The 60,948-nt window shown below is 38.5% G+C and overlaps 10 protein-coding genes and 1 pseudogene across 10 annotated transcripts; 7 read left to right on the top strand and 4 right to left on the bottom strand.

Annotated features, from left to right (window-relative positions):
• The first annotated feature begins 1,279 nt into the window (after positions 1-1,279).
• On the top strand, positions 1,280-5,689 carry LOC119999391 (F-box protein At1g70590). The gene is made up of 5 exons (XM_038846917.1): positions 1,280-1,963; positions 2,648-2,781; positions 3,017-3,199; positions 3,541-3,723; positions 5,359-5,689. The coding sequence occupies exons 1-4, from the start codon at positions 1,420-1,422 to the stop codon at positions 3,706-3,708; spliced, it is 1,029 nt and encodes a 342-aa protein (XP_038702845.1). The 5' UTR covers positions 1,280-1,419; the 3' UTR covers positions 3,709-3,723; positions 5,359-5,689.
• Positions 5,690-6,905: 1,216 nt separating this feature from the next.
• On the bottom strand, positions 6,906-13,840 carry LOC120000045 (copper methylamine oxidase-like). Its single transcript, XM_038847915.1, has 12 exons — positions 13,346-13,840; positions 12,829-12,938; positions 12,434-12,739; positions 12,054-12,166; positions 11,617-11,947; positions 11,308-11,523; positions 10,963-11,199; positions 10,532-10,717; positions 9,270-9,410; positions 7,875-8,143; positions 7,405-7,486; positions 6,906-7,255 (listed from the first exon to the last, which is right to left on the bottom strand). The coding sequence occupies exons 1-12, from the start codon at positions 13,587-13,589 to the stop codon at positions 7,133-7,135; spliced, it is 2,358 nt and encodes a 785-aa protein (XP_038703843.1). The 5' UTR covers positions 13,590-13,840; the 3' UTR covers positions 6,906-7,132.
• Positions 13,841-19,958: 6,118 nt separating this feature from the next.
• LOC119999353 (protein DETOXIFICATION 29-like) lies at positions 19,959-23,435 on the top strand. Its single transcript, XM_038846859.1, has 8 exons — positions 19,959-20,417; positions 20,534-21,075; positions 21,191-21,277; positions 22,273-22,329; positions 22,421-22,659; positions 22,771-22,889; positions 22,984-23,070; positions 23,180-23,435. The coding sequence occupies exons 1-8, from the start codon at positions 20,094-20,096 to the stop codon at positions 23,237-23,239; spliced, it is 1,515 nt and encodes a 504-aa protein (XP_038702787.1). The 5' UTR covers positions 19,959-20,093; the 3' UTR covers positions 23,240-23,435.
• A 134-nt stretch (positions 23,436-23,569) lies between these two features.
• LOC119999355 (blue copper protein 1a-like) lies at positions 23,570-24,725 on the top strand. Its single transcript, XM_038846861.1, has 2 exons — positions 23,570-23,762; positions 23,920-24,725. The coding sequence occupies exons 1-2, from the start codon at positions 23,597-23,599 to the stop codon at positions 24,114-24,116; spliced, it is 363 nt and encodes a 120-aa protein (XP_038702789.1). The 5' UTR covers positions 23,570-23,596; the 3' UTR covers positions 24,117-24,725.
• Positions 24,726-30,531: 5,806 nt separating this feature from the next.
• LOC119999354 (60S ribosomal protein L27a-3) lies at positions 30,532-31,287 on the bottom strand. Its single transcript, XM_038846860.1, is given in 2 exon segments — positions 30,532-30,984; positions 30,987-31,287. Coding segments are annotated over 2 exon segments (426 nt in total). The 5' UTR covers positions 31,165-31,287; the 3' UTR covers positions 30,532-30,736.
• A 2,544-nt stretch (positions 31,288-33,831) lies between these two features.
• LOC120000411 lies at positions 33,832-36,171 on the top strand (annotated as a pseudogene).
• A 3-nt stretch (positions 36,172-36,174) lies between these two features.
• On the top strand, positions 36,175-38,708 carry LOC120000631 (the record flags this gene model as incomplete). The annotated part of the gene is given in 3 exon segments (XM_038848755.1): positions 36,175-36,539; positions 36,617-36,673; positions 38,028-38,708. Coding segments are annotated over 3 exon segments (570 nt in total), but the record flags the coding sequence as incomplete, so codon positions are not given.
• Positions 38,709-39,467: 759 nt separating this feature from the next.
• On the bottom strand, positions 39,468-40,641 carry LOC120000630. Its single transcript, XM_038848754.1, has 3 exons — positions 40,340-40,641; positions 40,070-40,237; positions 39,468-39,840 (listed from the first exon to the last, which is right to left on the bottom strand). Exons 1-3 carry the CDS (start codon positions 40,639-40,641, stop codon positions 39,468-39,470), a joined length of 843 nt encoding a protein of 280 aa, XP_038704682.1.
• A 1,117-nt stretch (positions 40,642-41,758) lies between these two features.
• On the top strand, positions 41,759-46,381 carry LOC120000408 (beta-arabinofuranosyltransferase RAY1). The gene is made up of 6 exons (XM_038848487.1): positions 41,759-42,039; positions 42,148-42,488; positions 42,898-43,150; positions 43,237-44,001; positions 44,529-44,775; positions 44,879-46,381. The coding sequence occupies exons 1-6, from the start codon at positions 41,956-41,958 to the stop codon at positions 45,292-45,294; spliced, it is 2,106 nt and encodes a 701-aa protein (XP_038704415.1). The 5' UTR covers positions 41,759-41,955; the 3' UTR covers positions 45,295-46,381.
• LOC120000410 lies at positions 45,691-46,396 on the top strand. Its single transcript, XM_038848489.1, has one exon. The coding sequence runs from the start codon at positions 45,720-45,722 to the stop codon at positions 46,233-46,235; it is 516 nt and encodes a 171-aa protein (XP_038704417.1). The 5' UTR covers positions 45,691-45,719; the 3' UTR covers positions 46,236-46,396.
• A 482-nt stretch (positions 46,397-46,878) lies between these two features.
• On the bottom strand, positions 46,879-49,393 carry LOC120000409 (inorganic phosphate transporter 2-1, chloroplastic-like). The gene is made up of 3 exons (XM_038848488.1): positions 48,317-49,393; positions 47,897-48,088; positions 46,879-47,783 (listed from the first exon to the last, which is right to left on the bottom strand). Exons 1-3 carry the CDS (start codon positions 49,076-49,078, stop codon positions 46,956-46,958), a joined length of 1,782 nt encoding a protein of 593 aa, XP_038704416.1. The 5' UTR covers positions 49,079-49,393; the 3' UTR covers positions 46,879-46,955.
• Between the last annotated feature and the right edge of the window lie 11,555 nt (positions 49,394-60,948).

Raw genomic sequence — 60,948 nt, 5'->3', positions numbered from 1 at the left:
TCGAACATATAAAACAAAATACTCGAACAACAAATCTGAAATACTTGAACAATAAAATGAAATACTCGAACAACAAATTTGAAATACTCAAACAGATAATTACAATTACTCTAACAAATAATTCAAAACGAAGCCTTTTTGATCTCTTTCCGAATCTCAAATGGGGTGAATCCCTTATTAAATTTTAGGTCTTCAAAATCTGTCCTTGGAAACATATTATAATAAGGAAACACAAGAGCGGATCAAAAGTTACAGATGGTCAAAGTTGAAAGATTAAAATACTCAAACATATAAAACAAAATACTCGAACAATAAAACGAAATACTCAAACAACAAATCTGAAATACTCAAACAACAAATCTGAAATACTCGAACAGATAATTACAATTACTCGAACAAATAATTACAATTACTCTAACAGATAATTCAAAACGAAGCCTTTTCGATCTCTTTCCGAATCTCAACTGGGGTGAATCCCTTATTGACTTTTAGGTCTTGAAAATCAGTACTTGGAAATATATTATAGTAAGGAAACGCAAGAGCGGATCAAAAGTTACGGACGGTCAAAGTTAGAAAACTTAAATACTCGAACATATAAAACAAAATACTCGAACAAAAAATCTGAAATACTAGAACAATAAAACGAAATATTCGAATAGATACAACAAAATACTTGAACAGATAAAACAAAATACTCGAAACAACAAATATGAAATACTGGAACATAACACACAAAGTATCGTAAACTGCTCGAATGAATACTCGAAACCCGAATCACAAATACAAAATTAAATAAAACATACCCATGAATAATCAGGTGCAGAGGGGCGGTCGAATGAGACAAAAATCTTAGATTAACAAGGTCGAAGTGAAAGAAGAACGAAGAGAAAGAAGAACGAACTGAAAAGTGATGTCGTAGGAAGAGGGGAAAAGATTTTTGAATGAAACCATGTGGAATAAGGGTATTTGAGACAATTCCTTTAAAAAAAGTGTTAGATTTCATGTTTTTAAAAAAGTAAGTTAGTTTTCAAAATGGAGTTTTAAAAATTGCTACTTTTCCAAAAAACCCTTGAGCTAGAACTTGGAATGTCGATCACAAAAGAGGACAAATTTCAAAAGGAAGGGATATTGTTCGAGAAGGCCAAAGAAAGGCCTAATGGGCCCATATAAGCCTTGTAGGTACAATTGAGCCCAACACTCTTCTTACCCAGTCGGCCACATTTCTGTATTGGGTTGGCGGCCTTGGGGCTGTCACTGTCGGTTGCGGACTCTGCAGGACTCTGCGGTCTCAACTCTCAATCAACGCTTTCTGTGGACCAAAACTTTTTCTGTAAAAACAATCGTCTCCCTTGCTTTGCTTTCAGTTTCAGTTTCATTCTCTATCACGCGCACTGTGTAACCACTGGAAGGGTCACCAAGATGAGGCAGCCAACATTGCCGAATAGATCAGACGGCTCTCGGTTGTCAGCTCTTCCGTGTTGGAGATACAACAGTGTAAAACAGGAGCACCGCTCCAGTCGACACAAATCTAAAGTTCCGATTAAGACGACCACAAACAATTTCTTCTTGACATCGTCGATATCGGAAGATCGAGATTTCTCCGCTCTCCCATTCGACTTATTAACGAAGATCGCGGCATCGTTCACGCTTCCTGACCTGCAAGCGGCGTCGTTGGTGTGCAGGTCGTGGAGGGACGCGCTCTGTCCTTTACGGGAGGCTATGGTGCTGCTGAGGTGGGGGAAGCGGTTCAAGCATGGGAAAGGTGGCGTGCGGCCCAACACGGAGAAGGCTCTGGAATCTTTCTTGAAAGGCGCCGCACGTGGCTCCACGCTAGCCATGGTTGATGCGGGCCTCATGTACTGGGAATCGGGGAAGCGAGAGGAGGCTGCTGCCTTGTATCGAAGAGCTGCTGAGCTTGGCGATCCAGCTGGACAGTGCAATTTGGGAATTTCTTACTTGCAAGGTATTGTATTTTTTTTACGAATTCCATAAAAAATGTGGTGCACATGCATATGAATCCCGGCTCTCGTTTCAATTGGTGATAGTTAGGCTACCTGTGAAATATAGTAATTTGCATGCGCTGCTATGGAGAATTTGACACCGTTGATTTAAGGTATAGAAGGAGAAGATTTAGGGCTTTTCATGGTATTACTATTTATGTCAGTAAAAGATCATTTACTGACAATACCAAATTCTTAACTTAGACCCAAAATCTGAACAAAACTGAAGAAAAGTTTAGACCAATGAATAATCTAAAGTAATAAGTAATTGTGGCAATATTCTTACACACACATTTCTCATCAAGAAGAATTGAGTATTCAGAAATGGCAGCATGTTGCTGAAAACAGTAATATGATGCCTCTATTGGATAAGTGTTGTAGTTGATGGACTGATGGTTTGCTTGTCCCTACTTCTTATTGGAAATTTAAGTTTGATGAATTTATTTGATGTTCATGTCCTTGATTGGAGCACCTGAGTTGTTCCTCTGGTAATGACATAATAGTATTTTTTAAAAAAGAAGAAGAAAGATTATGCAATATTTGATCTATGAGAACCATATAGGGTAAAGCTGGGGAGAGAATTTAATGGAGATTGAGCCTTTTTTATCCTTCATTATTAATTATGTACGTTTATTAAATGTCTGCAGGTCAACCTCCAAACCCGAAAGAAGCTATAAAATGGTTGTATCTAGCTTCTGTTGCTGGCCATGTTCGAGCTCAATACCAGCTTGCACTTTGTCTGCATCAAGGCTCTGGAGTGGATCTTAATCTACAAGAAGCGGTAACGTCTTGTAGATTTTTAATGTTTTTGTGGCTTTACTTCTCGGTTAAGAGTTATTTTAGGGTCCAGTATTCAATATTTTCTCATTTGCACTTTGGTAATGCTTAGTATTAACCGTGTTTCAGAGTCCTGTTTCTGTTTTCCGAGGTCGCATATTTCATGTGTTAGCCACTTAGTTTCTTCTTTATCTCATCTCACCATAACCCTTCTCTTGATAAGTTTATCTTTGATACAGGCTAGATGGTATTTAAAAGCTGCTGAAGGTGGGTATACACGTGCCATGTACAATATTGCTTTGTGCTATGAAGTCGGGGAAGGTTTGGGCCGCAGTCATCGACTAGCGAGGAAATGGATGAAGAGGGCAGCTGATCGTGGGCACACTAAAGCTCAATTTGAACATGGTCTTTGTCTATTTTCAGTATGTGAACCTCTACTATCCTTATTATATAGAGTAAGACTTCCTGAGGCAGACTAAATAGACATGATTCCTATATAGTCATGTGGAAAATTGGATCCATATATATATATAATTAACATGTGTTAGGACTTAGGACTTTTTAGAGAGAGGCTTCTCAAATCAATTAAATTTTGTGCTCAATGGCAATGGAGTGTGCAAGATGAATTAGGAGTAAACAGAGCCGGTCACATCAATATGTGATATGATTGGAGTGTCTCTCTGTCTCTCAACAAAATGACTTCTTATGTATTTTGGGTTGTTTAAATCTAATGGATGTGCTGATGAAAACAATATTTGGGCAGGAAGGAGAGTTGATGACTGCAGTAGTATATCTGGAACTTGCTTCCCGGGGTGGCGAATCAGCAGCAGTTAATGTTGAGAACATAATTCTTCAGCAACTGTCGGCAGCTTCACGCGATCGTGCCATGTTTCTTGCTGACAGTTGGCATGCTTTGCCTTCTTGTCGATGACATATATTAATGATGGTTTGTAATCCTTCTCCTAATTTCTTGTTTAACATATCTGAATTCTCTTAATCCAAGCTGGTGTGGCAATTCATGCAATTTAAGGATTTTTGATGCGTAATTACATTTTATTTGGCCGTCTTTCCTTTAGTAGTGCTGTATTCAAACCATAGTTTCCAGAACTGGACCATACTGCCGGTCAAACTGGCAAACCATGAACCGGCGGTACAGCCGGTTTTTTGCTAATATTCTACCAAGCATCAAACCTGGGGAAAATAGGTTGAACCAGCGGTTTGTTAAAAGACCAGCTGATTGGTGATTAGAGACTATTGACGGCGGCTTGTGACAACGTCCACACTATCCTTGGCCGATCTGTGAGACACCCAGAAGGAGAAAGGTGTTTGAGTTTTTGATTTTGGTGGAGGACATAAACGAGAGATAAAATTTGGTTCGAGAGATCTAAATAAAAATAGGGTTGATGTCTTGATGATGGAGTTTTTAAGGTGTAATGCATAACGAGGACATAAACGAGAGATAAAATTTGGTTCGAGAGATCTAAATAAAAATAGGGTTGATGTCTTGATGATGGAGTTTTTAAGGTGTAATGCATAACGAGAGGAAAAATTTTGGGTAAAAGGAAAATGAAGAACCAACGATGAGGAGGATGAGATCATGGCGGGCTTTGGCAGAGAGAAAGTTGGGGAAGAGAGAAGATGAGTTGTACAGATCACGAGATAAGGTGAGAGAAGAATGAGATTCATTTTTCACCTTACAAAATGTATTTTGGTTTTTCAATTTTTTTCAGAAAATATTCATTAATAATAAGATATCATAATTCGACACATCTATATACCATCTGTTACTAGTATTTGACTATTGACTTTCTGAATTTTATTAAACTATCATGATAATAAAAAAAATTTCACTTAAATGTTAGGGATCCCAGTAAAAGAGATCTCAATCATCCCAGTAGTGAATCTTATCCTTTGATTGATGTAAGTATAGGGGCCCACAAAACTTGGTGATTAAATGAGAGAGTGACACATCCTTTATTAGGGTAATTGAGATCCCTATCACTTCTATTTAAAATTATATCGTATTTTTAACATAAGCTGTTCCCCGAACACATCATAATTATCATTATTTTTTATTTTTGAGCCATATTGTATATAGGTAGTATATACTATATATTATATAACTAAATATATAATAATTTATTGTGTATTATAACTTGCGGTTCAACCTTTATCGTACCGGTTGAATCTCGACCCTTCAGTGACACCGTATGCATGGTATGGTTATGAAAACTATGATTCAAACACCAATTTATGTTCTCTTCAAGTTTTGTGGCCTCGTTTGGCCTGGAATATTGATAGAATTTTAAACTGTGATAATGTGTCTGAAACTCTGAGTTGATTTTTGAAAGTCTTTTCATCTCCTAATGGCACCAGATGCTTTTCTTCTAGGCTTATGAAGAATTAGAAAATTTTCTTAGCATTAGAAATTTAGAATCTTCTTAAGAATTACAGCGCTTTAAGGATTAAAATGGAAAGATCATAATGGCACCGTGCAGCTTTATACTCTATTGGCAGTCATTGTGACTTGTTATAACCCTTGTATAACTAATGCAACCTACTCTATCGACAATGTTTGTAGCTTGTTGTAACGAGGGCAGATAAATTGGACATCTGCGTGAAGTGTTAATAGCTTGAAGAGGAGTTGGTAGAAAATTAATCGCCTTTATGTTCACTCATCAACTGCTAGTGGAGATGGCTGATTGAGCTTTTTGCCTGTCTGGATGAGCAGGAGAAAATGTGGTTTAACCTTTTGTAGTCGTTTGATGTCCTTTGTACGTGAGTTACACTATTGGTGTGAAAAATGAAGAGAAGTTTTCCTTTCAGTCAAATGCCTGGTTTGTATTCTGCAAGAGAATCTGCATTGTTCTTGTGGAAAGCAAAAAATCTGAATCGGTGAAGGGCTTTTTTTTCTCAGTTACTTTTTAAGTTAGTGAGATTATCCACCCTGAACATGCCATCACATGAATGAAGAACTAGGCTATGATTGATGTGAGCACCCTATACCTTGCCACATATGGAAGTTCGATCCATTTGCTGCTTATGCTCTTTGCATACAGGCATGTCCATTGACAATTGTTACTTACTGTAACTTCCTGACCTTTGTTGGTCAAGCTGAAAGCTTGAGAAAAATCAATTGTATCGAAGTGAAAGCTCAAGGGACAGTTGAATATAATCTTCCCTTGCAGTCGAATGAGATAAATTATAAAATCCTCGGGACAAATAGAGATTTTGAGTGATTATTGTAGCTGCTGCAGAAGATTTGGGTGTTGAAGAGCAGTTCATTATTTTTTGAGCATATTCCTTGGTGCAATGGGTTGGCATGATTGTGAATGTGCGAGATGGCGGGGTATTGAGACTGCTCTTCTTAGAGCATCATGGAGGGTGGATCAGAATGGTTTGCCATTGAAAGGTTCAAATACATGGTAAGAGGAAATCCAGCTGGGTTAAATGATGAATCACTAGAAAATCCAATAGACGCCCTGTTGCCCAATTGTGCTGTTTCAAATGAAGGTCTTAAGGCATGCTTAGTTTTTATTCTGAATATAACAAATGTAATCTTTCACATGGCTTGTGTGTTCTTGGTCGCACCCATGTCTGATTTATGAATTTCTTGGTCGCAGCCATTGTCTATAACCTGAGTGCAAGTCTTGGTTCATTCCTTGCTCGCATGTTTGTTTGTCTGTCTATGATTCTGAGCTTTCTGGGCAATTGTTTATACCTTGATAGATAGATGACAGAGTTTGACGGCGCGTGTGGAGGAGCTACATATATCACTTCCAGGAATTTCACGTAAATAGTTAGTCATAGGTCAGCTCTCTGTTTTTGGTGGGAAAAGCTCGAATGACCTTACCCGTACCTGAAATCGACACAGGTTGATAGTTATAGTCATATGTCTGCTCTCTGTTTTTGGTGAGAAAAGCTCGAATGACCTTACCCGTACCCAGAACCGACACAGCCACACAGGTGGGTGAGCAGAGAATACCTATTTCCACCACCACCGACTAACTCAATTTTAATCTAGATTAGATAACATATTTTATGAATCTATGATAGTTATATCAACCAAATCAACCTACATAGATTATTATTTTGGAAGAGTGAAACCAAATCAATTTCAAGAGGAACTTAAAACCCAATAACAGCATCAAATAATCCTATTGAAGCAAAAGTTCTGTTGCACGCATACCATTTTCATGGGATTACAAATAAATTACATCACACAATACAATCTTTGCTCTCACAAATGATACTTTATTCATATTAGATAAATTAAAAGCCAAGAACTGGGATAATGGCTTCTTGATTATTTGACAAACTTGAAATCAAAAGTTTGTAACCGTTGCAAATGACATTCAAATCTTAGCAAGTAGTCCATTCTGGATTGGCTTTGACACAATTCCGGCATCTTTGAGATCCATATCGCTTGCACACGGTGGGACATCCACTGCTGGGGAGCGGTTAAAGAACCCATGCGGCTGCAAATCAAACACACACAAGAAAAAAATTTAAGACCAGACCAATAGACTATCATTGTTTCCATGGAGACAAACACGTAACTTGTACAAGTAATGCGTAAATATTATATAAGAAGAGAAGATTTAGGTTGTTATGTTGTGGGAAGTACCATAAGCATAAAACCAATTCGTTCCACCGGCATGACAGGCCAGTCTTCCAGTCGGGGAATGTGTGTGACTCCAAAAACATACCTGCAAAACATTAATGGCTCCCACACATTAGCATACTGCTAAAATTATGACATAAATCTGGAATTGATACATCTATGCCAAGTTTGAAAACAAAACACTCGATTTTCTAGGCATAGCTCGCCATCAAATGCTTTAACTGACCAACATGCCTAATGTATGCAGATAAAAGATCATTCTTGTGTCGTAGTATGCATATATAATTTGCAATAACATTAGAGTAATTATTCCCTCAGCTAAACAAGAACTATTAGATAGGAAAAAAAATTCTCAATATTAAAGGGAAAGGATTTGCAATAACATTAGAGTAATGATTCCCTCAGCTAAACGAGAACCATTAGATAGAAAAAAAATTCTCAATATTAAAGGGAAAGGATCAAAGTGGACATACCAAAGAACTATGTCAGTTTCTTCTAGTGATCGATCTTGTTTCACCCAAGTGGCCAATCCCTCTCCTACACGTGGATTTTGATTCGGAAATTCTCCTCCAGGGTACATTTCATCAGATGAATAAGGTGTAACCCAAAAGTTATGCTTCAGAAAAGCAGCTCTTCTCAAGAATTTCGCCTCTGAACCAGCTAGTGGTAAGCAATTAGTGCCAGGTACCAGCTTGTAACCTGTTAGCTGCCCAGTACGGTTGACAGTTCTTGTGTTTCTCACCTAAGACACAAGAAAAGGCCAGCAATTCAAAGTATTGATAGAATAGCAACAATAATATGATAGAGGTACATTCAGCAACTCCCATAGCAGATCCATGGGCAAAGGAGAGAACTGCACAATCCATATCTCTATCCAACGTGGGTATCAAGCATAAGATGTTCTGTACTATATGTACCAGGCATCAGAAAACAAAATTAATGCCATCAGGCACCAACTAATTAAACTGTAAAAGAGTAAGACAAGAACATGGGTGGTTGCTGGTTATTGCTAACTTTCTTTTTCTTTTTCTCCGTTAATGTTAACTCGAAAACACGAAACTATTGTAGGGTAGCATACTTTCTTGGAAGAGTCATCATACTGTATATATAAAGTTGAAAAGTTGAGAAGCCAAACTACTCTTTTCTTGGCAATCACAGCTGACAGCTGCTTACATCCTTATGTCCCCTTTGGTGCGAGCGCAAGAAGATGAGTAGAAGTGACAAGACCCCAGACTAATTAGAGATTTTTATATTTAGAGCCACTACTTGGTGGCCTTGCTAACCCAAATCCAAGACCTCCAAGCAAAAACATGTCTAGGGAAAGCAGAGGATACCATCCACATAGGAAGGCGAGTTGGTTGCTTGAGTACATATACTGGGAAACTAACAGTCCATTTGCAAGTACAGACTTTAATAAAAATAACCCAATTTATGCTGCATTTGCTTATAAATATGTAAAGGTAAGTAACTCTCGTGCATAACGCTCCCACAGTGGACGAGGTTGGGGAGAGGTAGTAGTGTAGTACACAGACCTACCCCACATAATATGTAAGTGACTATTTTCAGGAATTGAACCTGTGACCTCTAGATTGCACCCCTGCAACTCTACCATTGGGCCACATGTTCGCCTGTATTTGCTTATAAATGCGTTCCAAAAGATAAATAACCAATTAACTGACTCTGCCAGTTAACGGCAATGAGCCACAATCTTTCTCCTCAGTCCTCACTGGTCATGCAGTGCACCATCACCCTTTCTTTTCTTTTCTTATCTTTGAAAACGTGCACGATCACTTAGGTGATACACAATCTAGGCCTTCTAGCACCAAATACAAACTGTTTGAAAAATTAGAGTGTGAGTATAAACTTACAATCCAATGCCGGGCACTAAAAGGATTACAGTCACGCATGGCTTGCAATTCAGATCTGAGAAGTTCCTCTTCAGCATAGAATGCATTGTTATGAACATTATCTTTCCCTGGTTCTTCAAGTTTAACATTCACCTCCACAACCTACAGGAATATTACAGATTGACCCCAGACTATTTCTCAGTTGATGAACAACAGCATATTGATATACAGGAGAAACTAACCAACTGTCGTAGTTAAAAAGTTTATGCCAAGAGCACAACTAACCATGCAATAATGCAATTTAAAAGGTCATTTTTAAGTTTTCGATGATACACAGAAGCCCTTCAAAAGACCTTCAAGGCCAATGAAGCATACCTTTTATGGGAGACTTACCAACCACTAAAAGGAAAAACAAACCTATTGAAGCACTAATATCCAGTGCAATATGATGATTAAATTGATCGAACCATAAATCACAAAAAAAAATTATCAACACGATAGATCTAATATAATACAGGCATACAGCAAGGGAAAATGCAATTGTAACAAATTCATTCTTTTAGTGATTTAATTTGTAACATTGTCATCTAGTTTGTTAGAGTAAACTAACCACTTCAGCGCGTTGACTGTCCATATTCTTTCAAAATTTGCCTGAGCAATTTTCAAATTTCGAGTGACTAAAATGAAACAATTGATCGTTGAGTGACTGAGTTGAAACATGACAAATATTTCAGTGACCAAAAATTAATATTTGTGGCAGCATGTGTGTGTGTTTGAGTTGTTTTTAACTGTACACTAAAATATTCAGTAGACAGAAATAGAATTGTCTTTGCCACAGTTTGGAAATACCCTTATTTCCCTTCATAATTACACCTTTCCAGGCTACTATCTAAATTTAGTTGATGTCTTTGAGAGCATGGCTTGAATTTGTGGATCTATTCGGTCTACTTTGTTCAAAGGGTATGCTACTTTTTTTTTGGTAAGTTAAGGGGATGCTACTCTTCAAGTTGAAATTCAGAAAGTCCTTCCAAGTTCCAATAACTCAAGATTGCAAACCAATATTTGCTTTTATCTTTCAGGACATGAATTTTAGGTAAAATATACCATGATATTCAGTAGTACAATAAAACATTCAGGGCTTAACTGAATGGAGGTCTCAAAGAATTGTATTGTTGAGCAAAGATTTTCATTTACGTGGAAATGAAGAATGAAGACATGACAGGCTTCCTACTTTAGAACTGAACAAATTGGAAGAAAGACTCCCTGACCGGAAGTAGACTTACCTGATTGTATGCTTCACCAGGCTTACAATCAACTGCCATGTCCATTCGTGCAACAAAGAAGTGTTGATGGACAGGAGCATATAATCCAGGAGCAATTGTCGTACCATATTTCCGCACTTCTCCAGGTTGCAGAGCTCCTAGACTAAGTATTCCAGTGAGTTTGACCTCAGCTTCCATCTTGCCATCCTGCACCAAAAGTCAGCATTACTAGGTTCTGTTTTCTTAACTGGGGTTGTCTTTCGTTCAACAATCATTTCCCCAAGGAGCTAGAATCGATTGCTGTGGATTGTAGAACAAATTACTAACAAATGAAAAACAGGAAATGTTCCTCGCACTCATAAACAATCCCAATATAGCCATCACGAGAGCAGCTAGTGAGAGCTTTGTAACTATTAAAGGGGAAAATCAGAATCAGACTGACACTGACTTACCTGATAAAAGTGCCAGAAAAATCCATATTCATAGTTAGCCACAGTGCAGATGAAGGAAACTGAGAGCCTTCTAGACCGTCTAACTTCTGCTAAGCCCGTCCTCCAATCTTGATGCTTCCATAAAATCCCATGGTCCTCTTCATGCAGACAGACACAGTTCTCAATAGTTTCAACACCTCCAGTGAAATTTATGAAGTGAGCATCGAAGTACTTGATATAGCCCAAACAATCACAACCCTGCAGCACCAAGGTGAAATTTGTTTTCCCACTTTTTCACTAGAAACAGTGTGTATGAAGTAGACAAATCAAAAATAAAAAATAGAAACAACAAAAGGTAAAGCTGACCTTCTTAAGTGAATGTGCATTTTTACCCAAGCCATCTTCCCCTGCATCAAATGCATTCTTCCTATAATGTGGGTCATTTGGATCTCCATAAGGGACCACCATCTCAACAAAACTCAATCTGTGAGCCACAGGTCTACGACCTCGATTGCCGTCAACATATGCGACAGAATATATAACTAAACCCTCCCGGGGAGTGAAACCGATTCGGAAATTCCACTACGAACAGAAAGGCGGGGAATTAAACATTCTGAAGCCTCTAATTTAGTCGATGAAGAGCAGTTGCACAAACAACAGACAAAAAGCAATTACCTTCTGCCACTCAACAAAGTGCCCATTAACACGAAAACTTGGACCCTCTGGCTGAATAATTTGTAATGGCTTCACATCACTACGATCCACACCTCCTCGAGTTTCACCGGCAGTGTAATTTCTCAAAGGATCAGCTGGTGGAAGGGGAACAAGTTTACGGTCTTCAAACTCAATCACCTCCATATTTTGCATATCAACAAGCACATGAATCCCTTCTACGGGACGAGCATAACCATTTTCCATGGGGCAGTCACTCTCAGTCCTGCAGAAGATAAGCGGTTTAGCAAGCCTGTGACTGGGAGCATCCGCATTGCTGTGATATCCAACACACCTGTGTAAAAAAGGGGCCCACTAGCCATTAAAAGGAGAGCAAGACATGCAGTGGAAGCATATTCTCAGTACGCATCGTGCGTGAAAGAATCAAGAGACCAACTAACCACGTGTCAACCATCACAAGATCCATATCTTCAATGCCTCTCTTTTTCATCGCCTCCCGAAATGGAGGAAAGTCCTTCACTACAGCTTCACATTCAGCATATTCGGTAGCATCCTATGATGACAAAAACATGAAGATGTACAATAATGTTGGAAATATGAAACAATGCATATTAAACAAAGAGATTCAAACCAAAAGAATCTATGAAGATCCATGCATATCAAAACCTAAACTCCACGATCAACGCATATAAGACAAACAGAACCTCTTTGGAGATTCATGCAACTTGTATAAATTTTGACATGGAGCTCACATTGATACTGAAATCTCAATCAAGAATAAGCTTCCTTGTATAAATTTTGATTAAAATTCAATCAGTACCATGGGAGGCTGAACATCTGGAACCACTTTGGATGAAACGACTTTACCCCTGTGGTGGCCACCTCGAGTTGCAGCATGAACTTCAGATAGTTCAACAATCCATATGCTTGTCTCGTTTGACCTTTTGCTGTAAACAACAAGTCTTGCTTTCCTCGGAGGCAGTTTAGTAGGAATAACAGGTCCACCTTTAGTTCTGGGAAGTAATGATGGCTGGAAAGGGGGAAAGAAGTATGCATCTGCCAATGCAACAACCTGCTTATCCGGTTCCACCAAAACTATCTCAACAAAACGCATGCTATCTCTAACCTGAAAAATATATTCCAAATTAGGCAAAAAGACAACCTCAATAGTCTTGTTCAAGCATATTTTGAGCTAATAGATGACTGGTCATTAACCTCAGGGGTTGCTCCAGCAGCTCTAACAGTAGACACTGCCACAGCAATTTCAGCGGCAGATAAAGGGTCCAAAGGATGGCAAGTTTGAGCCCTCGTCATGATTGGGATTCCTGTGTAGGTAAGTTACATCAATTAATAACCAAAAGATAAACAAATGCCCTATAAAAACTTATAATCGGTAGCAAACAATGAGCAATTATTTTTGTGGAGTCAAAAACTGGAACTAATAGGCATGAAATAAAAAATCAAATCAAACATTTTCTAAGATGCAAATTAGACGCTGTTCACATGGATAAGATCTCAAAATTGAACATCCAAAAGGAAATCACATCACTCTCTTTGGAATGTATCACTGAAAGTGAAGTGTTTTCAATTATTTGCAGTCCTACTCTATTTTCTCATTAAGCAAACTACGTGTATTGATAACCACGAAGAAGCGAAAAGCATCAAACCTACTGTGATTACGCTAACAGAAAAACAAATAAAACAGGGTTTATATCTATCTATCTTGTTTCACCTTTATTGGAAGCAGTTTTAGTAGTATCGGAGAGCGGATCGACAGGACGGATCAGGGCCGCCACTGCAGCTCTCTTCCGGATAGAATCCTCAGAGGCTTCCGACTCCTCAAAGTTCCAATTCTGCAAAACTTCTGTTGCTGCCTTTCGAACCAAACTGGCAGGAGAAGTGGCAGAAGTGTGGCTGCTCTTCTTGTCGGTACTGTCAATGAAAGAAGGCGTCGCTTTTTCCTGAGTTGAGGCCATTGCAAAGGATTAGCAAGCTGACCGTATCCACCGTAGTAATTGTCACTGCGGTATATCACCACTGACATACAGCAAGCAAGCAAATTGTGATTTTTCTTATCAAGCTAACCTTTCCCCTTCCTTCCACACACCACCACCACCACCTTCCCCTCCAAATTCCCTGCAAATTCTTGTTCTTTCTCTCACTTTTCTAGAGAAAGTAAAATGGGGGTTTTGGGTGGGAAACGTAATTGTGGCCCTGTGGGAGAAAGTAGGTATATGGGGCTTTGGATTCCTCTAATTAAATATTTCTGTCCTGGTCACTGCCAACCAGATGGCATCGAGCACTAGTAAACAAACAAGGCATGGACTTGATTCTTGAATGATAGGATAAGAGCATCAACAGGTCTTCGCCCAGACAACCTTGCGTAATTAAAATGAGTTATGATAGCTATCTCAACAGTTGATATCTTAGTTATTTTAGTTGTTAAGTTATACGGGATTCTTATATCCATAGATATATGGAGTCCATTAATTTATTTGAATTTTGTGCGTCCAACTTAATAATTGAGATAGCAATTTGCTAGATCTTTTTATCATTTTGCTTAATTTCGACATTCAAATACTCAAGCCAGCTTATATTTCCAAATTGCATTCTTCTGATATGACATGTCACCCACTGATTTTCTGATAAGGTTAAATAGTATAATATCAATTGTTTGTTCACATGTAATATGTATTTAACTTTAATTGGATTTCACTGTCAACAACTTAAAATATTTGACCAAGGTTGAAGGAAATTGACAACTAGAATTCATATATAATTTTGCACGGTCCGTGTTTTAAAGTTATATAGTTTTAATGCTAATTTTAAAAAGGTGTAAATGAAAGGGACGAGCACATTTGTCTGGATAATAAATTATTTATGTAGGAAAGCCACGTTGCACAAAAAAAGAGAGTATATCCACGTTTGTTGAGTTGATCTGGAATGCCATGCACCACAAGTATAGGGTGTGATTGGATAGTCGGAAAGTTTTATGGTCAACACTGAGTATTTTAGACATTTGTTGCGACACCAATTACCACATCGGCCAGGATCAATTCTTTTCCTTAGCACCAATAATGTGTTTTTTTGGAGGAGATGAACCATGTCTTATAGTAATTTCATAGTTAAACACGCTTTTACAAAAGCACAATTAAGATGAGTGACCTCTTGAAAATACAAAGACGTGTGGGTCTAATGTATTCATAAGAATTGGATAATCCAAAATTGACAATATTGTTAATGTGTGTGGAGTAAAAATAATTTTAATAGATGGCACATCGGCCAAGATGGTGTAGAGTTGGTGAACTTATAAATTGGGTGGTCAATTTCAATTAATAGATCGATTTTTTAGTTGCAAACTAACCTAACTTATATGGGTATCCATCAATGTTCTTTTAGCGCTTCACAAGAAAACCAAACATCTCATTTCACAAAAACGTCTCCTACACAAGGCTACAATCAAGTTACACATATTTGAACATTATTCCACCAAGCAATGCATATACCCATTACACCTCGAATTAGGTCCAACTGAAATAAATCCGGTGTTAACTACAAGATAATGGGTCTGTTTGGGAGTGCTGTCAACTGTTGTGCGATGCTGTGAATTATAAAACTGTGGTGTTGTGAGGTGAGTTGGAACGCAAAAGCTATTTGGCGCATCACTTTTAAAACTATGATGCTGTGTTGTGAGGTTCGTTTGGCGTATCTAAATTACAGTTATATTAGATGACTAATAATATTAATATAAGATCACTTATTAGCGTTTACATTGTACATTAATCTAAAATAAAATAATTGACCTAATTTGATTACGTGAGATAATCCAACATATATTGTGGTGAGCTGATAAGAGATAATAAATTATGAAATTTGTCAAATTTTAATTATAAATTCTAATAAATGATTTAATTAATTGTTTTGTACTTTATAACTTAGTAAAGTTTATAAATAAATTTTTATTTAATAAAAAAAATCAATCCAAAAATAAGATTCAACTATCATTTTATTGAATATTGTTAAACTTTAAAAAAAAAAATTGACATGCCTTCTTTTTAATTTTTATTATTATGATGCCACGATTACAATAAAAGTAAAATTAAAATTTTAGAACCATTTAATGCTGCCATGTGTACTACCACTATGAGATTTAACGAAACATCTTTCCGTCATTTCTGAAAGACGGTGATACGCATGTAGTAACAGTGATTTTTGCGTTGCGTGAAACACGTTACCAGGAAAAGCAAGTGGGGGCACCGCAACGTGCTGGACCACCAAACACCTGAGCTCCACTGAACGGAGCTTTCTACCGTAACTCAGTGCGTCCGGCCAGCTTGAAACGGACTGCCAAACAGGGATAGTAAACCCTAAAAAGAAACCCAATTTAGATCTCGTAACTTCCAAGTCCAACCAAAGTGGACCGGGCCAGTTCATCTTGTCAAAGTTCGCGGGCAGGACTGAGTTGGCCCGCGAGTCTCAAATTCCATAACCCGGCACGTTAGGGCCCAAATGTCAGGCCTAACGAGCCCGGCCTTATTTTAATTAAAATACGAAGGAAAATGTGCTATTGCATGAGTTGGCCCATCCCGCGCACCTCAAATTCCATGGCTTGACACGTTAGGATTCAAGTGCCGGGCCTAACAGGCCCAACCTTATTTTATAAAAATCTGAACTTATTTTAATAAAAATTTGATACTTATTCCCTTACTAAAATATAAAAAAGCTTTTGAAAATTTTAAAAATTGAGACGGGCCGGGTGGGCTGTGAACGCTAGCCCAGCCGGTGAAGTGATGCTGGGCCAGGCCGGGTTGACTGGTTTGAGGCTCATTTGCCACCTCTAGTAGTTGGACACCTTGGACTCCTATCAAAGTGTCCCTGAAAAATATGAGCCTAAATTCCCATTTCCCTGAAAAAAAAAGATGGTTGCATTTGGATATCTCTACAGTATACATGGAGTTATGGACCCCTGAAATACAGACCCAGATGTTGGACCAGGCCTGGTTAGGATCCAAATAATGAGTCAAAGCCTGGCCTGAATCTGCCTTTGATGAAGCCCATATGCCACAAAATAAAAATAAAAATAAAAAATTCAGTACTTATGTTTCCAATTCTCAAAGATATTGCACACACTCATTACATAAAATCTGCTTTTGAATATATACCCTAGCCTCAAATAATAAATTATAATTATAATTTAATATGGTATGGTAGCTTTTATTTGGTAAAGGCAGTGCCACTTCCAATATTTTTTACAAAAGCCAAGGAATACCTTTCAAAAAAGTGAAGATAAAATATTACAATTACAACAATTATATATTATAAGCTAATGTTAATGAAGTAACGAAGCCCAATGAAAGTTCAAATATGATACTATAAAGAGATTTGTAGAGATTATTCTCATTAATTACCTTAACTTAGATTATTACATACACACACTTACAGAGAGGGTAGGAGAAATAACTAAGAAACTACAAAGAAATTTCAACTTTCTGTCACAGAAAAAGAAAATAAGAGAGTGATAGAAAGTATAAATGCATCAACTACTACATAGAGTAAGAAAACAAACATATTACAAGTCTCACTAACGAATGACTTTTCAGTGCCATACTTGTTAATAGATAGATAATTTTAATTTATAACCCTCAACAACACGTTTTCTTGGAAGAAAGCATTATGTAGTAATTCTGTAGTTAAACGTACTTCTGCGAGAATACTATTAGGATTGGTGACCTCTTGGGAATGCAAAGTCATGCAGGTTTGATGTATCAACGGAACAATATTATTGATGTATATTGGGCTGAAAATTCGAATAATAGCATATGGATTCAATATTTACACGTCAACTTGAGCATCAAAGATAATAGGACCGAAAGAGACAGACCAGAGAGAGAGAGAGAGAGCATTTAAGGTAGAAATTATCAGGAATCAAAACCATGAATTAAAGGAATATACATTACAATAAGCAAAGACAAGGCCATACATATATACATGATCATTATTCATCAATTCATTCCCGAAGAAGGATTTATAATTATTTGAGCGGGGGATATATTAATTAATTTCACTTTCGCATCTGTTACCCGTCCATATACATATTCATATATGTATGTATGTGTGTATATATATATATATATATATATATATGTCTAGCTAGAATCAGGAATTATCACATCGTTGTCGCCCTCATCATCTACCATTCTCTAGAAGAAACTACCATTCTACGTGGAATGAAGGGGATTGAGATTCATTTGAACATTGACTGTTAGACAAGTAGTACAGCCAAAATCAACCTGAAGCAGCTAAAAAATCGAAATGTTCTATATGTGTGTTATATACATACATATATCAACGTGTATATATATGACTTGCAAGTTGCATCAATTCAGCTCCCCAACAAATATGTTTTCATCATGCATGCATGTTGCCAAGCTCCCAGAGAATTTCAGGATGCTTTCGTTGATTATAGTGCCCATTAATTACTTTCAAATAATTAATCACGTTTTGGATTCTGAGTCCTGTCAAGTCAAACACTCAAACCTACACCACACATGATTACCCAAAAAAACATGTAGATGATCATAATTTAAAAAAAAAATTAAAAAGGTCTAGAGCAATAATCTCATATTGCAAATAATTATAAAAATAATAAAAAAAATAATTATAAAAATAATAATAAAATAATTATGCTTCAGCCAGGATCATTTGTGGTAATTGCAAGGGATATGATGATTGCCTTAACGTGCAAAGGAGTAATTAATGACATGTGGAGGAGAGCAATGATTCAATGTGTACCTGAGATATGCTAACATAATATTTGAACGATAATATTATCTTTGTTATTTATATCGGCAGTGCTAAATGTCCTAAAGATTTTGTTCGATCAACTTTTCTCAATCCTATGTGTCATCCCACATAAGCATGTCACATCATCATTTTGTCTCTATATACACTCCCTCTCTCTCATTTTCTTCTCTTTTCCCCCTTTCTCTCCCTCCCACTCTCACGCCTAAAGAATCACCACCATTGTAGCTCTCCCTTCCGGCCATTGATTGGAGCTGTCAACCCACCAAAAAGAAGTACCCGACCACCACGATCATTTTTCGATCTTCCACACCACCCATCACCCCTCATATTGTCAGGAAAAAGCCCCAAAAGGAGGAGGTCACCATGACACAAACCGCGTCGATCTGGCCATCTTTGGTGATATCTCCAGAAATCGACCTCATATTTGGATTCCAAGCGTCGAGACGCACCTTATCCATCCATTTTCCAGCCAGATAACTACCGAATTCTGACGACCCGAGCAAATTACATTGTTTTAAAAACAATGTAATTTGTTGATCCGGGCATCCAGCCACCTCTAGTAATGCTCCACCCACATCCACCTTCAGCAACATTTTACATATTTGGAAGTTACACTGTATTGAAAACAATGTAAAACTGTGTTTACAATCATTTGAATGAATATGCTTTTGTGGACTATTTTTTCCTATAGCTTATATTTATCTATTCTGAAAATTACATTCAAAACAATGTAATCGCAAGTCTGTTTGGACCCAAAAAAAAAAGGAATTGCATGTATGTGTGTAGAAAAACAATGTAATTGCATGTATGTATGCAAAAAAAAAAAATGTAATTGCATTTCTTTTCTGCAAAAAAAATGTAATATCATTCATTTTCAATGTAATTCGTGAATATGAATGATTTATTTATCTATTTGTGATTAAAGGAGAGATGATAAAATCATGAAAGTAGAAGAGAAAAAGAAAGTGGGAGATAAAAATTATTGTGGCATTTTTGCTATTGAAAATTATTGTGACAAATTACGTGTAGGGATATTATGCTTTTAACTTATAACAGATTGAAATAAATAGTAAAGAAATATTAAACAATATTTTAATTAATTTAATAGACTGACAATAAAAGTTCGATACATTTTTATATATAAGGATTTGTCTTCTCTGTTTGATACTTTGATTCCTTTTGGTCTTATTTTCCTTCTTTTTTTTGTCATTCTCTGTTTGGCTTTTGTAGAAAATAAGTTTAAAGAGACCAAATGGTAAATTTAGTCTGAGTATTCTTAAGTTTTTGTCTCTTCACGTTTTGGTCCCTTGTGGCTTTAGGTCTTAGTAAATTTTTTTTTTCAGGATTTAGAGTTTAGTGTATGGTTTAGAATGTAAGGTTTAGAATTTGAGGTTTAGGATTTAAAGTTTAATGTTTAAAATTTATGATTTTGTTTTTCAAAATCATCGATTAACATTACGATGATCTAAAATTCTAAATGATACCGTAAAAAAAGTATAATTTGGAGGGTGATTTGAGGGTAATTACAACACATTATAGCTAGTAGTTCGTCCGATTTATTTTTTAAACAAGTTTATGAAAAACCTAATGATTTAAAAGCAATTATATAATGGCACTTTCATGCAAACTTGGCCCCAGTCGTTTTTGGCGTGAACGTCTCTGTGTGTCTCCGGAACATGGAGGATGTTAATCAGTCACTCCTATCTCCGAGAGTCCACGAAGACCAACACCAGTTGCTTCCAAGCCAAACAACAAACACCTCCTTCGCTTCCGAAGTCGAAGATATCCCTCCGATCAATGGCGTCCGTGATTTCTTTAGAGAGTTCAACAAGGAAGTCAAGAAGCTCTGGTACCTCGCCGCCCCTGCCATCTTCACCTCTCTCTGCCAATACTCCCTTGGCGCCATCACACAAACCTTCGCCGGCCAGGTCGGCACACTCGAACTCGCCGCGGTCTCCATCGAGAACTCCGTCATCGCCGGATTCTCCTTCGGCCTTATGGTGCGTCGATTTCATTTCTTCAAAAAAAATTTAATTTTATAGAAAAACAGGTAGTAATTCGAAATCCGAATCGAAACTAGGGCTAACGAATTAAATCTTGTTGTGCGATCGATCAGCTTGGCATGGGGAGTGCATTAGAGACACTGTGCGGTCAAGCATATGGAGCAGGACAAGTCGATATGTTAGGAGTGTATATGCAGAGATCGTGGATTATACTAATCACTACAGCTCTGTGTCTTAGCTCGGTATACATATTCGCCGGACGGATTTTGAGGCTAATCGGTCAAACGGCAGAGATATCAAAGGCGGCGGGGACACTATCTTTGTACATGATACCACAGCTGTTCGCTTACGCAATCAATTTTCCGATAGCGAAGTTCTTGCAGGCGCAGAGCAAGATGATGGTGATGTCGCTGATAGCTGCTGCGGCCTTGGTTCTGCACACGGTTTTTAGCTGGTTATTGATGTTGAAATTGCATTGGGGACTCGTCGGTGCGGCGGTTGTGCTGAACGCGTCTTGGTGGTTCATCGACTTGTCGCAGTTTTTGTATATCGTTAGCGGCACATGTGGACGAGCATGGTCTGGATTTTCGATCAAGGCGTTTCACAATCTTTGGGGCTTTGTTAAGCTATCGCTCGCATCAGCGGTGATGCTTTGGTGCGTGCGTTTTCCTTTTGTTTGTTCTGAATTTTGATCTCTTTTTATTTAATAGGTTTTTAGAAAAATACAGAGAGTATTTATTTAAACTAATAATGAAGATATATTTGTGCAGCTTGGAAGTATGGTATTTCTTTGTATTAATTCTGTTCGCAGGGTATCTAAAGGATGCAGAAGTTTCTGTGGACGCCTTGTCCATATGGTGAGTGTTTATAATCTCCCTTCATGAACTAATTATACTAATTAATGCATATTCTTTGTGTCATTTTTTTTTTTTTTTTTTTTTTTTGATTATCGTGGGTGTCCGGGCCAGCTTTACGCGCACCTCGACTAATCCCACGGGCCCTGAAGTTAACGACCATGTAAGCCTCCAGTGGCCCTTTGGGGGCTCGAACCTTGGACCTGTCAGTGTAACTGTCCAGGTCTTACCAGCTGAGCTACCCCTCAGGGTTTCTTTCTTTGTGTCATTTTTGAATACATGGGAAGGGGAGAGAGAGACTCAAACTTGATACCTCTATGAAATATCACATATATGAGTGTCATCTGAATTATTCATAGAGACGTGGTTAACTTTTTGTGTAGTTGTGGATTTGTCAATCTCGACATCTATTACAATATTTAATTCTCAAGTATATTATATATATCTATATATACACGCACGTCCAGCCAAAAATATGTTCAAAATGTCAGACCATACTTTTTGTTAGTCAGAGAAGACAAAAAGACGAATTCGGGTCCAATTTGTATAGCCTCTATGGGGCTCTCCGTGCATGTGACCATAAAATCAAATTTTGTTTTCTATATGTGGGATCTTATCGTATATGTGAACTTGAAACATTGAATTTAGACTAACTAAAAAAAGGAAAGTGGTTGGAAGTTAGAGCAAATGGGTATCAACTCAAGATTAAAAAAAAAAAAAAATATGCATAACACTTTTAATTTCTCTATGGGGAATCATTTAACCATGTCTGACTGACGATCACATGTAAATATGTAATCATGTATCAGCTCAAACCAATGCACAATAATAAGGATTTGGGGAGCCACCAAATCCCAATAATAAAATGCATACCAAATAGTGAAAATACCAAAACAAAACTTTGGTTTCGACTTCCTTTCTCATGATATGTCTTTTTCTTTCTGTAATTTTCTCTTTATATTAATTATTTTTTTTGATGCTCTTTTTGTTGTTTATAGCATGAACATATTAGGATGGACACTCATGGTAGCTATTGGAATGAATGCTGCCATAAGGTTTGTGCTCCATCAAGCTTAATTTTTCAATAATTCAACCAAAAATCCGTCATGATCGATGTTCACATGATTCTAACAAATTCATTTCTAGTGTGAGAGTCTCCAATGAACTAGGAGCAGGTCATCCCAGAACAGCTAAATTTTCATTAACAGTTGCTGTAATAACATCAGCTGCCATCGGTATTGCGTTGGCAATTCTCCTGCTGATAACAAAAGACAGTTACCCTTCTCTATTTACAAGCAGTACCCCAGTCAAACAACTTGTTAAAGAGCTAAACCCATTTCTCGCTGCTTGTATTGTCATCAACACTATCCAACCTGTCCTCTCTGGTAAGTATTAATTGGAATATCCATGAGATATATACATATATATTTATATATACACATAATTACTAATTAAGTCCTTGTAACTTTTTGTTCTGGTTTCTCTGTTTTTTGAAGGGGTGGCTATTGGGGCAGGATGGCAAGCTGTTGTAGCTTATGTGAACATAGGATGCTACTATGTGGTTGGAATTCCATTAGGCCTCTTATTGGGTTACAAGCTTGACTTTGGTGTCAAGGTTAGCATCCATTAAATCAATTGATCGAATGAAGTATGTGTTTAATTTGTTGGTCTGAAACTGAAAGTAAATATCATTTTCAATAATCTTTCAGGGGATTTGGTGGGGAATGATGTGCGGGACCATTCTACAAACTTGTATTCTTTTCTGGATGATTTACAGAACCAACTGGAACAAAGAGGTACGCATGCATGTATATAATAGTACATATATTGTCTAGCTCTAGTAGCTAGCCAGTACACCAATATTGAATTGTGCTTAATCTCATATATGCGACGTCGCAAATGCAGGCATCCATTGCAGAAGACAGGATAAGGACATGGGGAGGCCCCAGTGAGTCCAAAGAGTGAATGAGACAAGAAATATTGCAGAATCTTTGGCTACTTTGTATTTCAATTAGTTATTCTTGCAATAAGATAACTAGATAACATAAAGCATTAATTTTCAGTAGTTAATTGATTTTGTTACTGGAAAATGCTGTTCCCCTAAACCACATTCTCAGTTTGCGATTGCTGGGTTTTTGTCGTACAAATGAGCAATTGAACATTTTGCTTGTCTAATCCAAACCCCCTTGCCCGTCCTTGGCCAGCATTTGTTGTTCGGACTTGCCATTCCCAAATCCTATAAATAATCTCTGAGAGATCCTCATATTCATCAACATCTAGCCTCCAAGAAACATTGGAGATAGAATTTGAAGCGAAAAATCAATGGCTTCCTCCCGCATTGTTGCTATCTTTTCGCTGGTTGCTGCATTTGTTTCAACATCCACGTTGGCTAAGGAATTCATTGTTGGTGATCAGGCCGGGTGGATGACCTGGTTCAATTACAAAAATTGGGCACAGGGCAAGGACTTCATGGTTGGAGATACATTAGGTAAAGTAACTATCTTCCTCATATTTTTGTCCTTTTTTGTGTGTGTGTATATGTGTGTGTGTGTGTGTATATATATACACACACACACACACACGCTTATTTTAGATTCTTTTGGATTGAAAATTGACTAATTTAAAATGGGATGTAATGTTTGTAGTTTTTAACTATGCTGTTGGAAAATCACAATGTGTTCAAAGTGAATGGAACTGGTTCCAAAACTGTATTGTGCCACCAGCAAATGAGTCCCTCACTACTGGTAAAGACAAAATTGTGCTGGGGAGTTCAGGCAAAAAATGGTACATTTGTGGTGTGGGTAGCCCTGTGATGGAGGTCGAAAGCTGGCTATACAAGTGATGGGAAATATATTGGCTCCTGCACCCTCTCGAAGTAGTGGTGTCAAAGCTACCATTTCTAAACTTTCAAAGATGATCATCAATCACTTTGGTGATCATGGTTTGATCTGGATTTTGTATTCTTATAATTTTGATGATTTGTTTAGCCCAATTATTCCAAATAACTTATCATGTAAAAATTTAATATGTGCAAATTTAATTATGATTATATGAAGTTATGAAACATCCCACATTGGTTAAATCAAGGAGCGATGAAGGGTTTCACATATAAATAGAGCGCGCACAACAATATATTACATACTTACCTGGATCAAGAAGATGAGAGATGTGCAACCAAACGAATTCAACAAGTTCAAACCAAAAGGAAGATGAAAAAGCCGCTGTAATGGGCATGAAAATGATTGAGATACAGGAGATTCCAAATCAACTAACCTAATATTCTTTGCACTATCACTTAACATAAAGCCTCAAACTTAACAAAGGAAAATTTTTCGTCCCCCAATTTCTTACTCTCATGTTAAAAATCACATACAGCTGCCCGTTGATCAATGAATATCCCACGTGCAACATCGATTGAGGATTTAAATGGGGGACAATATTTGGAGAGCTCCTGAACAAAACCATTCAAGCAATTGAAATATACTGAAAAGAAGAGACTGGTAAAAACTAAAAAGAAGAGCCATTATAGAAAAACAGATTTTGAGCAAGAAGCCAAAGTGATGCAGAAAAAATGGAGAAAAGAAACGACGAAATCAAAGTTGAGCAAAATAGGCTTCTTGTACAGCCATTCTGGTTCTGAAAGTTAAGTCGTCCAAAAAAAGTTCTTTACAAAGACCCTTAAAGGAGCTTTTATACTAGGGTTATAAAACCTAACAGCACATGACAGTCACATGACTAATAAAAATAATAAGAATAAAAATAAAAGATCAATTAAAAGTGGGCCTTGTTACGCTCCTTGGATGCTCCTACATCAATTCCTCCGCGTTTGAAAAAACTCAGCTCTGGTGAGAAGGTCTCCACAACTTCAGCATGCACCTCTGGGTCAATTCTCTTCAATTCTTCTTCAGCAATCCATGTACTTTCACTAGCTGGTTTACCCAACCACTTTACTAGGAATCGCCTATATTGGTTGCTCCTCCTTGACTTCACTTCTTTGATGTCCAATATATCCTCAACTATATCTGGTTGCACCTGTGGAAGTTGCTCAACTTGTGCCTCTGCTGAAATTGATTCCCCATCAAATCATTCAAATTCCTACAAATCGGACACATTGAAGATAGGGCTAATTTGCAACTCTGGTGGCAGCTCCAACATATATGCATTTGAGCTAATTTTCTTCAACACCTTACATGGCCCAAACTTTCTCGATTTCAGCTTATGATAAGTACCTTTAGGAAATCTGTCACGCTTCAAGTGCACCAACACCATATCACCCTCTTCAAAGTCCTTAGCTCGCTGATGTTTATTAGCTGATGTGGCGTAAGCCTCATTACTAGCAGTAATTGCTCCCTTCACTTCCTCATGAACATTTTTAATATGATATGCAAAAAATCTCCATCTTCACTCACTCTGGCTTCTGGCGGTAATGGTACTAGATCAAGAACATGCTGGGGTTTGAGTCCATAAGCCGCCTCAAAAGGTGTTTTCTTTGTAGTCCTATTCACTGAGTTATTGTAGGCAAATTCAGCTTGCGGGATAATAGAATCCCAGGACTTCACATAGCTTCCAACAAGACATCTCAACAAATTACCCAAGCTTCGGTTGACTACCTCCGTTTGGCCATTTGTTTGTGGATGACAAGTGCTAGAATATCTTAATTCAGTCCCAAGTTTCCTCCACAAAGTCCTCCAAAAATGCCCTACGAACTTCACATCCATATCAGAGACTATTGAAGTTGGAACACCATGCAGTCTCACCACTTCATTAAAGAACAACTCAGCAACATGTGTGGCATCAGTAGTCCTTGAACAAGGAATAAAATGTGCCATTTTAGAGAACCGATCCACTACTACAAAGATAGAGTCGTGTCCTCTTGCTGTTTTTGGAAGTCCCAACACAAAATCCATGCTAAGGTGGACCCAAGGAATATCTGGTGTTGGTAATGGAGTGTACAAGCCAGTATTTTGTGAACTCCCTTTACCAAATTGACAATTTTGGCACCTCTTGATTAACCTCTCCACATCTGTATACATCTTTGGCCAATAATAGCGATCAGCCACCATGGCCATTGTGTTGTCCCTGTCGAAATGTCCCCCTAAACCATTGCTATGAAGTTCTCTGATAATCTGTTCACGCAATGATCCCTCTAGAATGCACAACTGATTGCCTTTAAACAAGTACCCATCATGCATCATATATGGCAATTTCTTTCTCCCTACTGGCCCTTGTAAGTCAGCCACGATAGGACTGAAATATGGGTCTGTTTTATACTGAGTTTTCAACTCTTCAAACCCAATCACTTGTGCATCACGGTCAATAGTAAAGAGCGTCTACTCAAAGCATCAGTAACTTTATTGGACTCACCAATTTTATATTTGAGGGAAAAAGTAAATGCTTGAAGATAAGAACTCCATCTAGCATGTTTTGAGTTAAGTTTCTTTTGGGAATTCAAGTACCTTAACGCTTGGTGATCGGAATAGACAACAAACTCCCGGTATGCAAGGTAATGCTCCCAATGATGAATTGCCCTAACCAGCGCATAGAACTCCAAATCATAAGTGGAATAACGACATTTAGCTTCTGATAACTTTTCATTGAAAAATTCAATAGGCCTTCCTTCTTGACTAAGAACAGCCCCTATACCCACATGAGATGCATCACACTCCACAGTAAAAAGCTTTCCAAAATCTGGTAGAACAAGTACTGGAGCTTCTGTCATCATCACTTTAATTTGCTCGAACGCCTTTTGTGCATATTTTGACCACTTAAAAACAGATTCTTTCAAACATGCAGTTATTGGACTCATAATAGTGCTGAAGTTCCTTATAAACCTCGTATAAAATGAAGCCAATCCATGAAAACTGCGTATGTCTCCCATAGACTGTGGTATTGGCCACTCCTTAATAGCTCGTACCTTCTCAGGATAGGGTTGCAAACCATTGGCTGAAACAACAAAGCCAAGAAACACAACATTGTCGCACAAGAAAGATCACTACTGCAAGTTCACATAGAGTTTCTCTTTGCAAAGAACCTCCATGACTTGGCGCAAATGGATTAAATGCTCTTCTCTAGTCCGACTATATATTAAGATGTCATCAAAGTAAACAACAACAAATGATCCCAAGAATGGTTTAAGTACCTCCGTCATGACTCGCGTAAATGTGCTTGGCGCATTTGAAAGTCCAAATGGCATCACTAATCACTCATAAAGTCCATCCGGTGTCTTGAAGGCAGTTTTCCATTCATCGCCACTTCGCATCCGAATTTGGTGATAGCCACTCCTCAGATCAATCTTGGAAAACACCTTTGATCCAACGAGCATATCTAGCATATCTTCCAAGCGAGGAATAGGAAAGCGGTATTTAACCGTAATCTTATTTATGGCGCGACTATCCACACACATCCTCCACGAACCATCTTTTTTTGGTGTAAGTAAGGCTGGAACAGCGCAAGGACTCTTGCTTTCTTGCACCAGGCCTTTTTTAATCAATTCTTCTACTTGTTTTTGCATTTCAGCTCTGTGTGCAGGTGGCATTCTGTAAGCTGGTAAATTGGGCAAGGCCCCACCTGGTAATAGGTCAATGGCATGCTGAATACTCCTCGTTGGTGGCAAACCTTGTGGTAATTCGTCACCAACCAGCTCCTGAAAATCCTTCAACAGTTGCTGAATTTCTTGTGGATGACTATGAAATTCAATTTGTTGAGTCTTTGCTACAGCCCTACTTACCAACGCATAAATAACTCCCAATTCTCTACTCTCTGTTTTAAATTGTTGGGCAGTCAAGAGAGTATTAGCCGTGCTAGTATTTGACGAGGCCACCACTTCTTCCTTCAGAGGGTGCAAAGTCAAGTTTCTACTCCCTTTTTTAAAAGTATATGTGTTAGCTCTAGTGTAATGGACCATATCTTTGTCATACAACCATGGCCTTCCCAACAAAATGTGGCATGCATCCATGGGTACTATGTCACACCAAGCCTTATCTTCAAGATCATTACCCATAGTAAATTTAACCAAGCAACAAGAAGTAACTGGTACCTCATTTCCTTTTCGAAACCAAGCAATCTTGTAGGGGCTAGGATGCTTCACAGTTGGCAACCTCAATTTCTCCACAGCTTCCTTTGAAATGATGTTCTCGCTACTACCCCCATCAAGAATAACATTACAAACCTTACTACTACAAAAAACACGAGTGCGAAAAATATTGCGCCTTCTCCAATCCTCTTCTTCTACAATTTTGGGCGATATCATTACTCTCCTCACTACCAAAGACTCTCCTTCTACTGGAAGAACATCAACATTCTCCTCTTCATCAACATATTCATCGTATATAGGCTCAATGAGTTCCTCCTCATCCCCAAACTCTACTAAGTTAACTCTTCGCTGTGGGCAAGTATAAGATGTGTGTCTTTTCTCTCCGCAAGTGAAACAACGAACTTGCGAAGTACTGTCAGCCCTTGATCTGTTTGAACTAGAAGCATTTTGGTTGCCCTGCATCGAACTTGCCTTTCTTTTTTTCACCCATATCAATCATTCCAATACCTCTACCACCTTTTTGACTATTATTAGCAGCTCCTCAGTTACTGTTTGGGGCTGATTGCTCAGTCCAGTTACTTCGACCAGCATTCGTATTTCTCTGTAGTGCCCCATCAACACGTCCAGACAATGGTCGTCTCGCACCATAACGCAAAACCCTTCTCTCGGCCATTAAGGCATATTGTCTAGCATCTTCTAAATTCAACAAGACCACACCCATTTCATCCCTAATCGATTGGTTCAAGCCCGAAAAATATCGAGAGGTCAGCTGTTCATTCCTCTCGTTTGTTTAAACCAACTCGAATAGATAGATTGATGAATTCAGATGTGTATTCTTCCACCGTCATGCCTCGTTGCCTCAACGAATTATACTTTTCATATAACTCCATCGCATAATCAGTCGGTAAAAACTGTTTCCTCATCTTAACCTTCATATGGTCCCATGTGCTGATTTTTGACTTGCCTTGTCGGGCTCGCTGCTCCTCAACTCGCTTCCACCATTGAAGCGCAGTACCCTTCAATTTAAGCTTCACAAATAGCACTTTCCTCTCATCTGCCATGGGTTTCCACTCAAAATAATTCTCCAAACTAGCTTCCCAGTCCAAATAGTCCTCTGCATGCATCTTCCCAAAGAAATCAGCAACTTCGATTTTAATTCCTCCACCATTCAAATCAAGCGCACGCACCAATCTATCTTCTATTCCACCCCGATTCACATTATTGAAGTGTTCAGTTTCATGAAATGGATTCTCCTCGTCTCCTTCTGTTTCTTCACCTTCTAGACTACCTTCTGGTATGTCAAAAGGGTCGCGATTGCCTTTCAGAATCTCCATACGGGCTCCCGCATGCTCCCGTCGTTGAAGGGTTTGCACCGCCCGCGACAGATCTTCAATCATACGTCTCATCTCAGCCATCTCTGTTGGTTGGAACTGATTTCCTCTTCCACCACGTCCCCTACCACGGCCAACCATGGTTTCGATACCAATTTGATGCAGAAAAAATGGAGAAAAGAAACGACGAAATCAAAGTTGAGCAAAATAGGCTTCTTGTCCGTTCTGGTTCTGAAAGTTAAGTCGTCCAAAAAAAGTTCTTTACAAAGACCCTTAAAGGAGCTTTTATACTAGGGTTATAAAACCTAACAGCACATGACAGTCACATGACTAATAAAAATAATAACAATAAAAATAAAAGATCAATTAAAAGTGGGCCTTGTTACGCTCATTGGATACTCCTGCATCACAAAGATTATTATTGACAATTGAAGTTTCATCACTCACTCCACATAGATCCACCTCAACCACACAGAACAGGATATGTAAATGAAGATTATCCAACATTACAAATAAAATCCAAGCTAAAAATTCCCAACACAACACCTGAACAAAGGCAGCTTATTTTGAACAATTCAAACACATGGAAACAGAGAATAAACATTACACAACCAAATATAAGAAGTATCATCACCTGCATTTCAACTAAATTGGTTGAATAATCTTCTTTCTTATTCCTCCTAAGGGCCCTTCCCCCCTTCTTGTAAAGTCTAAAAAAGTCCCAATGTCTTTACATATTCAATTATCATTCCCCAACAAATAACACAAACTAATAACATTAGCCAGGATGAAAAGAAAACCAGCTCTTAACCACATAATGGACAAACTATTTGTTTGTGGCGAATAACATTCATTTAGCTAGAATCACACGAATAGTGATGCATAATCAAGAATAAACCAAGGAACAATCAACTCATATCAGACTCCACAAAAACATGATTAGCAAAAACATATAATCTTTGCCATAAAAAAAAAAACATGATAAAAGATCCATCCCGTAACAGTGATCCCTAAACAGCCAGCTACCACAAGAAAAATGTCTTGATATACTCAAAAAAGCGGAAATATGAAACCTTACACAAAAATCAGGCGCCGAACCTAAGCAGCAAGCACCACAGCTCCGCCATTCTCCTTAATCTTCTTCTCGGCAATCTTGGAAATGAGCTTGGCCTTCACTACGATCGGCTTGTTTTCCGGCAAGACTCCCTTCCCCAACACCTTAAAGTACCCGAATTGAGTAACATCAAGCATGGGCACATTATCCTTGGATGCCTATTCCTTGATGTCTTGGGGTACCATCGACCAGAGCTTATCGACGTTGGTGATCGGGCAGTAGAACTTGTTACGTAGCGCATACCTACTTTACCGAAATAACCAGGATGGTACTTGTCGAACATGATACGGTGGTGGTGCATTCCTCCGGCATTACCTCGACCTCCAGGATGCTTTCGGTGCTTTCCAATACGACCGTGGCCTGCGCTCACATGGCCACGCTTCTTTCGGTTCTTCCTGAGCCTGGTTGTCATTCTTGGAGATGGTAGGTTTGATCTGTTGGATTCAGGAGCGGCAGATCATGGGGAAAGGGAGAAGTGGGAAATTAGGGTTTGCGGAATTTATTTCACGGGGAAAACTGAAAAGCTGGGATAGGTCACTCAGAGATAATATCGTTTGTAATTGAGTCACTCAAAATTTTTTTTCTTTCATTTAGGTCATTCAATATTTTAATTTTAGACAAATAGATCATTTCGATCAATTTTATGTCGAAAATTGTTGACCTGTCACAACTATACCAAAGTGATGTGTAATTAACTGATGTAGCAATTCTGCGTTAATTTTTTGAAGTAAAAAAACTAAAAAAAAGTCACCTTAAAAAAAATAAAAAACCTAATTCTCCGTCACTCCATCTCTACCTAGAATCCATAAAGCCAAGAGGAATTATCGTTTTGTTATGACGTTGGATCCAAACCAATACAAAAACGTCTTGGCTAACCTCTAATGGACGTTTCCCCTTGGCTAGTTCAAGTGCGTCAGAAGCAGATTTTTCTCCGGAGCCGGAGGCTTTATCGACACCGGAGTGGGGTTTCTCAGCGCCAGATGAGGAGGAATCTTCTACGCCTGAGGAAATCTATTGTATGTAACTGATAGATTGATGGTGCAAGATGACAACACAAACCATGAATTTTGACATATTACCCATGGGAAAAAAATTTGAGATTCCACTTCTGGAGAGGCCATTGCAATTAGAAAAAGTAGCAATTGGGTTTGTCTCTTCACATAGTGGACTCATAGTTTCAATTTGGTGGATTCATGGCTTAAATTGGATTACGATTTGGTGTTTTGTTGGGTTTTAGATTGAGTGGATTTGAGATTGGGTGGAGCTGTGTTCTTGGGATTGATTCTTTTCTTCTTCTTTTTTTAAATTTTTTTTCTGGTTTTTTAACTTTCATATTCCATGTGGATTTTTTTTATTTTCTATTCCACAATGGTAAAATTATGACATGTCATCAATTCCCGTCGTAAAATTGATCGGAATTGGTCCGGAGTGACTCAATTGTTGAAACTTAAAACATTGGGTGACAAATTAAAGATTAGTCCCTTATAGAAGAGTTTTGTTCCAAGAATGACACTCTTAAAAGTCTTATTCCATAAATTCCATGTAGTTTGAACTAATATTCCAAGAAAGACAAAAAATTAAAATATATGGTTTTATTGTCTAAAATACCCTTATCTTCATCCTCAATCATGACACATGTCTTCTGCACATAATTCATCTCTGAGCTTCGTCGGAAGCTTCATCTCTCGCCCCTTATGCATTATTCGAGAGTTCTATGCCTTTTTTTAGTGATTTTTCATCCCGATTTTTATTGTATTCGAACTAGATCTACTCATACTCACCACAGGACCTATAGATCTTGTTGTTTTCCTTCGATTTGTCATCATATCATTATTTTCGACATTTTCTGTGGTGATTTTCATGGTTTTTGGGGATCTGCAAACTGCAGATGATATGTTATTTGTTTCGATTGATTTGATATCTGTCATAATGTTATCTGTCTTGCCAAATATTTTCTATCTTATTAAAATGTTATATGTCTTTAATGAAATGTTATATGTTTGAAGTTTCAAAATAGATAACATATCAGAATAGATCCGAAACAGATATTATATCTGCAGATTCAGATCTGATTTCAGGAGAAAAAAAAGAGTTTGAAAAAGCAATAAAACCTCATATGTGATGCGCCTTGGTCCGTGGAGTTGATTGGGGGCGTTGATAGTCACCAATGTTGGCCATATTGGCCCGATTTGGCTATTTTTCAAATGGTGGTTGTGATTTCACGAAGTTTTTTCGACAACTCAAGTGATAATTGACTGAGGATGATGACTGGGCTTTGATCTGGCTAACCTAGAGCTTCATTTTGGTAGTTGGCTCGTCAAAAATGATGGACGGACGGCCAACTTCCGGTATGGTGGAGCAAGAAAGGAGGAGGAAGAAGAAAGAAGGAAGAAGAAGGATGGAGGGTATTTTTGTGAGTTTGTAGGTTTTGTCCTTTTTTCTAAAGTTTTTTTTAGGTTGTCCTTATTTGAATACAACTTTTGATTTTTGTCCTTATGCATAAAAACCCCTTAGAAATTTTTTTATTTCAATAAACCAATTGCAAACAATCATATGTTTTATCTTTGAGTGGTCTATCCGTACTTTTCCCTATTTGGATGAGGAAATGGATCATTCTCCCTTCTTTCTGTTTACGGTTTTATCCTCTAGGATTCTTAATGGGCATGGGCCTATCAATGGAAATCCCTAATGGTTTTAATGGGCATGGGGCCTTTAAAATAAATGGGCCTGAAAATAGCGCATGCTGGATGTCCAAAAATTATCCAGCCCGGCGGCACAGTTACGTGATAGTAGAACGAGTCTCTTTACAGATTCTCAGACAGGACACACGGAGACATTTCGAATCCGCAACCGCTCTTCTTCCTTAGAGAGACTCTCCCCATCAGGCCTCCGTATATGTTCCATTGAGTACCCGATCCTCCAATCTCTTTTTCAGGTCAAATTCTCCTTTTTTGCTCTTCGCAAACAAATCTTCACGATTTTACTGATTTCTTTGACTCGATTGTCTAATGAGGGTTTTTTTTTGGGTTAATTATAAACTGATTTGGACAGTTTTGGTTCGGATTGCTAGTTCGGGACGATGAGTGAGGTATTTAAAGGATATGAGCGACAATACTGCGAGCTTTCATAAAATCTTTCGAGGAAATGATCTTCTGCTGGTACGCTTGATGGAGGTGATAATTCTCAAACAACAGATTTTCTACATAATTGAGGCAGTTCGTTTGAATGATTGTGTAGATGAGATTGTGATAGCTGCTAGTTTTGGTTTATATGTAACTTAAATATGTGGTTATATTACGGGGATCTGTTTAGTTTTGAGTTCAATGTTATTTGGAAGCTGCAAATCATTAATTTTGGTGCTTGGACTTTCGAAAATACTAAAGATGAAGTGAACTCGAGAATGCTACCCCACTTTGATTCATTGAGTTCTCATTTAACCCGTGTTGTGTGTGTGTGTGTTTTCTTGTGTTCAAACAAAGTCTAATGGGCATACCTTAAGTTTTGAGGTTTCTTTTCCTTCTTTGTAGTTTTTTGGTATTTGGTCGATGATATATTGCAAAGTCTAACGGGAAAAACATAAGGTATGATACTCCGCAACATTAACAAAAATTTGTTGAAGAAAATGATATTTAATTTGACAATGAAACATCTGGTAGTAATGCATGAACTATTAAATGAAAATGTGCAATGGTCTCTACGAATTGTGATGCCACTTAAAAGTGCTAAATGCTTTCTTAGCATGGCAGCATGGCCTAACGGACTGGATTATATGTTTTGAGAGGGAAGAATTATATCGTAGCATAGGATTTTTAGCGACACATTAATATTAAATCTGAGTCAAGTTTTCGTGTTTTAATTTTTTATGAAATTTATTGAGCTTGTTTACGAGGACAATTTATATTTCCTTGCCAAAAAAAGGATCATTTTACTCGATTTATGATTGTATGCACTTTTATACACCTAAAAAGCAATGCTCACTGATTTTCGGTGTCATTGCCAATGAATTTGAAGAGAAAAAGAAGTAGAAGATTTTGGAGATAAAAGGTGGAGTGGATGAAGCGGAAACGTTGGTACATAATTAATATGTTTTCATTAGCATTTTTGCATATCCACTCCATAAACTGTGGTATCCTGGTGATGTCACTTCTATTTTTCCAGATTAGGAAAATGGACCTTGAGGCAAGGAGTTTACAGCCAAATGTGAAAGCGACACTTCTCGCTAAACTTAGGGAATATAAATCCGATTTGAACAATCTGAAAAGTGAAGTTAAAAGAATTACATCTGGTAATGCAAGCTTGGCTGCTAGAGATGAACTGTTAGAATCAGGAATCGCCGATGCATTGACGGTATGTCTCTATTCAGAATCTCAGGTAGCTTGCATATGGCATGTTTTGCAGCAATTTATCATTGCTTGGTAGAAGTTTCTGATAATTTTGCATTACTGCTCAAGAAAGGTTGTCTTTAACTTTACTGTCATGTCTACAATGCGGACTTTATTAGCACTTGTTTTTTCCCTCTGTTCAATGTTGATATTAGATAATATGATTTTTTTATCTCATGCTGGCTGATGCATGCGGGACCGGCATATGCATCCTGTTCCTGTGCATTTGAGGATCTAGTTTTCCGATAAAGCCAAATGAATTTGAGTATCTTAGTTCTTTTGTGAATTTTTTTATTTCCATTTGCACCAAATATTGAGGTTGTTTTGCTTCTCATTTTTCTTGGTAAATGGGAAATTTATGTCTCTTTTTCTTTGGATATGTCATATGTCACTACTGTATATAATGTATTGGGTCATGTATCTATATTGACACTGCCATTTAGTTATGAGTGTTGTTCTTTCTCCATTAACTGTGTTGAGGAAATCTTATCCCTTATGGAGCACTTTCAACAGGCATCAGCTGATCAAAAAGGGAGATTGATAATGTCAACTGAGAGATTAAATCAGTCAAGTGGCAAAATCAAGGATAGTAGAAGAACCATGTTGGAGACAGAAGAGCTGGGTGTTTCGATTCTCCAAGATTTGCATCAACAGAGACAATCTCTCTTACATGCTCATGGCACGGTATTTCTTGATTTATTCTCTCTTTAAGTAAATTACAAATCGCAATATGTTCATACCCATGATATTTATTTCAGAAAAATTGGCAAGCTATCTCAAGAGCACCAATCATGGTTAGGTTTTTTCTTTACTTTCATAGATATTTCATAGCTTGACATTTGATACCCAGTGTTGTGCTATTTTCTGGCTGTCTGTTTTATGACTTTGGCAAGTCGAAGCTCAATTGATTAATTGTTAGGATGCTTTCTTTCCTATCTCGCCATAAATCTTTTCGGAGCAAGTGTGAGATTACACATCACAATACATGCATTTAATTGAATTTGTTTCTATTGTAGCTTCATGGAGTGGATGAATAGCATCTAAGAAAGGAGAAGACAAATTATCAGAATGGCTCAAAAGAAAGAATTAAACAGCGAGATGCTAAGCCTGTCGAAAGAGATGAAGAATCAGAGTCTAGAAAAAAGTCTGCACATCATGATACCAAGGAGGACAAGAAGGAAGCTGATAGGGTTCGTAGAACTTATCCTAAAGAGGGCAATAACATGAAAAAAGAGAGCACAAATAGCAAGGAGGGAGTTGACGCAAGACATAATCTTTCAAGTGATGTAAGCAAACATAAGAGAAGATAATCTTCTTCAATTAGCAGTAGGGGAAGAAACAGCAAGGAGAACTCAGTCACTCATGCCCATGATTCAAGTGATGATGAATCAGACGATTCCAAAAGGTTTGCCACAAAGATCCTCTTCTATTTTTTATTGTTTTAATTACATATGTTTCCTCATATCCATTTATGTTGTGCAGAAAGCTGCATGCAAGAAGACGTAATGTATCACCTTCACCTGTCAAGTCTAGGAGAAGGTACCAGTATCTTTTTTACCCCCTTTTGTGCATGCTTCTTTGCATTTTTTATGGACAGAGTTGTCTATTTAATTTTCTAGTACGACTCTCTGTTATGGGTATCTGTCTAATGAATTATAGCATGGACCTGTTTTCTTTGATAACATATTAAGTATTAACATCTCAAGAATACTTTTATTTTGTGAGATGGAAATATACCATGTCAATTGCAAGAAAAATATGACTTCATATAAGGTTTTTTTTTTATTGTTGGGTGGTAGTAGCAGCTGTTGACTTGGTTTGCTTGCTTGTATACAGATAGTGTTGCCACTTTAAAGATGTGGTCATGTAGTGGAATCAGCTGTAAAGTGGATGATTTTGTTTTGTTTGTTCGTTCTAAATGGATGTATAAACTTAATTTCACATGTTTAACTTCATTAATAGTGGCTTCCCTGAGTTACATACAGCGGCAGCAAAAAAAATATCTACAAATAATTTGACTCTGTTCTCTGTACCACTGAACATTTGATATTTTTGCTAGATGTTAACGATTATCTGAGATGGATTCTTGGTAAATAGTTGTCTTGCCCTTGTGGTGATGCTGATATACAACAGTCATGACGTGGGCTCTAATTTTGCACTTCATAATTCTAATTGAAGGTGTTTTCTGTGTAGTCAGATAAATAACTCTTGATGGATCTATATATTGACAATCTGGCACCTCTTTAGTCCTCATAGTTTTTTTCTTCTTATATATAAATTATGTTCGTTTACTGTTATTATTATCATTGTTATTGAAGTGAGATGGGACTCAATTTCGAAGTAGGAACTTTTACCCTGGTTCAGCTCCTTAAGGAGTAGACTACTACCACTAGGCCAAAAGCTCATTTCCTCAGTGTATTCTTAAAAAGAAAACATATGATGAAATTCCTAGTGAATAACAAAGATGAGACCTTTTTTATTTTTGTGATTGAAATATGAAAAAAAAAAAGAAGAAAGGATAAAGGTTACCAAGGTCCAAGGTGATGCAATCCACTAAGCTATTTGTATACGAGATTTAAAAAGGACTTCAGGTGAAATCAAATACAAGAGAAAATGTAAAGATGGTTATGACAATAATTAGTTTATGTTTTCGTGGGAATCCAGCAAATGCCCATACTGGAACAATTTATTTACTAAGGTATTTGTGTATTATTGTTGATACTTGTCCTTAATTATATGGATTTTTTTATGTTTGTGAGTGTGTTCTTAGAAGCTAGAATATTATAACAACAATTTCCTTCAAGAGTTTGATTGTACAAGGCTAAGCATCTCACGTGAATTATGTATATAGATGCAACTCACAAAACAGTATGATGGATGTTTTCATTTCTAGACAATTGTCGAGGTCACCACATAGCAAGCATTCTCAGCGCAGGCATTCTCCCTACTCTTCTCTTGAGACCAACAGGTATGTTGTTACGCAGTCTAATAAGGTTAAGATTGTGTTAATGTTTTTGAGACATGCACAACCATCATGGTAAATCAGGTGAAAGTTCCAAGCCTCTGAATCTTCGCTTGCAATGTTCTTGGTTCTAAGTTCACGAGTTTTCATTACAGGGGAAGGAGGAGGTCAATATCCGGATCACCTATGCGGCGGAGGAGATGATAAGATATGTTGGAAGAGTATTGGTTTTGAAATGTAAGTAGCTTGGTTAAGATCATGTATGGATTTCCCTGGAGATATCCTCCCCATGTAGCAGTCCTGCAGAATCCCAAAAGACTACTAGTTTTACACAGATATTCTGTAGTCAGATGGTGAGTGTTGACTCCTCATGCAGGTTGTAGCAGGAAGAATGGCAACGTGCATAGTTTTCTGCACAATTCCACAATGTCGTTTGAGATGGTAGATGAAGTATACTTCCTGATACACTGTATCTTCTGATTGTGGATGAATTCGTATGTCTATTTTTCTTTTTAGGTGGATAAGTTAACTTCCATAGTTGGTATGGATGATTATAGTTTCTGGAAGATCTTTCAAAGTAAAATTGACTCTTCCTTCTTCGAATGGGTTGCTCCTTTGCATCCCTATTATTTGTTAATGACTTAATGCTCTCTTATTTTTATTTTATTTTATGTTTTCACTTAAAAAAAAAACAGGCCAGGCCATCATGGGTAGAAATGCCACGTCAACCGGGCAATGTAGACGGATGGAGCTGACTGTTGATTTGCTTATTTTGTTAATATCGTGCTATCGAGAATCACAAATAGTTTAGATGATAATCATGTATGTGGTATGGTATTTTATAGATATCTCGAGTTTAAGTCTCTCTATCCCTATTTAAAAGGGAAACAAAGTAATATCTAAAAATATATGAAAATAATACTAATATCCAAATACCTTGTTTTGTATTTCGTATTGTTGCGTAAATTTGGGCAAAACGTACCCGCTAAAAACGTATTTAGTCATTCTCCTTAGAGCATTCACACCGGTTATTGTAAAAGTGAATCTGTCTCTAAAATATGTGATGATCGTACAGATTTTGTCAAAATCTATGTTGCATTGGTATTTGTTAACTATCGGTATAATCTAGATACACGGTCTCGGTGTAATAACTCTAACGATAACCAAATGCAATCTGAACTTTAAAAAATAATTTAATATTGCTTTCGCTTCTCTGTATGTGCATCCATTTTTTGTCATTGTTTTTCTCTTATGGTGATATCGTCTACCTTTTTTTATATTTAAATTCTAATATCAAATAAAATATTCAACCTCTATTATAATATTATTTAAATTATTAAAACTTAGAAATCATCATATTAAAAGACATTACTAAGCATTGCTATGAATGTTCCAATGCTTTACAAGGTCAGCTTGAAGTTGGGTATGTATTTCTTTGTCCTGGATGCGAATGTATTGCTCAACAAAGTCTCGAAACTCACGAGTTCGTAAGTGTTCTAGTACTGACATAGAAGGACCATCTTCAGCTTGATCATACATGTTTGTAATGTCAGGTTGAACGTGTAAATGTCGTTCATCTTCAACGATTATATTGTGCAATATTATGCATGCCAACATTATATCATGAAGTGTTGAACATTTGAAGTATCGAGCTGGCCCACGTACTATTGTAAACCTTGTTTGAAGAACATTGAAAGCACACTCAACATCCTTTCGACAAGTGCATCCTTTTGAAATGTCTAGCCTTATTGGTTTATGGCATAGGAATTGTCTTGGCAAAAGTCATCTACGACGGGTAGATACCGTCAATGAGATAGTGACCCATTGAGTAATGGCGACCATTGACATAATAGTGCACTGGTGGGAAACGTCATTGAGTTAGATCTGCAAACACAAATGAACGATTCAATACATTGATGTCATTATAAGAACCCGGTAATCCAAAGAATGCATGCCAAATCCGTTAGTCATACGATGCGACAACTTCTAATATAAGTGTTGGTTCGTGAATATGGCCAGTGAACTGCCCCTTCCAAGCGGTTGGACAGTTCTTCCACTTCGAGTGCATGCAATCAATACTTCCTAATATCTCGAGGAAGCCATGACTTTCATCGATAGCCAACAATCGCGCAATATCATCACTATTTGGGGATTGCAAATATTCATTACCAAAAGCAGATATCATTGTTTTCACAAATTTCTTCATAGACAACACTGTCATGCTCTCTCCAATCCTCACTTACTCATCCAAAAGGTTGGCAGAGACACCATATGCAAGCATTCGAAATGCAGCTGTAATCTTCTCAAGTGAAGATAACCTCAACTTTCCAGCGGCATCCATTTTTTGCTGAAAATAAGGTTCATGAGCCTCTACTGCAAATTGGATGTGAAGAAATATAGCACATCCCATTCGAAATCTTCTTCTGAATCGATCATAAGGATAAACCAGATTCTCAACAAAATAATCATTGAAAAGTCGGTCGTGGCCCTCAATAAAGCCACAAACGATGTACAATCGTGGAGTACATGATGTTGAGACCCTCATCCTCTCCAACTTTCCACTGCTCTGCTTCGAATATGAGCATCTCTTCTAACCTTCATCGGAAGAAGAGTCGAAAATAGATTCTTGAAACCATTTTTGAAAAAATGAACCTATTTGATTGTGGAAATGATGATAACAAATGCAATAGAGTTGAAATTGGAGAATAAGCAATTGTTGTAAGCAAAAAGTGAGGTTGCCTCTATTTATAAAATTTTCAAATATAACCGTTATAAATCTTTATTTTTCAAATATAGCCGTTGAAAATCTTTACTTTTCAAATATAACCGTTGGAAATATTTACTTTTAGTTTATTATAAATTAATAAATATTTTAAATTTATTGTTAATTATTTTTACTAATATATATTTTATTTTTAATTAATATTAATTATTGTATCTAAAATTAATATATAAACTAAAATATATTTCGTAAACATGTTAATTCTTACTTGAAATCATATAATATATATAATAAATAATAAAATAAGAAGAAACTAATATTTTAATGTTGTAGAGATTTAGAATAGAAATACTGATACAGTGGTTGTTGAATAGAGAGTCTGTAAATTATCAAAAAGTAATACTCCCTCTGTCCCATTTTCTTATTCATTCTTTCTATTTTGGGATGTCCCAAAACTAGTATCACTTTCATTCATTAATTAACAATTTTGTTATTATATTTCAAAATTAACCGTGTAACTTTAATTATCCTTATTTTAAGAAAAAAAAAAGGTACTATCATAAAGAAGAATAAATTTAGAATAACATGATTATTTTGTGTAATTAATTCTAGGATAATGCTTGAGACCTCAAAAAGTGATCCCAAAAGACCTCCATTTAATATGGAGTGTTGAATGTGAAGTGGGTCCTACATGTATGTTTTTAATTAATGGTTATTTTAATGTCACATAGATTTGAAGAATTTTTGGAGGTCATAGTTTAGGGATATCTAGCATTGTCCTTAATTCTATTAAATAATGTTTTCTTAAAAGGTTTGAATTTTCAAATGATGACAAATAAATTGGGATAGAAGAAGTTTTTTATAGATAAAATAGAGAATCTGTTCAGAGATACCAACGGGAATGCTCTTGTTCTCCTCCACCAAAATATTTAAATCTTAGAAAAGAAGGGGAGCTGAAATCCCAATGGAAACTGACGTATCGGTGACGCAAAAGCTTCACATGGCCAATGGAGGTGCAGACCTTAATGGTGGTGGCTTTGTGCTTTCTTGGTTGGGTAGCACTTTGTGATTTTGTGGAGGAATTGGGGTTTTGAGTGTGAGTTGGTGAAACTTTAACCGAAAGAAAAGGAGGAGGAAATGCACAAGTACCCAACTCTCACTCAAAACCCCAATTCACACACAAATCAATATCACAATGTGCAGCAGAACACAACCATGAAGGTCGCTTCCCGTCTCCTCTTCTTCCTCCTTCCTATTTGTCTGAATCACTCCAAGTTGGATTTTTTTCTCATCAAACAACTAATTGTAGTTGTTTTTCTTAATTTGCAGTTATTGAGGCACGCATTGGAGGTTGGGCCATGGTCAATTTGGTTATCTGGGTTTTTCTTGATTGCTCTCTCCTTACATGCTATTCAGTTGTTACCTTCCCTACATAATCATATCAACACGTCCGAATTCACTCACAATTTGGGCGCTCCAAGAATCACCATTTTTTCAGCTCCTGATCCTTTTACTGCTCCTGCCTTTGCTCGGCAGACTCTAGCAGTTCGATCATGGCTTGCTGTGTCTCCACAGATCACAGTGGTTCTCTTCAGCCAAGACCCTTCTGTTGTTTCCTTTGCTGGGATGTATGGTTCTAGAGTTGTGGTCGAGCCCAATATAGATTTCACGTACGTATGACCTTAATTTTTCGCAATTCATTTATTGCTTTATTAGGTGAATTGTGCTGCACAAGTGATTACTTGCGAGTGAAAAACAATGGCTTTTTGACAGCTAAATCACGTTTTATAACAATCCTATAGCTCATTCTTATTGTCTAATGGTGAATTTGAAGAAACATGTCAATAGTATATTCAAACGTAATCCAAAAGAGTTGGTTAAAATTCTAGTGCACCCTGAGTTTTCAAAATTGCTTCTGGCCAATCAAGGTAGTTACTAGTGTATATTCCTTGGTATCGGCAGTTTTTGTTCGGAACATAGAAATCAGAAGTGCGTGAAATACACCCGTATGAGTTTGATAAATCACTAGGAAATTTTGTTAACCTATTAAGTGTTTGCTCTATGATTTGATAATTCTAGGTTCCTTGGTATCCCATTCTTCCATTCCATGGTAGCGAGATCACGAGCATTCACAACTGATATATCTGTCTTCATCAATCCTGAATCTATTCTCCTGCCAGACTTCATATCCACCCTGAATTTTGTGCACAAACTTGATCATGATTGGCTTCTTTTGGCTTCCGCACGTAATGTTTCCCACCTCCCGTTCTACTTGGATGAGGATGGGGTTTATTTGGTGAGAGATGATGGAAAACAGATGAGGACCCATGAGGTACAAAGGACACCACTCCAAAGTCCAAACTGGAAGTTGATGACCTATTCAATAGAATTCATTGACATTCCTTTCTCTTCCTTCAGTTGCAGGAGGTAATTGATCAGAATTTTCGATGGAATCATTGTGATGATAGAATGCTCATCGCATGGAACAGTGGGGATCTACCCTTGCATAGTGGTGTACTTCCTCCTTTTCTGTACAGGAAAGGAATTCACAACCGCTGGATCATAAATGAGGCTATTTTATCCGGATACAGGTTTGTGTTTGATGCCAGTCTGACCATCACAAGTTTATACTTGGATGATCAGGCATTTTTTTCTAATCAGTCATTCAGAGGAACTAGTCTTTTGGCTGCTGAGAAGAGAAACTGGGAGTATATTGGCAATTTTCATCTTGGGACCCTGTATGGATCGTCCTTTTTTCACGAGACCAATTATACTAGCCTTCTGAAACTTTCCAGGTGTAAAACCCAATATTTCTTTGTTGACACAGCAACCATTGGGTACTCAAGTATATATCGGAGGCCTAGCTCATCAAGTGGCAGAATTTTGCATTTGTCTACGAATAAGGAAACAATGAATTGTCTTGACGGTATTGGATTAATGAGTGGCTTCGATTGCTCCTTTAAAGATCAATTTAAACAGTTGCCTCCATTACCTTTCCCACATTCCTTGGATTCACTCCTTCAAATAACTGCGGACAGGCATAAGACAATTGTCCTTGGAATAGCCGGATATAGCTACAGGGACATGCTAATGAGTTGGGTTTGCAGATTGCGCCATCTCTCCATTAGAAATTTTTTGGTTTGTGCTCTTGATCGTGAAACTTACAAGTTCTCTGTCATGCAGGTATAACTGCTTCATTTTTATTTTTATTTTGCTTGAATATAATCTAAATTCCTTGTTATCCTTGTTTCAGTTGACTTTTATAGATTTTTCTTACAACATCTGCTACAACTGAATAGAAGAGTAATGTTGTTGTGTTTAGGTAAATCAAGTCTTGCAGCATATCATAGCACTACCTGTAAACTTGTAGAATTTTCGACTTTCCATTCTTCCATCTGAGATATTTCTCTTGGCCAGGGATTAATCTTGTAGGATATTGTTTAGTTCTTGAAGATACATTTCCATAACTTTAACCACCCATAGTAATCTGAGGTTTCTTATGGTTTGAAGAAGATTATAATGATTGAGCAGCTTTGAACTGGTTATAGCCCTTTGATTTTTGCCTTACAATTATGCTTTTGAAAATTCCTTGTGGCCTTCGAATTTTTTATGGTGGAATCCCTTCTAAAGCTCCTCTCCTAAAGTAGGAAGATAATTTTGTATATGCTGCCTATTTGTGTTTCTGAATATAAAGGTATTTTTCCCGCTAGGGCCTGCCTGTCTTCAATGATCATTCGGCTCCAAGTAACATCAGTTTCAATGACTGCCACTTTGGAACAGACTGTTTCCAAAGAGTTACCAAAGTGAAGTCCAGAATTGTTTTGAAAATACTGAAACTGGGGTATAATGTTCTTCTAAGTGATGTAGATATATATTGGTTTGCAAATCCATTGCCGCTGCTTCATTCTTTCGGCCCTGGTGTTCTAGCAGCGCAGTCTGATGAATATAATGAAACAGGTTTTTATTTCCATCATCCAGCATATAAATTACTAATTTGCAATAGCCTAGAAGCATTGGAAAGTGGAGCCTCTTAGTGTCCCACATACTTTCCTGTGTGCAGGTCCTATAAACTTACCCAGGCGTTTGAACTCTGGCTTCTACTTTGCTCGTTCTGACAATTTGACTATTGCGGCTATGGAGAAGGTGGTGAAGCATGCAACATCTTCAACCCTATCTGAGCAGCCAAGCTTCTACGACACATTATGCGGAGAAGGTGGATCCAACCGTGTTGGGGACAATACATGCTTGGAACCTGGAACAAATCTGACTGTGCACTTTTTGAACAGAGATCTCTTTCCTAATGGAGCATACTTAGGCTTGTGGCAGAAAAGGAATATTAAAGCGGCCTGTTCAAAGAAGGGTTGTCTTGTTCTTCATAACAATTGGATTGGTGGAAGGATTAAGAAGCTGGAACGTCAGCAGTTGTCAGGTCTATGGGACTATGACATTAGTGAAAGGATGTGCGTACAGAATTGAACCCGGATCAAATTAGTCTTTGATACCTAATCGATGATTTCTTGTCATTTATCCATCATGACTTTGGTTTTTGTCTTAGAGACAAGAAACTATCAGCATTCCCTCCTAAAATGGGTCACATCTCTTGACTACAGTGAGCCTTGGTTTCATCAGCACATTCTGCATTGTAATACCTAGTTACAGCTAGCTGGCTCTTGAAAAACAATAAGATGATCTCTATGGCAATGCATTGTTATATTCGAAGACCTCATAAATCCAGTGCACCCTTATTCTCCTCCTGTGGATCATAATGAGAGATTTTAATAAGACGGTTACGGTTTCTGGTTGTTGCTATGCTAAAGAGGTCGTCTTGAATTTTAGGGATTTCGAGGCAAATTGATCGAGAAAGCAGAAGGGGAAAGGAATCAGGAAGAGCTTCTGTATCAATGGGTATATGCTTATCAAAAAAAAAATTTGTGAGGATAGTTCACGCAGGTGGACAAAAGGAGCTCTATCGGTCTGCAGTTCCTGCATCTATGCTGATGGAAAAATATCCAGGGATGTGTATTGCTCGTCCAGAAGTCTTTAAAAGTCCTCACAAGTCCCTTCTTGGGCCAGAAGAGACTCTTCTGCCTGGGCACAAGTACTATGTAATACCATCAAATACTGCTCAGAAACTGAAACGTAAACACTCGAAAAACAATGAAGTGAAATCTCCTACAGAAGACAAAGAAAATATATCAGATGCGCTAATAAGTTTGGACACTGGCAGGGGTCACTCAGAGGATTTTATATTGTATGCTAAAGAGTTCTATACCTCCAGAGAGAGGTGGTTAAATGGTTTAAGGAGAAGGAATGGGAGAGAAAAGAAGCCTTTTGTACCTCCACTTCCAAGGGCAAGGATGCCTAAAGAGTTGGGGTGGATGCCCAGGCTTAGTTCTGTGCAAGAAGTCTCTCCATGAGAGTTTCATCCCATGGTGGACCATTATGTAATATGGTATGTTAGCTTTCTAAAAATAGTACTTGTTTTTCTTCATTTCCCAAGTGTTTTCTTTCCATTACTTATGTTAGATATTTTTTTTGAAATGAGAAATCTTCTGGATGACTATCCTCACTGCAATAAATGGAAAAATGCTTCAAAATAAGCCCTTCAGTTTCTTATACCTCTGGGATTCCAGTTGGATACATTCATTGTTTTTCCGAGAAAAAAGTCACAATCCTCCAAGATATCCCATTTTTGTGCTGGAATTTCTACACTCTCATGCCTTGTTTGATTGATTTTATCTTTTGGCAGTATCCCATATGTTTGTTCATTTTTAGATACCAAATCTCTACTTATGAAATCAGTTCAAGCCATTTGGCTTGTAATTTATGCTTAGATAGGAAGTCTACTTCATGATCGAGACAACCATGCCTGCAACAAGGTCAGTGATATCAATATTTCATCCTTTGTGAATATAGAGTATTAGCATTCATCCTTATCCGTCCAGATGATTTATATATGTCTCCGATTAGAAATTCGATTTGTTGCAAAGGCTCTATTGAAAATACTACCTGACATAGAATCCAATGGTTCTCTCTCGTTGCTTATATGACATTCCACAGTAAAGATGGAGAAATATTTATTGATATGAATAAAGTAGATGATAATCTATTGATCTTTAATCATTTATGTTGTACACTCACAAAATATGAGACAAAAGCTTGGTCAAAATCCATGTGTAGAGAACTGCGAGTGCTGCTCCTACTGGAATTGTCACAACCCAAGAAGCCACAATCTCTTTCACAGTTTCTGCTCTTACACTGTTTAGTCCCCTGGCGAACCCTACTCCCATCACTGCACCCACCAATGTATGGGTAGCTGATATGGGGAGTCCCAGCTTTGATGCAAACAGAACAACAGAAGCTGCAGCGAATTCCGCTGCAAATCCTCTAGTTGGTGTGAGTTCTGTTATCTTCTTCCCTATCGTTGCTATCACTCTATAACCCCACATCGTTAGCCCCGCTACTATTCCAAATCCTCCCCATGCAAGAACATCAGGGGGAATAACAATCTCAGCTCTGCTAGCAGCACTGCCATGGAGGATAGACAATGCAGCAGCTAATGGACCTATAGCATTTGAGACATCATTACCGCCATGCGCGAATGACATGAAACAGGCTGAGAGGATCTGCATGTAGCCAAAAACCCCATAAACTATCTCCAATTGGGTACCTTTAGGGCCTGCTATGTCAGAGAGAAATCCAATATTTTTATTTTGGACAACGCTCTCATATTGCTCTGGTTGCGAAGAAGTGGATTTGACAAGGAGATGACCAAGCTGTTTTCGAATAATTCTGTCAACTAAGAGCGCACCAGCAGCGCCACAGGCCAAAGCCTGGGCTAGAGCCAAGGGAAAGGCCTTGCTTAGAGGAAAAGCAGCAAAGGAGATTCCAGTTACACCCATAAAGACAGCAATTGGTGCAGCTGCAGCGGCAGCTTGTCCTGGATTTGGAGCACTGTATACAAACTGGGAGAAAAAAAAACAGAGGTTGTTAAGTAAAGGGAACGGAAGAAGTAGGTACGATTAGCGCAAGAAAGTGAGCTTAGCAGGTCGTTAAGCTCTTAAAGACGATGACATACCCTACGGATGCCCTTGTAGACAAGAAACGACATCATCGCTCCCACTACTGGTGAGATCACCCATGATGAAGTAACCCTTGCCAGTGAACCCCAAAAGACAGCATCAGCTCCTCCATAGACAAGACCAAATCCAACCATAGATCCTACTATACAGTGAGTTGTGGAGACAGGCCAACCAAAGTACGATGCAACCTGTGCATATAACAGTAGTTCCATAACAATAGAAATAGAAGAGAAGAGTATTGAATACAAATATATCAGCGGAAATGCCATAATCAGTCTGCAGAATAAATTAAATTTGGGGTCATTAATTTCCCAAAACTTTGAATTCTGAAGTGAAAAATAACCCAGAAACCGCACATGATCCTGGAATTGACACAATGCACAAACAAATTACTGAATTTAATAGAAAATCCATACCTGCAACCAAGTGCCAGCAGCAGCCAAAGAAGACAACAAACCAGCAAAAAGCAGAGTATCCCTCCCTTGAAACGCATTAGCCACAAGAATTCCCTTCTGCATTGTGCTTGTCACGTGTGTACCCATCAAAAACGCCCCAGAGAATTCAAGAATCGCCGCCGTCAATACAGCCTGCCGGAGCGTCAAAGCCCCAGACCCAACAGAAGTTCCCATAGCATTTGCCACATCATTAGCCCCAATATTCCAAGCCATGTAGAAACCAAATAACAGGGTCGCGTAAGACAATATTTTGGTCTTCAATGTCAGTCCCTGCCCCATTGATTTCATCAATAAAGGAAAACTGAGAGCCGCCAATGCAATGCAAATCGAGATCGCAGAGGCTGTTCTGGATGATATGTGGAAGGCTTGAGCCATTCCAGGCAATTCATCGTCCTCAATTTTCGCCGTCTCGTTAGACTTTCCGATCTCAATTTCTCTGTTCTCCTGATTTTCCCCTTCAGCTTCAGCAAAAGACGACATACTGGCGAAAGTGTGAGTTAATTTGGAGTTACTGAGTCTCAAGACAGGAATCAAAGACTCGGGTGGTAGTGGGTTTGGCTTGAGGAATACAATATCTCTATTGGGTCCATTGAAAGAGCAGTGTCTATGGAGATAGAAGTGAGAGTTGTGCACTAAAAATGCTTCTGCTGGAGTGGTGTTTCTCGAGGAAGAGAGGCAATAAGAGGTAGTCATGTCTTGGTGGGAACAGAGAGAGATGCGCATATGCAGCAGAATTATTCAGTGGTGGGAATCTTGGCCATGGAATTTGGTGAAGCTGGTAGTTGTGGAGGAGGAAGAATGGAGGAGTGTGCATTTGTGGGTGGGTAAGGGAGGTTTGCGGGTAGATTTTGGCTTCTTGCTTTGCTTGATTGATTCAAACGAGTGGTGTATGGTTGTTCTTGAGGGTTCTCTGCTAGAGTCATATATCCACAATTTTATGTTCAGAAAAATTAAACCCAACATTAAATCAAATTATCCAGAAGAAAAAAATGGGATTCTTGAACACCAAAAAAAAAAAGGGTCAGAAATTGCAAATTGAAGATTTTATAAGTTGAATGATAAATAACTTTCATTAATCTTTGGGAGATTCTGGGCCACCTAACAATTGGATTAGAGATTCTCTGAAGTTGATTTCTTTTTTCTTTTTTTTCTGGTAGAAGAACGATATCCAGAAGTGAGGTTAGAGTGCTTGTAAAAAGTCCTTACTCTAGTTGACTTTCCCACAAAGGACAAGGCAAAATAATTAGTGGATAATCCCATAAACAATGGACCAAAGCAGAGCAAAAGAAGTCATGGAACAAGTATGATTTGTTTTTTTAAAGTTAAAAATATAATCCCATAACTTTTTAAGAAAATAATTCAAATATGTTGGGATAATGGGATTCATGATTTGTAGAGCAATAATATGGTAAGAGTTTCTGGAAAATGTGAATGATGGTGTGGCCTAATGGTAAGATGATCTCCAACTCAGGTTGTAAATGGTTATGTAAAAGGCCCAATTGTCAATATACAAACCCAAACCCAAACCCACAAAATAAGGCTCCAACCCAAGTGCTAAATGGGGTTGCATGATGCAATCCTTGGGCTTCAGGATCCAAATATGCACATCTTTGCCCTGGGATGGGAAAAAACGCGGGTTGTCTTTAACAGATTTTCGTCTCTTCTCCTCCCAACACAGATTTGTCGTCATCGTGGTCAAGTTTCCATTCCAGGCTTGTTTGCGTAGATTTTGGTATGAATTTTAAGTTTTCTCCATTTAATCATCTTTTATTTGAGATTGTAATCGATCTATTACCTTCTTTTGGGTTTAAAATTCAAAAGTAAGAACAAGGCGAAAATTTTTTAGGCGGAATATTAAATGGACGGGATGAAATTAAAGTTTAAAACATTCTAATTCATTTAAGAGGGACAAATGGAAATTATTAAATAAGTAATTTTTTGATATTATTTTTTTAGACAATTCATATATATATATAACAAGTATAAATAGTATCGGACCGAAATTATAATGGGCCTTCAATTTGGGCTTTAGTCTTAAATATTTATTTGCATCACCATTATACAACTCCCCATTGCAATCAAAAAAATTTCCAACCCCTAAAGCACAACTATTCATGGATGCAAAATTTAAATTGCATCCCCAATTTCCAACTTATGGTTAGAAATGCCCTAAAGAGTCTTGCACTCTCTAGTACATGCATGAGCTCACATATGTTAAAAAAAAAGATTGTGAAAAATCATTTGAGATGTTATGAGAATGTGATAATAATCCCACATCAGAAGATTGTAGATTTGAAGTCTAGCTTATAAAAGATGACAAAACTCATATTGTCAACATGGGTTTTCAATAGAGAGTTAGACCCAAACTTGTGATTCTATACTTGGGCCACCATCCAGTGTGGCAGGTATTTATCATTGGTGCTTTCATTGAGAGCACACGCGCCTGGGTGCAGGCCCATGGGCTGGCACTATCACAGGCGAGTCTGCCCCATAGCCCATTCCTTTATGGAGTTGGGTTAGCATACAGTGGGCCGTGTCCATTGTGAGTGAGTTAGAAAAGAGAAAAATGCTATTAAAAAAAAGAGAAGAAAAAAAAGGTCGTTAAAGTAACTGGGAAAACCTAGATCCACTGGACTTGGCAAGGTTATGTGACCTTGACTCGCAAGGCTCGGGGTGGTAAGTGGGCCATATGCCGAAATGGTACATCCAGGGCAATGTAAGAGGACGTGCAAGCTCCCAATGGGGAGGATTGATGAGAATCCCACATCGAATATGATGGATTTAGAGTCTAGTTTATAAGGCAGGACAAACCTTCTATTGTCAACTTGGGTTTTCAATAAAGAGTTAGGTCCAAACTTGTAATACTATACTTGAACCCCCATCCCGTGTGACGGGTATTCATCAATATGCACGTCCTTGTGCATGACTAGGGCTGAACCATTTCGACCTTTCCCAGTTACTTGAATGGATTTTTTTTTCTTTCTTTCTTTCTTTCTTTCTTTTTACGCATTTTTTTCTTTTTCAACCTGCCCACAATGGATTCAGCCCACTGTCTGCTAACCCAACTTGACAATTGATGGGCTCTGGGGTAGGCCCGCCTATGATAGTATCAACCCACGAGCCTACACGCAGGCGTGTGCACTCTCAATGAAAGCATCAATGATGAATACCCGCCATACGGGATAGGGGCTCAAGTCTAGCATCACAAGTTTGGGCCTAACTCTCTATTGAAAACCCAGGTTGATAATAGGAGATTTGTCCTCCCTTATAAGGTAGACTCCAAATCCATCATCTTCCGATGTGGAATTCTCATCAAAATGTATAAACATATAGATAGTGGTGCGGTGGTGAAAAGAATCAAAAGAATTTGTATTGAGAAGACCTAACAAGACATGAATTGAAATAGTAATAAATGATATATATTCAATAAAAAATTATGAAGATATGATCTTAGATAAAAATGAATGATAAAAACGAATACACACAATAGATTCCCATTGATTTTCTCATAAACTCATATCGTTTGACCCTCAAATTTTTGGGATGATGATTATAAAAGGAGTTAGTCCATTGGATCTATCTCTCCGGCCCAATTTTCTATTTCACGGACAAACCCATTAGCTGAGCTATGAGCTTTTGAGGCTGTCCACTAGTCCCAATTTTCTATTTCTATTTTCTGCCTATATTTTTGGGCCGTCATATTGATATAAGGAAATGGGCCAATAATAAGCATGTTTGCTAACCATCAAGCCCAACTTGCCCCAGTCTAATTATTTTCTGATTTCCCGCATGCTCAGAAATCTGTTTTTTTTAAATGCCTAACACAGCCGTAGGATCATAAATGTTAGCAGCAGCTTTCTATGGCAATAATATTATTCTTTGCATAATAATTTTTCTGTTGGAAATCTTTCGAAGCCACTGTCCTAGAAAAATATTTACCTGATACCTCTAGAAAGAGTTGAAGATGATTTTCAACATCAGATTCGATCGGATCGGGTCTTCTCGGCTTGTACACCTAATTCAAATCTTCAACCTTCAAAACCACCACAATTTCAAACCTTCCAACATCCGACAAGATTGAGACCCATGACCAAAAATTCGTTAGACCAGTCATACACGAACTTTTCCTTCACAATTTGGTCCAACTTCGTGTCTTAGAATCTAACAGAGAATATTCTCCTCTTCAAGCCCCCAACTTCCTGCCAAATATACTCCAAATCAATGGGAGCCTTCCATACCGCCATTGCTGCTCCATTTTCAATCTTTCATTCCAACAATTAATGTCCATGTTCACATATACTTTTATGTGTTAAATAAAGTGGTTCATATTGAAAGAATTATTTAATACCTAAAAGCTCTAGAAAATGGAGTACGGTATGCTAACTATTATTGATAAGTATTGATTATTTTTAGTATGGGGTTACAGTTTTATTTTGCGTACCCAGATAACTTGTTATAAAAAGGGAAACTCTATCTAAAAAAATTGTAGTATGGTAATTCTCATAGTGAAAACAGTCAAAGACTCCATAGATGTAGGCATTTTTGTCGAACCACGTAAACTTTGTGTTTTTTTTTCTCTTTACTGTTTCGATTGCTCTGTCTTTTATTGCTCTATTATTTGTTGTTTTCAAAGGACCTGTTTTACAACATTATGTAATTAGGTAAGTAATGCCTTTAACTCGGATCCGCATATATCTAAATGTACATAAATGAATATATTCATTATATATGGTAGTATTTTTTTCTTTAAGTTGGCATGGTAGGATAGTCCGATCCGGTAATTTGGGTGGATATGTTCTGCATGTGGGCCGTGGCAGGCAGAGAATACTCCTGTTTCGTGGGCACGTCTGATGAATGTGATAGGATAGGTCCTCATAAGTCATAACATATCCCCACAAGAAGCCTGAAATCGATAAATACACACACACACACATGTATATATATACATGCTACTCCAATTTGTGTGACACTATGCATGTGAAACCACACTGCCTGATTTTTTTTCTTCTTAATTTAGCGTACCTTGTCTGGCATAATTGATCAACCAAACATTAATTGATTAATTTCTCTCTTTTTTTTCTCAACAATGAACCTTCATTTTTTCCCTTTCACAACGTCCATGCAATCTACATATTTGTCTTTTCAACCTCCATAGAACCAAAGATTTCTCCAAAAGACAATCCTAACTTCGATCCTATCACCTGTGATTTTCTCGGAATCAAAGAAAATTTCGAACATTAATTATCAGCTACCTAAATACCTAATAAACACACAAAAATTTTATATATGACCTCAATATGAATCATGAATGAGGAATCGAGCTCACGAACTTAAAAAAGGAAAATTATCTCTTAAACTTTACGTACAAGTTAATTTCTTTGTTTATTTTCTATCATGGAGATGACTAGGTACCTTACATGTATAACACACCTCAAGTTTCGGAGTTTCCACGCCACACACTCAGGTCTCCCCAATTTGGCTTCTCATTCTAAAGACATAATAGTATTTATGTTGGTAGGTCAAAATAAAAAAGTTATCAACCTTGGCTTAGGCTTTGACACGCGTGATCTCACACGCTTTTAGGAAACCCCCACCCCGCAAAACGACAACCGACTATGCCAACTTTGGGGTGGAATTTACTCAATTTGGTCATCCGTGTCAATTTGGTGTGGCCCACATCCAAGTTCACAAGTGGCCCAATTGGGTCCCCTCCACGTGTAAAAAAGATAATATTGCAAGGTTCGGGGAATTGTTTTACCCACATATCCAATTCCCCAAAAGCAGAATTGAAGCTACTAATTTCCATAAAGGGGAACAAATGTAGAGATAACACAAAAAGAACACATAGGCAGGCATATGTTTCTAAAGAAGACAATTTTGTTCGAGAAGAATTTTTCAGTTTCTGGGGATGATTGTTTGTGATTTGGGTCCTACACATTTTGAAATATTAGCATATGAAGGTGAAAGAACCAAGCAAAGTGCACGATTCTCTCATCACTCGATCAAGACAGGATAAGGAGATAAAAGTCCACTCCGCCTTGCCTCATGTTCCTTTTGCGCTGTTCCTGAGCATATACTCGGGTTCAACCCTATTTTTCCTTTTTTTAATAAATAAAAGAAGCTTTTGTAGTTTTCCAACATGCAAGAGATATAATAATCATTAACATTTTCAACTTTAAAAACTGTGGGGAATATTCCGACAAGACACGTGACATAATTCTATTTATTATTCTCAATATTAAATCATGTTATTATTAATAGGTTTAAGATATCAGGAGTTGTTTTTCAAATAAATTAAACAACTTACTGATTGGAGGAAGCTCCTACAATTACTCTGATAGAGTTACACACGGAGTGAATTTCTTTCATTATAAAAGGAGGTAAATTGTTACATATTTTTTCCTGAAGCTCTAATTGTGGTTATACTGACTTGATTATCTTGGAAGCTAACTTGAGTGTCGGAGTGCCTACGGTCAAACAACGACCGTCGGGCCCGCTGACAATCTTTGTTTTCAGGATTCAGATGACCATATCACAAAGGAGCATTCGTTGAACGTGGTGATCAGATTTTATTCACTATATTCTGGCGACCACAGTGGGAGACGATCTGTTTTCCACGAATACTACAAGCAATATGGCAACCGTACGATCTGAGTTAGGTGATGGGGGAAGAGGGTCCCAGTCACGAAACAGCCATGAGGAGCCTAAAGATGACGCTCACCCGAATCTCGGCGTGGACCCGATTCAAGTTGATCAGGTTGCAAGGGGAACGCTGCTAACTGAGGACCAAGTTGAGACAGAAATCCGTCGTACCACTGAATATTTGGAGTCCTTGAGACAAGGGCTCGCTGAGGTCAGGCGTAAAGGTAAGCGCCCCCACGAGAGTCCACCTCGCGAAGAAGACGAGCGAGCCCTCGGGAGAAAAGCTGGCTCTCATTCTAGGCGAGGACACTCACCACCCCGACATTCGTACACCAGGAGGAAATATGAAAGGCGGAGCCCTGAAAGAGTGTCGAGGATGAGGGAAGAGCATGGGGATGATCGACACTCTCATCATGCTGACAGTAGACCCCGTGAGATCAAGCACCGAGATGAAAAGCTGGTCAAGTACAGTGACGAGCTAGATGCGATGAAGGGCGACCTTATCTATGATGCTCAGCAAAGAGCAATGAAGGCTCTTGATGAAATGACAACTTCCCCTTTTACAAGGGATATCAGAAAAAGAGAGGTCCCTAGAAGGCTCGTCATGCCAACATTTGAACAGTTCAATGGCCGAACTGATCCAGTTGCCCATTTGGACCAGTTTATGCGGAAAATGATCTTGTGGGAAGGTGATGAGCCCATTTTGTGCAAGGTCTTCCCATCTTCTTTAGGAACAACGGCATCGCGGTGGTTTCATCAATTACCTCCAAACTCGATTTCGTCGTGGCGTGAGATGGCCAAACTATTCATTAATCGTTTTATTACCGGAAGTCGAGAACCAAAGACCCTTAGTACCTTACTTACCATGAAGCCGAACAGCGGAGAGGAGATCTCCGACTATTTGTCTAGATATTTAGAGGTGTGCGCGGAGGTTGACGGATGTGATGAGTGGATGACCGCCACGTCCTTTAAGATTGGGTTACCGGACGGCTGTAAGCTCAAGGAGTCGTTGACCTTATATGAGCCTAACAGCATAGCTACCCTACAAGACAAAGTCAGGAGATATGCAAAAGTTGAAGTTCCAAAGGCTAAGCGGATGTCCTCTCCAAAAAGGGAGGAAAAGGGTTCTCGAAATAGCTGATCTGTACAAGATCACAAAAAATCCTCGAGCCGAGCCGAACACAGTAGGTCGGGGAAGAGTTCGGCCAACATTGTTGAATTCAACATGCCAATTCATAAGCTATTCTACGAGATCAGGGATCAACCATTTATAGTTCGTCCTCCAAAAATGTCAGGGGATCCAGACCGAAGGGATAAAACGAGGTACTGTGCATTCCATAGGGATGTCGGGCACATGACAGGAGAGTGTAACAATCTGCGTGAACACCTTGAGAAGTTAGCCAGGCAAGGGAAGCTAGCAAAGTATGTGAAGAACAAGGCAAAAGATGGCAATAAGGCTCGGGATAATGTTGGGAGATCTGCTCCAGGCAGGGGGCAAGATGATAATGATGAACCAAAAGGCACAATCAATGTGATTACATTGGAAAGGCAGGGACGCGTGGTCTCTGTGAATAACACGATTGCTCAAACGAAGATGGCCGAGTGCCAAGAAGCAAAAAAAAGAGGAATCGGAATAGACATTACCTTCTCAGACAGGGACTTAACCGGGTTGGACCCAGCACACAATGATGCTCTTAAGATCACTATAAGGGTATATGGTTATGATGTTAAGCGAGTTCTTATTGATCAAGGAAGTGCTGTCAATATCATGTACTACCCGATGTTTGAGAAGTTGGGATTGAGTCAGGCCGATCTCGTTCCAGAAACGGCATGCTTGGTTGGATTCAATGGTAGTCGTGCCATCAACTTATCACCAGACTCTCCGATTTCCTTATAACGGCGATATTATGATGTGAAAGGAGATCGGCCGGAGTGGAATAGTGTGGTTGCTAGTCCCCAAGCAGTAAATGAGACTCATCAAATAGGCACCCTTGTTGAAGAGACATTAGTCGAGCCTGAACCGGGAATGGATCTAGAAAAGAAGTCGATTAAGCAATTGGAAAAAGTCCAGATTGACGGGTCCAATATTGATAAATATTTTCTCATTGGCAAGAATTTATCAACAGTAGAAAGAGAGTCCCTTCTCGAATTGTTAATGAGAAATATCAGAGTCTTTGCTTGGACTCCTCAAGAAATGCCGGGAGTCGATCGAAAGGTGGCAAGCCACAGATTGAACATCTGACCCGACTCGAAGCCGGTCATCCAAAAGGCTAGGAGCTCGGCCTTGGCTCATGCCGAAACCGTGATAAAGGAAGTGGAGAAATTGACTGAAGCAGGAGCCATACGGAAAGTGGATTACCCAGAGTGGTTGTCGAATACAGTGGTGGTTAAGAAAAAGAATGGAACATGGCGAGTGTGTGTAGACTTCACAGATCTTAACAAGTCTTGTCCAAAAGATTTGTTTCCATTACCCAAAATTGTTCAACTGGTGGACTCAACGTCAGGAAGTCAAAGGATGAGTTTTCTTGATGCCTATAGAGGTTACCACCAAATTCCTCTGAATGAAGAGGATGAAGAGAAGACTGCGTTTATTACTCCGAAAGGCACTTACTGCTATAAAGTAATGTCTTTCGGACTAAAAAATGCGGGGGCAACTTATAAACATTTAGTCACGAAGATGTTTGGAGGAATGATTGGGCCCACAGTCGAAGTTTACATCGATGACATGGTTGTCAAAACGGCTAGAGAGTACGACCATCTCTCAGATCTCCAATTTGTATTTGATGTCCTGGATGTATACAAACTTAAGCTTAATGCTTCAAAGTGTGCTTTTGGCGTTAGTTCTGGAAAGTTCCTTGGACACCTAGTGACGCGAAGGGGAATCGAAGCCGATCCAGACCAAATCACGGCCATTAGAAACTTAAGGAGTCCAAGCTCAGTTAAAGAAGTGTAAAAGTTAACTGGAATGGCAGCTGCCCTGAATAGATTCATTAGTAAATCTTCTGACAGATGCCATCATTTTTTCAGAAGTCTGCGTGGTGCAAAGAAGTTTGAATGGGATTCGGAGTGTGAAATGGCACTGGCCGAACTGAAGGATTACTTACAGTCGGTCCCGCTTTTGTCCACTCCTGTCCCGGGAGAGAAGCTAAGGTTGTATTTGGCGGTGTCAGAAATTGCTGTGAGCGCCGTTCTTTTGAGAGTAGAAGGAAAGATTGAGCAACCAATTTATTATGTTAGCAAAACTCTCTTAGACACTGAAACGAGGTATACACCATTGGAGAAGTTGTTGTACTATTTGGTGATAGCTTCTAGGAAACTCAATCATTATTTCCATGATCACTTCATTGAAGTTGCTACAGCCTACCCTCTCTGAAGCATTTTGAGTCGTGCCGACCTCTCTGGAAGAATTGCTAAATGGGCAATAGAGCTCGGCCAACATGATATTCATTTTGTCCCTAGAACAGCTATCAAGGGCCAAGTCATAGCTGACTTCATAGTAGAATTTTCCAGTCCTCCTGAACAACCAGTTGAGGAGGTTTGGACGTTGGAGATTAATCCTGGAAGTACTTGGGAACTTATGGTTGATGGCTCATCAACCAGAAAGTCCTGACCTCCCCAGAAGGCCTCACCATTGAGCAGGCCATCAGGCTGGGGTTCGACGCAACCAATAATGAGTCTGAGTATGAAGCGCTACTATGTGGCTTACGTAGTGCACTCAAATTGGGAGCAAAGAGAGTAAAGATTTCTTCAGACTCGCAGTTGATAGTCGGTCAGCTCACTGGGGAATATGCAGCAAAGACTAAGACGATGATTGCCTACTTGACCGAAGCAAAGAAACTGATTGAGAAGCTAGAAGACGTTGAAATTCAGTAGGTCCCAAGAGGGCTGGCAACCTTAGCCTCAGCCGATCAGGAGAAAGTAAGAAGAACTATCATAATTGACATACAGGAGAAACCAAGTGTACCGGCCGAGCAGGTCGAGGTGTCTCTAGCTGAGCTTGGCCCGAGCTGGATGGATCCCCTTGTTTGTTTTTTGAAAGATGGTTCCCTTCCGGAAGACAAAAAAGAAGCTAGAAAGGTCACCATAAAGTCGTCACATTTTTGGTTGTCTCCTGAAGATAAATTATACAGGAGGTCATTTACTGGCCCGTATTTGCTCTGTGTCCATCCAGAGAAGAAGGACCAGTTATTGTACGAAATCCATGAAGGAAGTTGCGGATCCCATACTGGGGGCAGGTCGATGGCTCAACGGGCGATCTCACAGGGGTATTGGTGGCTGCAGATGCATGAAGACTCAAAAGCATATGCTCGAAGCTGCGAGAAGTGTCAGAAGTTCTCAAACATACCTAGGCAGCCAACAATAGAGCTAAGCCCCCTAACAAGCCCGTGGCCATTCTCCCAATGGGAACTCGACTTAGTAGGACCTCTACCCAGAGCAACTAGGGACAGAAGATGGCTTATAATGGCTACAGATTATTTTACCAAGTGGATAGAGGCCAAGCCACTTGCCAAAATCATAGATTTTGAGACAAAGAAGTTTGTATGGGAGTAAATTATCACGAGGTTTGGCATTCCCCATGTTCTGGTGTTAGATAATGGTACTCAGTTTGATAGCAAAGCCTTCAGAGACTTTTGTAATGGTTACGGTATTCAAAACAAATATTCAACCCCGGCGTACCCGCAGGGAAATGGACAGGCTGAGGCATCCAATAAGATAGTTCTTGATGGATTGAAAAAGCTTGATTCTGCCAAAGGAAGATGGGTGGAAGAACTCCCAAGTGTACTATGGACGCAACGAACTACCCCTCGGAGGTCGACTGGGCAGACTCCTTTCTCATTAGCTTATGGGACAGAAGCTGTCATTCCTTTGGAGATCAGCCTACCGACCATCAGGACATTGACACTTGAGCAAGGTGAGAATGATAATGCCTTGGCTGTCAACTTAGATCTCCTAGAAGAGAAAAGAGGGCAAGCGGCGTTGAAATTAGCTTCATACCAACATGAGTTGGCCAAGGTACATGATAGAAAGGTGAAGGCAAGGAATTTTCATCCGGGAGATCTTGTTCTCAGGAAAGTGTTGGGCAGCACCAAGAATCCCCAGGATGGAAAATTGGGGGCAAATTGGGAAGGCCCGTACAAGATAGTTTCCATTAGTGGACCTGAAGCATACAAGATCGAAGATTTGGCAGGCAAGATAGTCCAGAGGCCTTGGAATGCTGCAAACCTTAGGAAATTTTATGCTTAAAGTTTTTCAATTCTTGCTGTAATAAATGGAAGTGCCCATTTGGCATATCTATCCTCTTTCAATTAGATTATCATCAATAAAAGCACAAGTTTAGATCCATAATTGTGTAATTAGAAATTCATTTTTTGATAAAAAACCCAAGGGGTTCCTCACCGAGGTTTGGACAGAACGGCCAAGGTCAAGGCCAATAGTCCAAAAAAGTCCATGGGACTTCCCAAGTAACTTGGGTTTGATGGGGTTTTTTACCGAGGTTTGGATAGAACAGCCAAGGCCAATAGTCCAAAAAAATCCATGGGACTTCCCAAGTAACTTGGGTTTGATAAAAAACCCAAGGGGTTCCTCACCGAGGTTTGGACAGAACGGTCAGGGCCAACAGTCCAAAAAAGTCCATGTGACTTCTCAAGTAACTTGGGTTTAAAAAAAAAGGTTTGATAAAAAACCCAAGGGGTTCCTCACCAAGATTTGGACAGAACGGTCAAGGCCAATAGTCCAAAAAAGTTCATGGGACTTCCCAAGTAACTTGGGTTTGATAAGAAACCCAAAGGGTTCCTCACCGAGGTTTGGACAGAACGGCCAGGGCCAACAGTCCAAAAAAGTTTATGTGACTTCCCAAGTAACTTGGGTTAAAAAAAAAAATCAGTTAGGCCAAGTCTCGAGAAAGGCCAAAGCTTCAATCAGGCCAAGACTCGAGAAAGGCCAAAGATTCA

This window comes from Tripterygium wilfordii, chromosome 6 (genome assembly GCF_013401445.1).
Source record: "Tripterygium wilfordii isolate XIE 37 chromosome 6, ASM1340144v1, whole genome shotgun sequence".
NCBI classification, from domain to species: domain Eukaryota; kingdom Viridiplantae; phylum Streptophyta; class Magnoliopsida; order Celastrales; family Celastraceae; genus Tripterygium; species Tripterygium wilfordii.
Note: the sequence above shows the minus strand (reverse complement) of the source record. Positions and strands in the feature narration are given on the sequence as shown.

Coding starts and splice junctions, on each gene's coding strand:
- LOC119999391 (XM_038846917.1), top strand. CDS start 1,420: ATGAGGCAGCCAACATTGCCGAATAGATCAGACGGCTCTCGGTTGTCA. Junction 1,964..2,647: donor GGGAATTTCTTACTTGCAAG/GTATTGTATTTT, acceptor AAATGTCTGCAG/GTCAACCTCCAAACCCGAAA. Junction 2,782..3,016: donor ATCTTAATCTACAAGAAGCG/GTAACGTCTTGT, acceptor TCTTTGATACAG/GCTAGATGGTATTTAAAAGC.
- LOC120000045 (XM_038847915.1), bottom strand. CDS start 13,589: ATGGCCTCAACTCAGGAAAAAGCGACGCCTTCTTTCATTGACAGTACC. Junction 10,718..10,962: donor TTTTCTGGCACTTTTATCAG/GTAAGTCAGTGT, acceptor CTTTTGGTGCAG/GATGGCAAGATGGAAGCTGA. Junction 7,256..7,404: donor GAATTGGTTTTATGCTTATG/GTACTTCCCACA, acceptor TTTGATTTGCAG/CCGCATGGGTTCTTTAACCG.
- LOC119999353 (XM_038846859.1), top strand. CDS start 20,094: ATGGAGGATGTTAATCAGTCACTCCTATCTCCGAGAGTCCACGAAGAC. Junction 21,278..22,272: donor GTGGACGCCTTGTCCATATG/GTGAGTGTTTAT, acceptor TGTTGTTTATAG/CATGAACATATTAGGATGGA. Junction 23,071..23,179: donor GAACCAACTGGAACAAAGAG/GTACGCATGCAT, acceptor TCGCAAATGCAG/GCATCCATTGCAGAAGACAG.
- LOC119999355 (XM_038846861.1), top strand. CDS start 23,597: ATGGCTTCCTCCCGCATTGTTGCTATCTTTTCGCTGGTTGCTGCATTT. Junction 23,763..23,919: donor CATGGTTGGAGATACATTAG/GTAAAGTAACTA, acceptor TAATGTTTGTAG/TTTTTAACTATGCTGTTGGA.
- LOC120000630 (XM_038848754.1), bottom strand. CDS start 40,641: ATGAGGGTCTCAACATCATGTACTCCACGATTGTACATCGTTTGTGGC. Junction 40,238..40,339: donor TCTGCCAACCTTTTGGATGA/GTAAGTGAGGAT, acceptor ATCCCCAAATAG/TGATGATATTGCGCGATTGT. Junction 39,841..40,069: donor ATATTAGAAGTTGTCGCATC/GTATGACTAACG, acceptor TAAACCAATAAG/GCTAGACATTTCAAAAGGAT.
- LOC120000408 (XM_038848487.1), top strand. CDS start 41,956: ATGCACAAGTACCCAACTCTCACTCAAAACCCCAATTCACACACAAAT. Junction 42,489..42,897: donor GAGCCCAATATAGATTTCAC/GTACGTATGACC, acceptor TGATAATTCTAG/GTTCCTTGGTATCCCATTCT. Junction 43,151..43,236: donor AACAGATGAGGACCCATGAG/GTACAAAGGACA, acceptor CTCTTCCTTCAG/TTGCAGGAGGTAATTGATCA.
- LOC120000410 (XM_038848489.1), top strand. CDS start 45,720: ATGGGTATATGCTTATCAAAAAAAAAATTTGTGAGGATAGTTCACGCA.
- LOC120000409 (XM_038848488.1), bottom strand. CDS start 49,078: ATGCGCATCTCTCTCTGTTCCCACCAAGACATGACTACCTCTTATTGC. Junction 48,089..48,316: donor CTGCTGGCACTTGGTTGCAG/GTATGGATTTTC, acceptor TTATATGCACAG/GTTGCATCGTACTTTGGTTG. Junction 47,784..47,896: donor TCTACAAGGGCATCCGTAGG/GTATGTCATCGT, acceptor TTTTTCTCCCAG/TTTGTATACAGTGCTCCAAA.